We start from the raw sequence: 72,089 nt of genomic DNA, 5'->3' as shown, positions 1-72,089 counted from the left end.
CTGAAGACCTGTCAAGAGACAAATGATCATGTGATCCCTTGCTGCCTGCCTGGGGAAGGTCCTTCCTGATCTCCCACAGGGAATTGGTAATTCCACCTGGGGTTTTGTAAGGGAACTGCCTGGATCTCAATAGGATGGGTCTGGTTGGTAAAGTGGCACTCATTATTGTATCCTTGAACTGCTGTCCAGACCCTATGCCTCTCATTGGAAGTGAGAGTAGATTGGAGAATCATGATAGGTTAGGTCATAGCTATGGGTGATGTATTTGAATTCTTGTAGGAAGCGTGTGGGGATCAGTAGAGAAAGAGCCTATTCTGCACTTGAGCTGGGACAGGTCGCCGAGGAAGAAAGGAACATAAAGCTTAATGACTCCTTTTACCTCTGCCACTTCCCTAAGGGGGAAGACACCAAGCATGGTAGGGGGCTGAGACTGGGCATGGGAGCAGGTATGGCAAGATACAGGGGATGGAGGGGGAAAAGAGGATGAGGTCAAGGGAGCATGGGGAGTCAGAGAATTGGGAGGGGTGTCCTGTCCATATGGGAGTGCATGAGGGCAGGAGACAAGCCCTGAGGTTGAGGTGGAAGTAGGAGTGGATGTAGGAGAGATAAATGGATTCTTGGTAGTAGAGGGTGAAATGGGGGAGAGTAGAGGCTGTTTGTTGAGAGGTTTCTTGAGATCAAGAAGCTGTTTGTGGCCTGGACTGTATTTGAGCAGGCTAGAGTTGTCAGTGAGGGAAGGAGTGTATGGCTTGAGGCGGGGAGAAGGGAGAGACTGGGACAAGGGGGTTTGAGGCAGAAAAGGGAAGTGATCTGGGTTGGGTTCAGGGAGTGGAGGCAAAGGGGGATATAGGGAAGGTTGAGCAGGAGGAGGAGCCAGCTATACCTTGGGGTTGAAGGGAAGGAGGAGGTTGAGTTTGAGTCCTAATTGGGGAATGCTTGTCCTCTATGTTGGGATCAAAGGCTGAGGTAGAGGAGTATGGAGGGGGAGTGGAGGGCTCCAGAAGGGGGGTAGGGGTTGACAGGTTGAGTTTATGTAGAATAGTCATTGTGAGGAGGACTTGATGCAGGGAACAAGAAGAGCAGAAGGAGGGGTTAGCTTGAAGATCAAAGAAGGCTTGGACATAGGGGAGCTCAGACCTTTTGCTACTATGCTGGCAGAAATTATCCAAATTTCTTAAAATGTTGAAGTCTAAGGTTCCTGCGTCCAGCCAAACAGAGTCATTGTCTAGTTTATACTGTGGTGCACAGAAACTTTAAGCATTTTGGCTTGATTGTGTCTGAAAGTCCTAATTGCTTTAGAGACTTGAGAAGACAAACAAGAGGAGTGAGACCCTCAGGTTCAGACTGAGTGATTCCCATAGTGACAGATTATGTATATAGCACAGAGGAGATAGAGAAGGAATTGTACAAACACATAGGAGGAGATAATGAGAACTCTCTCTCCATAGGGGGTGAAGTCTGGGATAGTGGCTAAGATTCCAGGCAGAAAGGTGAGGGACACAAGGAAAAGAAAAGCGGGAGGGAGGAGGAGAAGAGACACAGGCCACAGGTGATGCCAGGTGAGAGTGTGTGGAACCAATATCAGGAAAGGCGTCCCTAACCGACGAAGGCCCAAGATGTGTTCCCTGTCCCTGGAGGCAGCGTCTTGCAATCACTAGAGAGGAGAAAGAGGGAGTTCCTGTCCTGGATAGGAAGGTGAGTGTGTTCCTGTCTCTGGAAATGGTGTCCTGTACCCAGAGAGGAAAGGAGCTTTCTAACACACTGGTGTGGTTTTACGCCTCAAGCAGAAAGCCTGGGAGTGAGAGCCACATGGCAGAGTAGGAAATTGAACCTGGGGTGTAGGGGTCGAGGGGAGAGGGAGAAAGAGAGTCTGAGACTTAGTGGAAGCCGAGGGAAGAGGAGCCCGAGGAGGGTAGGAGCGAGAAAGAAAAGCTTCAAATTGAGAAGTGTGAGAAAGCGAAAATGAAGGGGAGGTGCAGGGAGCAAGAAAAGAAAGGGAGGGAGAGAGAGAGAGAGAGAGAGAGAGAGAGAGAGAGAGAGAGAGAGTCTGAGGCTTAGTGAGAGGCCATGAGAGGAAAGGGAGGAGAGTGGAAACTTCCAGAGTCTGCCTTCCCCATTTTACCTGGTCTTAGGACCAGCCTTTGGACATGCCTCAGGTCAAGCCTGTGCCTTCATGGGGTCAGCCTCCTCTCAGAGTTCCAGACTGTCATCCATGGAGCCAAAGTTCAAAAGGTTTACACAGAACACTAATATAATCTCAGTGCAAGAGGCCGGCATCCCCTGCATAGGTAGTAGGTAGCTAAGGTCTCTGAGACCCCCAGTTGCAACGGGTAGCTGGAAAACCTTTTAGCAGGCTGGGAGAGGCCTTTGTTCCTTTAGGAGAACTAGTCACTGGGACTGGGAGACTATAAGAGAAAGGGTTTGAGGGCAATGGAGGGGCAGGTCTACCCTTCAGGTGGGCTTAGGCAGACACAGTAACTGTGCTGGACACTCAATGGTCACGGAGATCAGTGTTGCCCAGTAGCCTTGAGTTTTGGTCCAGGGGTGACCTCTGGGTCAAATTGAAAGGAAGAAAACAGATTAAGTTGAGAAGGGAGAGAGAGGGAGAGAAAGAGAGAACAGAGAGAGAGGAAAGAGAGTCAGGATGCACTTTAAAGCTGAATCAGTAGTGTGTGTGTGTGTTGGGGGCTTGTAGCAGTAGCCGGGTTCAGCTAGAGTTCTTTACATGCCAGCTCCAATGGCAGCATCCCGGGTTTCGGCACTATATGATAGGTAAAAACCAAAACACAGACAAGAACTCCGGCAGAGCAGGGTTTATTTGGATATCACATGGGGTGGCTCTCAGCTCAGGAGTGAGGAAGTCACTCTGGGGGAAACAGACTATGCTGACTCATGCTGATTCTTGGGGAAACAGACTATGCTGACTCATGCTGATTCTGGGGGAAACAGACTATGCTGATTCATGCTGACTCTGGGGAAACAGACTATGCTGACTCATGCTAACTCAACTCCTGTTTTTGAGAAGCCCCCCAGGGGCCTGTCTTGTGAGGATTTACTGAGCTGGCCTGAAAGTCACTGTGCTCCTTCTACATCAGATTCCAAGTGCTGAGATGACAGATGAGTACTGCCATGTCCAGGCCTGGAGCTTTAATTTCCTTGAGTGATTGCAGATATTTGGTGGGCACGTCTTACTCTCTATAACCATTATGCTTAAGGGATTTTTGTTTGTTTGTTTGTTTGACTTTTCAAGACAGGTGTCCCTGTAAACTTGGCTGGCCTAGAAGTCACTATGTAGTCCAGAATGACCTTGATCTCACAGAGATCTCTGCCTCCCAAGTGCTGGGATCAAGGGCATGTGCCACCACACCTGGCCTGTATTTTTTTTTTTGATGCTATTATAAATGGAAATTATTTTAATGTTAATCTTCTGGTTATTTATTACTAGTATGTAATAATATAATTTGTTTGGCATATGGATCATGCATTTTACAATCTTGATACATTTTTTAGGTTTTCATAACTTTTTGGACTATTCCTTAGGGTTTTCTATATAGTATTGTGAAATGTGCAAATGTAAATACTTTTGCTTCTTGTTTTTCAATCTGTGTCCCTCTTTTTCATTACCTCTAACTAGAACTCCCAATACAATGCTGGATGAAAATGATGGGAGCAGACATTCTTGTTTCAGACTGTAGCAGAAAGCATCTAGTTTTCCCCCAGTGTATGTATATTTGCTGTGGGGTTTTCATAGGAAGCCTTTCATTGGTCAAGGAAGTTCTCTTTTGTGCTTAGTTTATTGTCTGGACATGTATTTTATCATGAGACAATAAATGTGTTTACCTTTTTTCTTTTAATATAGCCTTTTCATTGACAGGTTTATTACACTGAACCAACCTTGCACTTTTGGGACAAATTCTACTTCTATCATTGTGTTGAGGTTTAGAAAAATATCTGTGTTCATCAGAGTCATTTGTCTGTTGTTTTCCTCTCTGTTAACGTCTATGTTTATTATTGTGCTGGATAGCTTTAGTGTTAACTTGACACACCTGGGTTGAGGGAGCCTCAATCAGGGAATTGCCTCTATTGGACTGGCCTGTGGCCATGTCTGAAGGGCATCTTCTTGATGAGTGATGTGGGAGGGCCCAGCCCACTGTGGGTGGTGCCACCCCTGGGCAGGTGGGCCTGTGTTGCATAAGAAAGCAGGCTGAGCAGGGGCCAAGGAAGCAAGTCAGTAAGCAGAGTTCCTCTGTGGCCTGTGCTCCAGCTCCTGCTTCCAGGTTCCTGCCCTGAGCTCCTACCTTGGGCTCCCTGATGAACTGCGACCTGGGAGATGTAAGACAAATAAACCCTTTCTTCCCCAAGTTGGTATTGGTCAGAGTGTTTTGCCACAGCAGTGAAGAACAGACTAGGACAATTATCAAGGCTCTATGGCCTCATAAAATGGGTTGGCAAGTTTTCACACCTGTCCTTTATATTTTGGAAAAATTGTAAATGAGTGGTTATTTCAATTTTATTTATTTACTTTATTTATATTTACATTTTTTGAGGTAGGGTCTCCTTGTAGCCCCAGCTGGCCCAGGAATTCACTATGTAGACCAGGTTGGCCTGGATCTCATAGAGATCCACCGGTCTCTGCCTTAAAGGAGTGCACCACCATACCCAGCAAAACTTTTTTTTTTTTTTTTTTGAAATGGGATATATCTGTAGCCCCAACTGACTTGGAACTCTATATGTAGACCAGGTTGGCCTTGATCTCAGAAATCTATCCATCCCTGCCTCCTAAATGCTATTAAAGATGTGAACCACCAAATTGGCTTGAATGGCTATTTTTTAATCATTTAGTTTATTTAACCTATAAAATGACCTGGGAATGGCCTTTTTGGGCAAAGTATTTATATTACTAATTCAGTCTCTTGTTATAAATATGCTCAGATATTCAGGTTTTTCTTAGGTTGGTGTTGGTAGGTTGTAGTTTTATAATAATTTTGCTACTTGATCCAGGTTATTTTTTGTTAGCGTATACTTTTTTATGGTATTTGTGGTGGCTAATCCTGGGTGTCAACTTGACTGGATCTGGGATTAACTGAAATGAAAATGATCTTCTTGATTGGATCATCTAAAGCCGGAAGACACACCCTAAATGTGGGTGTTACCTTCTGATGGCAGCCGGTATAAAAGGCCAAGGAGAACGCTTTTGCTTTTTGCTGCTTGCCTTCTCTCTCGCTGGTGAGTTCATCTTGCTGCTGTAGACTGAAGACCAGCTGAGCTTTTGGAATTCGTCAGACCTTCAGCGCCAGATTGGGACTACTGAGACATCCAGCCTTGTGGACCGAGCGACTACAGATTCTCATCCTCTCCAATGTGGTGCAGCCATTGCTGGACTACTCAGACTCTACCCTGTGAGCTAAGCTGGTAAATCTCTATACATATATATAGTCATTCTACCGGTTGTTTAGAGAACCCTGACTAATACAGTATTCCCTTATAATCCTTTTACTTCTAAAAGGACCATAATTATGTGTCTTTTAATCCTCAATCTTAATAATTTTGACATTTTTAAAAATTTCTTACAGGGCATGTCTGCTAATGGCAAATTATCTCAGTTTTTGCTTACCCGGGAGTATTTTACTTTGTCCTTTGCTTTTGAAAGATAATTTTGCCTAATACAGAATTTTTGTTTGATTTTTTTTCCTTTAAGCACTTTGACTTGATTATTCTACCTCCTTCAAACATCAACAGTTTCTGACAAGAAAAAAGCATTTTTATGTACTTTATATTAATTTCTAAAATGGTATGTATATGTGTGTGTCTGTGTGTATGTGAGTCCAGTGCCTGGGGAAGCCAGAAAAGGGTGACAGATCCCCTGCATGCCCGTGAGCACTCAATATGGTTGTTGGGAACAGGTCCTCAGGAAGAGCCATAAGTGCCCTTAAGAGCAGAGCCATTTCTCCAACCAAAAGCTGTTAGTGTTGTTGAGAATTCTTGGCATGTGATGAGTCACTTCTCTTCCACTGTGTTACAAGTTCTGTCTTTTCAGTACTCAGACTGCAATGTAGCTTTGAATATCTTTGAGTTTATTCTACTTGAATTTATTGAGATTCTTGGATTAGTATAGATTACTGTATTTTATTGTGTAGGAAAACTTTGGGTCATTATTTTCTTTAAGTTTTTGTTTTTTTTTTAACTTTTTTGAGACATGTTCTCATCATATAGTTCAGGCTGGCCTCGTACTCACAATCCTCCTCCTTTAGCTCTTAGTGCTAAGATTACAGATGTGTACCATTATCACAACCTATTTCCTATCTCTTTCTTAAGTTTTATAATAAAAAATTACTATTTTTAATCAATGTTCTCTCCTCTAGAACTCCCATAAAGTATAAGTCCCTGAGGCCCTGTTGTTTCTCTCTTTTTCTTTCTGATGCTGGATAATCTCAAATGAAGTATTTTCACGTTCACCAATTCCTTCCTTTACTAGTTTCCATTTTTGTTAATCTAATTAATTGAATTATTTCATTTCAATTATTGAACATTTCACGTTCAGAATTTCTCAGATTTAAAGAAATAATTTCTATCTCTTTGGTGACATTTTCTTCATCCTCATGCTTTCATTTTTATGCATGATTTCCTGTAGTTCATTTCATGTTAAAGTATTTGCATAAAAGAAGCCAGGGTCTGGATTTCATGAGGGAAAATGGACTGCTTATTTTCTTTTGCTTGGGGTTTATCTTCCTACCTCTTTTTGCCTCTCTTTTCTGTTTTGTTTAAACTTGATAGTTTAGATAATATACCTACTCTGGAAATTAGATATTCTCTTCTAGACTTACTACTCTTGTTGCTTATTTATTTATTTACTTAGTAACTTCCCTGCATCAATTCTATGGAATCTGTATCCTTTTACGATGATCAGCCATTCATGTCTCTGCCTTCTTAGGCTAGTAGTCAGCAAATGACTAGACAGAAATTCCCTTAAATTCCTTAAGCAAGTAAGTCTCACAGTGTTTGCTGGTAAGATATATGTATGTGATAGGCTATGTATTACTTTCCCTGTTGCTGGGTAAAACCCAACAAGTAGCAAACTTAAGGAGGGGAGGGTTTATTTTGGTTCATGGTTTTCCATTGTAGTTCACCATAGAGGGGGATTCACAGGGGCAAGAGCTTGAGTCAGCCAGTCACATTGCAGTCTCATTCAAGAAGCCGAGAATGATAATAATGTAACTGCTTGTGCTCAGTTCACTTAATCCATTTTATACCGTCCAGGATCCCATCCTAGGGAATGTGCCATGCACAGTGAGGGATGGGACATCTTCCCATCTCAGTTAACCTAATCAAGATAATCTCCCACAGGCATGTTTGGAGACTCATCTCCCACCTTATTCCAGATCTCATCAAGTTGACAGTTGACAGTAATCACCAATGTTGTTGCAGGAAATTTACATCTTTGGTTTAACTTTTCTACCTACTCATGCAAGAGACTCAATAACTTAGAAATCAAACTATTAGGACCTTTTCAGGTGTTTTTTGTGCATGTACAAGACCCTCTACAAGGAAGTGGCTTTCTGAACGCCCAGGAACATGTGCTTGGTTTTCACTGGTTCTCACAGACATCTCATTTCCCCGTAGTGGTTTGGCCAGTTTCTTAGCCCTCAGCAGCAGCACTCAGGCAGCTGCCTCATTAAACAGTTGTCCCTGATGTTTGCTTGTTCATTTGTTTCTTTGAGACAGGGTCTTGGTATGTTTCCCAGGCTGTTCTCTAATTTCTGGGCTCACATGTTCTTCCCACTTCCACATCCTAGGTAGTTGAGACTAGAGGCATGTCTCAGAATCTGGCTTGCCACTGGTTTTTAAAATATTTTATTTCTTATTTTTATTTTATGTGTATGAGTGTATTCCTGCATGTACGTAAGCGTACCTATATTGTTCAATGCCCTTGGAGGTCAGAAGAGGGCGTCGGATCCCCTGGAACTGGAGTTACAGATGGTTGTTAGTTGCCATGTGGGTGGTGGCCCTGGTGAATGCAACCAGGGCCCTCTGCAAAAGCAGCCAGTTCTCTTAACCATGGAGCTACCTCTCCAGCCATGCCACTGATTTGTTTTAAATGTGGAGTGTAGGATATTGGGACCAAAATTAGTTCTGAGTTATTAAAAATAAAGACAAGACCTGAAACGAGATTTTCAACCAGTAGTTATACAGGTAAAATCTTATCCATTATGGCTTTTGGAAAGTACCTCTGCTCTTTCCTCCCCAGTGGCTGTCAACAACCTATCAGAATAGGAATCATAGCCAGAAGTTAAGGAGAAGCATGGATTAGGCCAGGAAAAGTGCCATAAAACAACTTTCTTACCTCAATTCAGTCATTTTTCATAACTAGCCACACTGTTGAATTTTGTAATCCTTTGCTTAATTTTTAGAATCAGAAAAAGTTGATTTCAACAATTTTTTTTTTGCCATCAATTTCATGGTTTTTATGGAAAAGCAGATTTTTGGAGGCTCTTATTCTGCCATTCAAGAAACAGGCTCTTATTCTGCCTCCGGACATGAATTGGCTGTTGCACACATCAACTCAGAGCAGCTGTGTTAATCTGTATAAGATCAAGCCAGTCAAAATTCCAGCATGCATGGGGAACTGTTGAAGGAGCTATTGGCAATCGATGTCTGCTGAGAGAGGGAGAGCCACTTTCCTTAGTGTATGCGGCTGCTTGTAGGTGGCTCATGCCCCAGTGGGTGGTCATACACCCATGTGCATATGGGCAACACTAACTAGATTTGGGGTTATTAATAGCAAATAAAAATAAAATAAAATAAAAGGCAGTCATGAAAGTGGGAGGGATATGAAGTGGGGGCTCTAGAAGAAGTTGGAAGGAGGTCATGGTAGATGATCAATATATATTGTATAAATGTATGGGACTTTCAAAGAATAAAAATATTATTTACATTTTTAGAATGGATTGTCTGATATCAAGAATTTAGTAAAAAATATGTCTTATGTAATCCCCCAAAGTATTTTCTTTTTCACCTGTGAGCCGCCCTGGGTAGGAGCTGAGCACTTAATCCACATAGTTCAAGGGGTTCAATTCACTTTCACTTCTTCAGATAAGAGTCCTCCTCATTGCCATCAATCCTGTCAACTGACAGAGTTGTAAAGTAGTCAACAGACAATAAAAGGTAAAGACATTGTAGAAGACTGGAGAGGACATCCAGTAACCTCTCTTGCCCATATCAAAGTCTTATGGTTTTCTTGATAAGGGAGTGAGGAGGACTTGTGGGGAGGAGCTGCACATCACAATGAGAGACTGAACTGGAGATAGGAACAGCAGGGGTGGGTAGAGCAGAGTGCACGGATCACGTTCAGGACTTGTGACCCAAGGAACCCGACTGGTTTCATCTTGGTTGATAAACTCTTCTCCACCTTAGACTCTCATGAGTAAGGTAAAGGGTGAAGGCCAGGTGCTCACCAGGGTCCTTCCATTCTAGTGGTCCTCCTCAGACTATGGCCCTTGAAACAGCAGCTTGAGTACCACCAATAACTTAGGAGAAATGCAAATCCTCAGCCCCATCCCAATCCTCCTGAATCAGAAACTCCAGGATGGATCCCAGTGACCCACATGGAGCAAGTTTTCTAGGTGGCTCCGATGCTGTTCAATTTCCAGAACCACTGCATACAACGTCCTATGAGCTGGAACATTGACATCAGGGGAGGCTTATGTAGCTATCATGAGAATGTATTCATGACTTTCTTCTCAAGTGCACAGCATGAATCTTATCTCCAAGTAAAAAGAGAAAATCAGTTTGGCTGAAGCTCTGGTCAGTTTTTAAACTACAAGGAAGAAATTATTAACTACTTATTCAGCATTCACCAAATGGCCTGTCATCATCCTGGGTCCACTTGAGGTAGGAGAAACCTCAATGTCGTAGGTATTTCAACATAACCAATCCAAAGAAAGATCGAGAAGTATTTTCATAGCTTGGATTTCAAACATTTTATGTGGTTAGATGCTTCTTTTCTAGTTATTGCAGTGGGTAAGAGTGCTTTAGATTTCCCAAGCTTCCGGATGGAAAGTGTTTGGCCTTCCTCTTGACCTGCAAAGCCAAAGATCATGAGGTGCCATGGAGCTCTACTGAAAAGCTGTGACCACTGTCCTCACAGATTCCAGCTATGCAGCAGCATCTGAAGTGGTGGCTCTTAACATCCTAACTCTGTAGTCTGTCTTGTGAGCATCCTTGGCATGACTTTATTTCTAGTGTTTCCTATGAAAGCTGTTCTCTCCTTTACCCCATCAGATTGAATGATGCAAAGATGATCATTTATGTTCTGATGCCCTTGACATCTCTGAGAACTCTTGTTAGTAACTTACCCTTCTAGTGGGTCACTGGTTAAGAGCATCTATGAAGTAAGAGCCGTGAGCTAGCTCAAAACCACATTACTGAGGGAAAATGTATGTGTATGTGTGTGTGTGTGTGTGTGTGTGTGTGTGTGTGTATGACAAAATATTTTAAAAACTCAACCCACTATTCACAGTGTGAGGATGCTTCTACAGTTGTAAAGATGTTTACTATGAACAAAGTATGATGTCAGTGGCCAAATCTCTCTCTTGAAGATTCCTAAAGTATAGTCACGTTAAGCACTCTGGGTCTTACAGTAAAGGGACTGTTTTTGTTAAAAGATTTAAAAAATTAAATTATGTGTATGCATATTTGTTGGGGTATACATTCTGGTGAGTGTCAGTGCCCACGAAGGCTGTCAGATCCTCCGGAGCTAGAGTTATAGATGGTTGTAAGCTACCTGACATGGGTGCTGGGAACCTGACTTGGGTCCTCCGCAAGAACTGCTAAACCATCTCTCCTGCTCCAAGAAATTGAGTGTGGGAGTGTGTGTGTGTTTAAATATTTTATTTCATTATGTATATGAGTGTTTGGAATGTATGGAAGTGTGTCATGTGCATGCAATGCCCACAGAGGCCAGAAGAGGGTGTCAGATCCCCTGGAACTGGAGTTAAGGATCAGTGTTGGCCAGCATGTGGGTGTTGGGAATCTGAGTCTTCTGGAAGAGCTAAGTGCTCTTAATCACTGAGACATCTTTCCAGTCCCTGAGATTTTGTGTGTGTGTGTGTGTGTGTGTGTGTGTGTGTGTGTGTGTGTCTAAGTGTATGTATGTGTAGCACCACAATGTGTATGTGGTAATTATGGACAACATGTGGGAGTTGGTTTCTCCCTCCATCATGTGGGTCCCAAGGATCAAACTCAGGTCATCAGGCTTGGCTGCAAGTGTCTTTACCTGCTGAATCATGTTGGTGACTCAAGAACTGACTCAGCATCTTAATTACCGCAATATCTAATTTCATGTAGAAATATCTAAGCTTTACAAATGGAACAAGTATGGACTTAAGGTGAGCTTGAGAATTTGATAAAGGGATTTGTTAAAAATCAGGAGTGGTGTCATGTTGGAGCCTCCTTAGGCTTGAATCTGTAACATAGTTAAGACAGCCTGATATTTCACAGACACTTGTTTGAATCATTTAATGACAGCCACAACAAAATATGTTCAGGCCAGTCCTCTACAGCATCAATATAAATGTGAGTTATTCAGTGATTATAGTAACCGAGGTAACTTGGAGGCATTGTTACTCAAATGTGATCCTTGAAACAGCAGCACTGGTGTTACTGAGGGGCTGGGTATCCTTGTGGAAACTCAGGCTCTGATCCAGGCTTGTGTTATCAAAAGCTGCACTGTGGCAGAATGGAATCCCTGTCCTGTTCAAGTCTGAAGAGCACTAAGTCAGCTGGTGTTTTCTTACTCTTCCTGATAGATCTTAGGCTTGTTCTTGTCGCCTCTTCCACTCACTGCTTCCTCATCTGGAATTCCTAACGATGCTGCTTGGAAATTCACAATCTTTACCATTCATTTCCATCCTAACCTCTGTTCCTCTTTCCTTGAATAACGATGTTATATGCAGTTTATTTTACATTGATATTATGACTGGGTCTGTTTGGGAAAATTCTTGGAAGACAACAGGAAACAGGAAAATTTTAAGTTCCTTTAATTGTTGAACACTGTCAATTAGTTTTCTAAAGTCAGATTTTCTAACCCTAAAATCAACTGTAGGGAGAAGCCAGGGCTGGGGGTATACTAATAACCACTTTCCATTTAATAAAGTTTCCCAAGAGTTAAAAATGTGCATCCCACAAAATGAAAATGGCATTTTTTATTGCAGTAGTTTAATTTCAGAAGCCTGACTGTCAAAGCCATAAAGATGTAAGGCACAGCAAATAGCACACCATAGAACTGCCAACCAAGGTTGTTTCATTATTGACTCCTCCACTTTGGGATGAGGACAGAGGGTTACCAGTGGCCACATAACTGTAAGGGGACTTTGTCCTTTCAGTTTCCTTATGATCCATTGAAAATTAAAACAAGGAAACTTCTCTGGTGAGAATTAAATATAGACGTTGCATTGAAGATGCGTCACTTAGGATTAAGCATCTCACAGGCACTTAAGCATCTCATAGGCACTTATCCTCTGCATTTGACCAGTTCTGGAACTCTGTAATAGACTCCATCTGTTACAAAAAGAAGCTTTTTTGATGGAAAGTAAAAAGTTCACTTGTCTGTAAATATGAGGATTCATATTTAGAACACAGTAAGAAATTGCATTGGCCTAGGGATGTAGCAAAAGTAGGTTTTTCTCTAGGATCTATGACCTCTTCAGCCATGTGTATATGTCTATGTTTACAATACCACACAAAGACCCACAATTAGCCAATGTACAGAGAACAAGAGGCAGCAGAGTGCTTATCAGTGAATAAGACAGTTATTTCAAACCTTTGCCTCTTAAGGCTCAGGGATCATTGAGGAAGAAGAGGCAGAAAGATTCTAAGAGCCAGAGGGGGTGAATGACCACAACGAGTCTTCCAGACAGCTGGTCAATTTCTCATATGAACTCACAGCAATGGTGACAGCATAAACAAGTCCTATGCAAGCTCAAACCAGATAGAATTCCAGCACAGACACAGACAAGTGGGTAAGAAATCCCAACCCAACTTAGGGAACTTTTGGCAATTGATGGCCACTGGAAGGGGGAAAGACTTGCAGGGTTGGGATTCTTGATGGGCTCAGTGGATGGATCCACACTGAAGGACATGAGGAGACTCAAATCACACTCTACAGTCCATGTTATATATGTAAGAGAGTTCATCGAATTTGGTGGGTGGCTGTGGAGGGAGGTTCGGAGAAGGGAGCAGTTCTAAATGTCGTCAAACTATATTGTATGAAAATCACAAAAATTCAATAAAAATGCAACAACAAAAAATTAAAACGAAAACCAATGGCAATCTATAGTTTAAAATATATATATATTTTCCTATAGGGAGATTACATAACATATTCCTAGTAGATATTAGATCAAATTTCTGGTATGTGACTAAAGCTTCACTAGATAATGAAAGTGGTTTTTGATGATCTAATCTAATTTTTTTTTCTGGAGTCAGAAGCTAGAGAAAAACTTGAATTCTGACAAATATTTATTCAGCTTATTCTGCAGTGGGGAAGAAGGCAATGGAGTGAAATCTCAGATTGCCAAACTTGTCGTTTTTTCTTATCCAAAGTATCAAGTCTCTCGGTTTACTGGCCTCTAAGATGACAGAATTCCAAAAATATTCCTGAAAGCTCTTTCCTTGTCCACATTTACAGCAAGATCTACCCATCAAAACAATGTAGCCCTAGTATCTTAAAGTGTGAATCATCTAAAAGGGAAGTGAGAATGACAGCTCTGGGAAAAGAATGTGGAACAAAGACACACACTGTTCAGCAGAGAGACATGAAAACTTCTGAGAAAAGCGCTAAATGCATGAGATCACTGGACTTGATGTCTTAAATCCCCCAGTGGTGATTTAAATGGTTTGCCAGCATTCTGCATAGTATTCAGGCTTCTAGAAAGAAGTTTTGCAACTGTGTCTCTGCTTGTCTTTTGGCCATAAAAGGCTGTTTAAAAATAAAATATCAAGGGAACTCAGACTGCCTCTAACATGAGTAATGAGGGCTGGGTGCGGTGGCCCCTGCCAGTAATCCCAGTACTCAGGAAGTAACATCAGGAGGATTACTGCAAGTTCAAGGCTATCCTGGGCTATATAGTGAGTTCTGGGCCAGACCACGCTACAGAATGGGACCCTGTTTGAAAAAACAAAACAAAACAAAAACAAAACACAGAACTAAACAAACAAAAAAGCCAACCAGGGGCTAAAGAGATGGCTCGGCAGTTAACAGCACTGGCTATTCTTCTAGGGGACCCAGGTTCAGTTCCCAGCTGACACAGCAACAACTGTCTGTAATGCCAGTTCCAGGGGATCTGACATCCTCTTCTGGCCTCTGTGGGGAATGCATGACATGGGTGCACTTAATATAAGTAGGCAAAACACTCATACACAGAAAGTAAAAATAAATAACCTTTAAAAACCCATCCAACCAAATAACTCACAATAAATAAATAAGTTAATAAAAGAAGGGATAATATTGGACTTTCCCAAGCCTCTGAATGACCTATACCGCTAATAATGAAAATGTTCTGTGAATGTACTGCCCAATATGTTAGTTACTTCCAAGCTAATAGTTTTCTAAAAACTTTAATTTGAATTTAGATAGTGGCATTGCAGCAGTGCCTGTAGCACTGACTGGGTGATATTAAACTAGGAATGTTTTCCATCATGCGCATAAGATTTGGAGCAATATTTTATTTGTAAGTGACATTTTCTAGTTCATTAAGAATATTTTGTACCTCAAATGAGAGCAAATTTTAAAATATTTTTAGTGTCATTCCTTAGACACATTTTCTTGGCAAAAAGTAGCCTATAAGATGATGCTATACAGTTCACAGAAGTGCTTGACACAAAGTCCTAAGTACTGGACACACAGGTTCTGTGGTGAAGGCCTGACTGATCCATAGAAAAGGGATTGAAACACATGCTTGTAATTCTAGCACTTGAGAGGACTAGCATTCAAGGTTAGCCTTCTGGGCTATGGAGCAAGTCCCAAGCTAATAACCCATGTTTTAGAAGTGCACCCTGTCTACCTGTGCTCATGCCATTGCCCACCACTGAGATCATGAACTTACTCTTTGGAGGACAGCCCTTTCCTTATCCTTACAGAAGGTTAACGATGTTTCTTAAAGTATCATGTCTTTCCTTCAGGTGTTTTTCTCTCCAGGATGAGTTTATATACATACAAGCTTTGTTGCTTGAAAATATGTTTTCATGTATAACCCATCTTTGAATGGGCTAAACGGATCTGGAAAGAAAGTAGAAAATTATGTTGCCCTTTCAAACTTCTTGTCAGATATTCCTTGCTTGTGTCTGGCTTCTATCTGTCTTATGGTCTCTATTTTCTGATGTTTAAAGGGTGTATTAGCCAGCTTTCAGTCTCTGTGATAAAATACCTGACCAATCAACTGAAAGGAGAAGTTTGGTTTGGCTCTCGGTTTCAGACCACGGTTGTACGGGCCTATCACTTTAACTCTGATGGAACAGAAGGCCAATTTGCTTACCCCACGACTGTTGGGAAGCAAAGAATGAGAGGAAGACTCTGGGTCTTAATATGCCAGGGCACACACCCAAAGATCTAACGTCCTTGTACCGGGATCTCCCAAAGGTTCCATTGCCTCCCAAAAGCCCCACAGGCTGCTGCAGAAGCTGCATTTAGGGGCCATTTGAGATCCAAACCATAATAGAGCCTAGCATCAAGAAATATCAGACATCTAGTCTCTCATCCAAGTCAAACTTACTTCCGTTTTCCAAGGCTCAGGTCTGTCAAGCTTGGGAGTCAGCAGAGGAAAGAGGGAATGAGGTCAGCTTCTTTGCCCTTCTCTACCACCTTCTCTCTCACCAACCATCTGCTATTTCTTATGCCTCCAATGATTTCAGGAGGGTGAAAAGATTCAAAAGGCAGCCAAGAATGAGTGGTACTATTGCCACTGAGTGTTTCCAATCCTTTTAGGAGACATTCCTACATTCAGGACTTCTCACAGAGTGGCAGTATAAATGCCCAGAAGGCCCTCACACTGCCTCACTCTCTGGTGTTGAGTATGGCAGATCTCTGGTTGTGAACACTTGTACCTTGGATGACGGTTTATGGTATCTGCTTAGCAACCTTTGTGATGGACCACCTCTCACAGTCCTGTTGTGCAGCAATTTCCTCTGATATAAAACCTCCCACATAGGAGGGAAACTGAGTAAACAACAGGATGTTCTAAAGGAAAGTAAACAACAAGACTTCTAAAGGGAGGTGAAACATTCCATCCTGCAGTGAGGTTCATTAAGTTTGGAAGTAAACAACTCAATAGCTTCAGGAAGTCCCTGAACTTGACCAGGATCCCTCCCTCCCTTCCTCCCTGTATTACTTACTTTACTGTTGCTGTGATAAGGCACCATGACTAAGGTAACTTAGAGAAGGAAGAGTTTATTTGAGCTTCTGGTTCCAGAGATATGGCAGGGAAGGAGGTGGCTGGAACAGAAAGATGAACCATCACATCTTCGAGCAAGCACAGGAGGCATCAAGGGATTGGAATCTGACAAGGCTTAAGAACTCACAAAGCCCACCCCCACCATGTGCTTCCTCAGGCATGGCCACATCTCCTAAAGCCCCCCAAAACAGTACCACCAACTGGAGACAAAATGTCCAAATACTTGGAGCCTACGGGGGACATTCTTATTCAAACCACTACACAGCCCAAGCACATATAAGACTTAAAAACTGCTGAGAGATGCTTTCAGACCAGCCAAGCCACCCAGAAGAAGCAGAAGTCAGCTGAGCTGCCTGGAGGAGGTGTAGACCAACCGAGCTACCTGGAAAGGATGCGCTCCAACTTGTTGAACTACCTGCAAGTTGTGCATTGTGCTCTAGATTTCCTGCCTTTGTCAGATATCAAGTACTCTGGGGTGGGCTTTTGGTGAGGCAGCTGTCTTTGTGTGATTTCTGCTTCTGTAAATAACCCTTCACCCATACTCCTGTAAGTAACCCCATTGAAACTCTTTGGTTCACCAAGTTGGATTTTGGTGGTATCCTTGCTTTGGTTTCTCATTGGTTGTCTATCTGGGGTGAGTGGACATTAATTCATATCTTCTCAGGGATAGTGTCGCACAACAAGGCTCTTCTCTGTGGGGTTACCGTGACCCTGTCAGGCAGACTCCTTCTACAGACTCTTTTCAAGAATCCCCAAGGCATCTTCTTCCATAGCACACATTTACCCCAAAGCACATTCAGTACCTGGCTTCAGATAAGTCTCGAGTGTAGACTCTCTTTAAGCAAGCCTCACATTAGACTTTGCCTGGTGAGGACAAAGCACCTTTTCTTTTTCCTTCTGAACCCGGGAGACTGTTAACCTAAGTTTTCTAGGAGTCTCCAGTCCATGCCAAAAGGACCCAGGAGTTTTTTCTAAGTATCTGGCATCCATCCCACTGGCTGTGGGGTGAGGAAGGAGAGAAGTATTCCACTCTGGCTTATCACCCTAGACTCTACAGGTGGGCTCTCGAAGGTTCTGTTTGGCATGTGCTGTGGAATGAGTGTTTATGTCGTTCCACAATTCATGTGAAACTCAAACCTTCTGTTTGATGGTGAAGGTGATGGGACTTCAGGAGGTAATTAGGTCATGAAAGTGAAGCCCTCGTGTGGAATGAGTGTTCTTATAAGAAGAGACACTAGAGAGCTTTCATCCCTGTTCTATCAGGTGACAATATAATCAGGAAGAGGGTCCTCACCAGGAATTAATTCAGCTGACACGTTATTCTGGGCTTTACAACACTTAGAATTGTGAGAAATTAATTCTTGTTTTTAAGATATCCAGTCTATGGTATTTCTGTTACAGCACCCCAAAATGTCTATAATACGAGTGGAAGAGAAGGTAGGATAAGCACACAAAGAAATCCTAATTAATCTCTTTATTCCTCTTGTTTAGAAGCTGAAAGAAGGTGGAGCAGATATAGTTTGAGTCACCTTTTAATAACTCAAATATCTCAGTACCTCTCTCTAGGATTTGGAACAAGATGGATGTGATAATTCCTACCTAACTGAGCAAACTAATTGCTATCTGGATGCTATGATTTGAATATGAAATATCTTCTACAGGCTTACATTTTGTGTGGTCCTCAGCTGGTGGTACTATTTTGGGAGGGTCTGGAGGTTTCAGGAAGTGGGACCTACTGAGAAGAGATAGACATGTGGGCAGTTCCTTGGGGACATATTATCCCTGGCCACTTCCTCTTGTTATTCAGCTTCTTGGTCTGCCATGACATGAACAGCTGTTCTCTGTCACATGTTCCCATAGCTTAGTATTTCACTATACATCTCTTATTAACCATGAACCACCTCTTAACAGTGCATATTGTACAATAATACATGGAAATGCCTTTACAGATCAGGACATATTTATATTTAAAAGATGGATAAGCATGAGTCTTTAGAAGTCCCTTTGACCACATGCAGCAAAATGATAGCAATGGATCTCCCCTAAGGTCTGCAAGCTCCCCAGGTATGCAATTTTGACTAGGTTTACAGTACCAGACATGAGTTCTTTCCTATGGCTTGGGCCTTGAATTCAATCAGAAAGTAGTTGATTACCCCCATAACATTCACACCACCATTCCACATATGTGCACATCTTGCTGGCTGGTTGTGATTGTAGATCATAGAGTTTACAGCTGGATAAGACTGTTGATGACTCTTCTCCCCCAGTTACCTGTATAGCTCCTTTCACCATCAAGAGAGCCAGCCAGGCTTCCAGCTCAGTTCCAGCTTGGTTTCTCCATGTTCTGCATCCAGTGTGTGGTGTTCTCAGCAAGAGTCATTTTATCTATTTCTGGTAAGTCCCCAAGAGCAACAGTGTAGCCTGTATTGTTTGGAGGTGGGGGGGGGGCGCTTTGGAACCTGCCTAACAACCATGTAAGGAAGTAACCCATACCTGGCACTAGGTTTGTTTGATGACCCATGGCTTCTAAATACTCATGTTTATACCCATAGATTAGTGCTGCACTCAACCATCGTCAGAGACGCTTCTTAATACAGAGGATGGCAGTTAATGCAGAGACTCAAAACTGCTTGAAGTGCTGAGAATGAGATGAGGGAATGCAAGGCCCTAAGTGGGTTATCTATATCAGCTCTTTCAAGGCCCAGGGAGCATTGCAGAAGGGATGTAAGAAGACGGAGAGATGTGCTGCAAAAAGATGTCTTGTGGGCATGGCATGGCTGTTGCACTCATGAGCTCACTGTAGCAGTGGTTACCAGCAGAAGACCTATGCAAGACTGGGCTTTCAGTTTCATCAGAGAAGGGAGAAGGGCTCATGAGGTCCTGCCCTTCCTGGAGGAACTACAGACAGTTTGTTGTAGTGGGGGGTGGGGTATTACTTTCTTTAGTGGTGTAGCCACTGATAAGTTCCTGATGCGCTAGTAAATAGCTTCCCAACCATGCACTTGAAGCCCACTCTATTTAGACTTAGTGGGGCACACATACTCATAGACTCCTAAATAACTAGGAAAACAGCATGCCATTCTTTGTTTTCGACATGTTCCCCTGTGCTCTTTTTATAACATGTAACTCATTTTAAGATCTTCTGATGAAGGATCTTAAACTTTGGATCTTCCTGACTTAAACACTGACAGAATTTGTACATCTTTTATTTGGCCTTCCACTCAGTACTCAAGATCAATTCCCACTAGTGTTCTTGGTGAAAGGAAGCACACTTGAAATCAGGTCCTCGCAGGTACCTCGCATGTGCATATGCCCAACAGACGGATGCTCTATAGAGATTTACTGAGTGTATTAGTTACTTTTCTGTTGTGATAAAACACCAAAGCAACTTAAAAAAGGAAGGATTCATTGGGCTTACAGTTCTAGAGGGATTAAGAGTCCATCATGGTGGGGAGGCATGGCAGGAGGCAGCCAGAGCAGACAGCTGACCTCTCACATCTTCAAGCAGGCACAGGAAGCAGAGAGAGTGGACCTGGAAATGTGGCAAAACTGAGAACTCTCAAAGCTCACCTGAGTACAGTAGTGACAGTGCTTCCCTTAGCAAGGCCACATCTCCTAAACCTCTCCCAACAGCGCCCCCTACTGAGGCCAGGTGTTCAAATACTTAGAGCCTATGGGAGTATTCTCAAAGTACACACTGAGTTAGTCCACAGGAGTGCCTCTAATCAGAATACAAAGCACCATGACAGCTTATTTCAGGAGCTTAGGGCTCTGTTCTCTTCAATTCACACCATGCAGACAAGTTTAGAAAAAAACAAAACTAAACAAAACAGTGTCCTTCTAGATACTTGACATCTATTGAATCAAATTTGGAGACCCAGGCAAAAAAAAAAAAAAAAAAAAAAGAACAGAAAAAGCTTTATTTCATGTCTTGTTACATAGGTGATATTGTCCAGACTTTTTTGCACATTAATAAAAATGTTTCTCTTTTTTTGTGACATTGCTTATCAACAAAATCAAATTGTTTTATCAAAACAGTAGAGTTTTGCAGAGAATAAAGCTTCATTTTTACATAAGCTTAATGTGAAGGCTTTTCCTTCTTTCTTTCTGCTTCATTAGCCTTTCAGAATCAAGTTTGCCTTATGAATCTAGCCATGCAAATCATGTAACCTAGGAGACACTCCCCTACCCACTCCAGCCCGAGACACCCATGATCTCAGTCTGGATTCTTACAACAGAATGGGGGAGAGTCATCTTGACTGCTGGTGCCAAAACAGGCTCTTAAATCCTTCCAGTTTCCTTTCAACACTTTTATGGGCTAACTCCTACTCGTTTTTAAAATATTTTATTGAGGTATGATTGACACATAAAAAGCTAAACATAATTAATGTATTCAACTTGCTGAGTTTGAAAATAAATATATGCTCATACAGCCCTTCATCATGATCAATTCCATAAATCTATCCCTCATCTCACTCCCATCCCCTCCCTCCACTCATCCTTTCTCATTAGCATGAAATCTACCTTTTCAACAAATTCTTATGTATAGAATATAATACTGTCAGATTATACAAAATGAAAAGGCCACTTATCTTCTTTACTTCCTGCTGGCCTTATTTCTACTGAATGTATTTTCTGGTTTCTGGAAAGTTCTGTTTTGCCTTTCTTGTGTCAATGCCTACCCATGTCTCAGTACTTAATGCACATCTTCAAATTACCCATGTTAGCTATTTCTCAGTTTTAAGTCTTATGCTTCTTTACCTCTCCCAAAAGTTCTGCTTGGTAGGTGCTCAATGAATGTTCACTGCATAAAAGGAATAATGTAAGATTGCTAGGTAGTCCGAATCACATTTGGCAGTAGGAGAGCAAAGACTGATCAGGAATGGGCAGATCATCTTGGTGAAGGGCCACGGAGAGTGATTGTTTTACTCTGTGCCGGTCATTTGGTCTCTTTGAACCTTTTTTTCTTTTTCCTTTTCTCTTTTAGACAGGGTTTCATGTATCTCAGGCTGACCTGGAATTCACTGTATAGTCAAAGGTGACCTTGAATTTTTGATCCTCTTGTCTTTACCTTCCCACTGGTGGAATTATGGGTATGTGCCACCATGTGCCCAGTTTATGTTGTGTGGGGGATCTGATCCAGGGCCTTATGCATGCTCAGTGAACGTTCTACCAAATGAGTTACTCTCACAACCTACCATCGTGTCTCTTCAGTGCCTGCAGGACAGCAGCACATAGACAGTATATAAATGATGGGTGTGGCATTCTAACAAAATTTCATTCGCAAAACAGATGGTACATAGAACTGGTCCTAGGGTTCTTGTTTGCCAATTCCTTCATTAAATTTGAAGTATTTTATTGACTTGACCTAATTCTATACTTAGACTTACTTGAACTTGGCAGACCACAAAGCACTTCCTCTCACAAGCAAAGCCAATGATACAATTTTATTAAATGGTAGAATTATTTAAATGGTAGAATTTTATTATGGAAGAGTAATCCCGACAGTTTCCTAGTGGCCTAAAGATCTGAAGTTCAATTAAAGATGAGTAACTTAACTATCAAGAGGAACATTCCTCACCAAGAGAAAGAGTGGTAATTTAAGTCTTACCACTGTAGTGCACTGTGAGTGGGAAGTTATAATTAATATCAGCTATTCAGCTAAATCATATTCTTTAAAAGAACAATCTGTTCCTTTGGATCTCTTGGGTCAAAAAGAGAATGAATTCTTTAATGGACAAGAATTATATACTTAATAAAATTGTATCATTGGCTTTGCTTGCGAGAGGAAGTGCTCATTATTCATAGATTTATGTTTGTGTGAGTTCTCCTGAGTCAAGGCTGTTTCCCAGCATTTCTTGACAGCAGGGACTTCTTCATCAGTCCAGTCTACATGCAAGTCTCCTGTGGTCCAAGCTGGATCCTGGCTCATACAGCATTTCCCACCAGGATGTGGGGGTGGTGGACGATAGATAACAAGAATTGAACAGTCCCAACCAGTCCTCAAATTTACAAGCATTCTTCTCCTTTCTAAATGCATCTTTTTTATCCCATTCCAGTAAGGCTTTGGAACACTTTGTAAGTTAAAAGGAACTTTTCCTTCTCTGACCTCAAATTACTCTTTTAGGCTACAGTCCATATGGCAGGGTTATCTGGTATATTAAGTTGATTTCTGTGGGTTCCTTTTCCTTCTGTGTCTTACCTCCATGGGAACCCAACAGGTGCCACAGACTCCCGTCAGTGCTCAACTATGCATTTTCGGATGCTTATTTGTATGGAATGTAAGTTTGACCAAGAGGAGATAGCCAGTGGGTAAGTGGGGTGTGAGAAGATGCCAGGGCTACAGAGTTTTCAGCACAGAACCAGGAAGGAGGGATGAGAATCACCTTGCCCTCAGAGACTCACTGCTCTGGACCGCCCACCATGCCAAAGTACTAGGTTTTCATTTGTCCCCTGAACAGTCAGTAGGATCTGGGATTACTTTTTGCTGACAGGAAATGTGAAAGGAAAACATTGTATGTTGGTCTAAGTGGAACTGATCAGAGTAGTTGGGTATCTATCTGCCTGCAGGATGGAACATCTGTGAACCCAATACCACTGTACATACAACTTTGGTCTCTTAGTGTTTCTTATCCATGACTTAGTTTTTAAAATTACTTCTCTATTAATAAATTTCATCATTTCAAAATGGGTAGGGTAGGACAAATTTTGCAAGTTTACTGTAGGGACAAAATAAGAGAATATATCTAATGTCTGTAAAATTATGATCTACTGAACCAAAATAACAGGGATCAAGTTTTATTCTTCTCTTATACCACATGATTGCATATCATCCAGATAGGAAGCTTGGGGGAAGAGTTTCTTGAAATTATATTATATGAGTATGACTCTTTGCAGTTATTGCATTCCTCCTAGCCTGAATATTGTCACTCTTTAAAAATTCAATTCAAATGTCCTCTCCTCTGTAATGCGATTTTTTTTTTTTTAAAGGCAAGTTCTCACAATTGACCTAGCCTTGCCTTGAACTCACATGTATGCTAGTCTAGCACTGAATTTGAGATCCTCCTGCCTCTGCCTTCAGGATGCTGGGATTGTAGGCCTAGCACTTATAATGCTACTTTAACAATCCTCTGTACCCAGACTCCCTTTTGTTCTATTTATAGTTCTTTTATACACATCACATGGCAGAATGATTATTCATGGTCTGATTTCCCTGCTAGTTTGTGAGCATTTAGAGAAAACAAAGAGCCTATGTGATGTTTGATACCCAGTATGAAGATCTGAATAAGGTGCCCTACCCCCAGGCACAAGTTTTTGAACACTTAGTCAATTGGTGGCACTGTTTGTGGAGGTTTAGGAAGTGCATCTTTGCTGGAGGAAGTGCGTCACTGGGGCAGGCTTTGAGAGTCTATGGCCGCATCTCACTTCGTTCCCTTCTCTCTGCTTCTTGTGAGTTCTTCAAGATGTGAGTGCTTTGCTTTCTGCTCTGGCTGCCTCCTGCCATGCCTCCCTGCTGCAATGGACTCTTATCCCTCTGGAACCATAAACCCAATAAACTCTTACTTCTATAAGGTGCCATGGTCACGGTGTTTTATCACAGCAACAGAAAAGTAACTAATACACCCTGTACCTGCACCACAAGCAGCATACATGTGTACATATGCATCCTTGGGACGATCTACAGTTTAGGAGTTCTGTGATGTTCACAGGGAAGTCAAAGTTTGGGAAATCTGGAAGTAAATTTGAATGCTTTTCAGGCTGTGAAGGCAGCTTCACACTTAAGATGTGTGGTTGACTGTAGAAACCTTTTGAGTGGTCACCATGCTTACACTCAATTATTTTCAATCATTTTACAGTTCTTGCCAAAGAGAACATTCTAAGCAAATCTGTTTGTTCCTTAGGTACACACTCCCTTGAAACTTCTCCAAGTTAAGGGGTAAAGTCAGAATTCTAGGCTGGGATGAACAATTTGATGCAGCCTACCTTTCACACGTTACTAGTAGCTTGATGCATTGTGTCCTTTCTTCCCTTAGTTCCCCATCGACACAGAGGACCAACCCCCATGCCTCTTCATCTCCTCGCATTTCAGAGAGCTCCAGTCACAATCAATGAACTGTATCATGTATGGTTTTTGTCACTGTGATCGAATACCTGATAAAAGCAGCCCACTGGAAGGAGGATTTATTTTGTCTCATGGTTTGAAGAGATACAGTCTGGCATGATGGGAAGCCATAATGATATGAGACTCTTCACTTCTTAAATATTAGTGAAACCAGAACCAGAAAAAGAGAATTTGAGCAGGGACTGGGGCTAAGCTATAAATCCCATGTCCCTCTCTCCCCATGATCTATTTTTCTCTAGCTAGATTCTGCCTTTCAAAGGTTCCACAACTTCCTCAAAGAGCTCCACCAGCTGGAGACCGGGAGTGTGCACACAAGTCCGTGAGGATGTTTCCCTTTCAAACCATAGCACAGACTGTGCTGCTTACCCTGCATGCTGGTTTCATCTTCGTCCTTACCCTGTTTTACAGTATTGTTTCCCTTCCTGATTCAACCATTTGCATTTTATAGCCTTGCTGAGGTGAATGATGTCTACTTTTGTGATGAGGATTCTCCATTTGTTATACTTACTGACTCTTCCATAAGGAGGTGGATTGTTTGTTACAGTGCTTGGGCATATGAGGGTTTTATTTATTTCACTGTGAAATTGTTTCCCACACCTCCCCTCCATGGGAGTAGCGCCTTGTATTGTAGAAGTGCTAGTTTTGCCAGTTTCCTAGTGGATCCATGAGTCCTAGACCAGCTCTATGTTTGTATCCTACTTTGGTTTATCTTTATTTTTACTTTTGTACCCCCACATTAATCAAGATAACCAACATGTTTCTGGTACTAGTTTGGGATTTTGATATCTTGGGGATAATATGAATTGGATCTTCATATGCATGTGTGCTTTAGGTTGTAGGTTTTTAAGTTTTTCCCCACCCTAGTTCTAGGCACAGGGCAAGCACATGACAATCCTCCCAGATACTCCTGTAGGCTGGTGGGTGGGGGTATTTCTAGGTCTCTTTTCAGAGATGGGCTAGCTAGATGCAGAGGTCTCCTCTTAGCTCTCCATCGCAGACAGGCCTGTGTCAGTATCTTCTTTCTGCCTGCGCACCAAAAATCAGACCTCTTGCTAAGAAGGGCAGACAACATCTGGAGATTCTGTAAGCATTAGTTCCATTTACTTTGCCATGTTTCCCTCCCTCCCTCCCTCCCTCCTCCCTTCCCTCCGTGGAATGTGTGCACTATGGAATCAGCAGTCTTTACTTCTTCCAAAACTTTGGACAGATTGATACCAAATCACATGACCCTCACTCAGTCTGCTCACGATTGATCCAGAAGTACTGGAAGGTTGGTGTGGTGGTATCAGCCTGGAACCTGAGCATTAGGAGCCTGAGGTCCAAGGATCATGAGTTTGAGACCAGCCTGGGCAACACAGAACCTGTCTCAGAAAACTGGTGGGGTGGTGGGTAGGGGGAACACATACTGACGTGATCACGCCTCTGTCCATCTGCCTAGCAATTCTGACTATCTGCTGAGTTTGGATGGTTTCCACAGGCTACAAAGGTGCGTGCCCAGGAATTTCTGCATTGCTGGTATGCGCTCATCTCTTGTCTAAACTCTCTAGTGGGACTCTGTGGGAGATGATAACCTCTGAGTCTCAGAATGGGTGAATGACTCTCAAACAAGATTCAGACAGAAAAGATGGGGACAAAATTTTGGAGCAGCAGAAGTCTTACTTAGGATTTTTTTAAATGTACTGGAGAAAGATAAGCAACTTGAGTGGTTACTAAATATACCAAGCACACTTGGGCTGAGATATGCTGGGTCATGTGCAGCTGGACAAACAGAATGACTATTTCTGCAAGGCCCGGAGTGTGCGGCACTTAGGGTCTGATGACGTGCATTACTATTTAAGGAGTGCGGAAGAATTATCCTATCTGAAGTCCAGAATAGATGTTTCTCTTCAAGTGAAAATTATTTTTAAATGTTTGAATGGATTTTGAGTAGAACGTATCTATATGATCCTTGCAATGCTACCAAGACCACAGTCCGGAGCCAGGCTGGCGACTGAAGAAAGCAGATGCAACCGAGCTACATGAGACTTTCATTTCCTTTTCTTTTTTCAATTGTGTGTGTGTGTGTGTGTTTCTGTTTGTGTGCATGAGTGCAGGTGTCTGTGTGCCGTGGTGTGAGTCTGGCAGTGAGAAGAGAGCCTTGGATATTGATCCTTACCTTCACCCTTGTTTGAGACAGTATCTCTTGTTCACTACTGTGCACTGCAGGCTCGCTGGTCCACAAGATTTCAGGGGTTCTTCTGTCTCTACCTCCCATCTCCCTGTAAGAGCACTAGGGTCACAGACATGCACCACCACATGGAGCCTTAGGTGGGTTTGGGGATTCAAACTCAGGTCCTCATGCTTGTGCAGCAAGTGCTTCTATTCACAGAGTCATTGGCCTAGTCCCTTCTTTTTTCTGATTACCTGAGTCTACTACAGTGATAGTAAAAATTTAAAGATGGATGGTTAATTGAGATGAGATTATTTTTGAAGGCTAATATAGATTAGTCAAATGAAAAAGATAATTTTTTGGCCTAAGCTTTTACATTTAAATTAGTGTTCAAATGTATGTGAGACATTATGAAACTCATTACAATGAAATAGTATTTAATTAACATTTGACAATCTTCCTTAATGTGTTCATCCTAGCTATGCATAGAATTGTGGTATTTTTTAATATTAAAAAATAAATTAGGGGCTGGAGAAATGGCTCAGCGGTTAAGAGCATTGACTGCTCTTACAGAGGACCTGGGTTCGATTCCCAGCACCCACATGGTGGCTACGAACCTTCTTTAACTCCAGTTCCAGGGGAATCGGAAGCCCTCTTCTGACCTCTATGGCACTGCACAGCACAGGTTCACTCACACACATGCAGGCAATATACTTATACATATAAAAATAAAAAATAGATAAATAAATAAAATATTTTTTAAAAAAAGAAATTAGACTAAAGGACAGTTTGAGTGAAAGTTTGAACAAGTATCAGGGATTCAATTTATTGTTTCAGAAATTAATCTCCCTTGTAAGAGAGATCTGAGTTGTTTATGAGTTGCTGGTACTTTCTTGCATTGCTCCAGTTGCTTTTCTTAGAGAACTGGGAAGTCCCTTTTGATATTAACTGTGTTTTATGAGTGACACTCCACCCCTCCAAGCCTGGACAATCCTTTTCTAAGTTTGGAAGAACAATTGGAATGCTAATGTCCACGAACACATTACCTCAACACAAGGATTTTCTTACCCCGCTGCTCTGTGTGCTGAAAGTACCAGTGGTTGCAATTCTTCATATTAAGAGTACGATGCCTGTCCAAATGATGGAAAGAGCAAAAGGGCTCTTTGACTTTGGAAAGATGTATTTTTAGGGGTCAGATGACATGAGAAGAGGGCATCACATAGCCTCAGGATAGTTGACCCGAGTTGACCAGAGAGCTCAAGCTAAAGAAACAAAAACAGCAGCTTAGTTAAAAAAAAAAAAAAAATCACAGTTAATGTGATGGAGTGAGGAGGCACTCACAGGGCACTCACAGGGCCACATCTGCAACTACAGCCCACCGTGGCTGCTCACAGCTGTGATGAGCTGCCTATTTCACACCCAGGCTTCTGTCCCAGGGAAAGCTCGGAGGCTAAGAGGATGTTTTCTACAACCATTTAAAAGCAATGCTATAATACCTATTTTGGATATATGGCTATAAAAGTGTTGAAAACTAATAGTGAAAAGACACTATTAATGCAGGGGCATAGAAAATAATCTTTTAGTGATTTTTTTTTAGGTAAAAAATATTTAACTAATAAAAAAAGAAACATAGACATGGTTGAAGAAATAACTGAAAGTCAGACTAAACATTCTTCATCTCCAAAGGTACACTTTTGTTTACATGTTTTTCTTTTTAATGTATTTATATTCATTCTTCATTACTATGTATTTTGATCATATTCCCGCCCACTCCTCCCCTAACTCCTCCCATACCAAGTCCCTCTCTCTCCACCTCCCCACTTTTGACCAACTTTCTAGGTCTTTAAAAAAAAAAAGCCTACCATAAAGATATTATTTTTAATACAAAGTCCTCTTTAGGAAAGTTTATTTCATCTGTTTTAAAAAACAATGTGGGACCAGCAAGATGGCTCAGCTGGTAAAGGCTCTTACCTCCATGATTGGCCACCTGAGTTCTGTCTCTGAGACACACAGTGTGGAAGGAGAGACTGGACTCTTGAAAACTGTCCTCTGACCTCCACAGGCACACCATAGCTCCTCTCTCTCTCTCTCTCTCTCTCTCTCTCTCTCTCTCTCTACACACACACACACACACACACACACACACACTAAATTAAAATTTAAAAGTGTGTTTCACTGAACATGGTGGCACATTCTGATAATCCCAGTACTGGGGAGTCTGAGGCAAGAGGACGGGCAGTTTGGAACACACAACAAAGCAAAACAAAAGCAATGCATTCAGTATTGGGCAGCGAATTTTGAATAACACCTATGGAGTTTTTTTTCCTTTTCATATACCTTACATCCTTTCATCCCTCCATTCCTTCCTCCCTTCTTTTCTTTTCTTTTCTTCCTTTTTCTTTTCTTTTTCTTTTGAGACAGTTTCATGTAGCCCAGGTTAGCCTCAAACTTGGTGAGTATCTAAGGATAACCATAAATTCCTAGTGCATTTTTCTCCACCTCCTAAGTGTGGGGATTATAGGCACGTGTCACTACACTAGGTTTATACAGTGGTGGGGCTCAAACCCGGGGCATCCAAGCATGCTGCACACCTGTACTCTCTCAGCTGAGGTCCATTCATGGCCTCCACATCACATCTCTTTTCCTTCTCCTGCGTTAGTAAACTATTAACTGGCAGGCTCAGTGCAGTTTGCTGCCTGTTTTGGTAAATGGAGTTCTGTAAATAAAGCTTTAGTCTCCCCTGCCCATTTGTTCATGCTTGTGTATTCCTGCCGGGAACCCAAGGAATCTTCAAAAAGACAACGGGGCCCTGGCTTTGTAAATAATTTTTCTTAAGAAAAACTTTACTGAGAATTTCATATGTGCATATAAGGTGTTTTGATCATATCCATGCCCACTCCCTCCCCTCCAACACCTCCCATATCTTCCCATCACTTTTTTTCTGACAACTTCGTGTACTCTTTCTTTCCCTTTCTTTCTTTCTTTCTTTCTTTCTTTCTTTCTTTCTTTCTTTCTTTCTTTCTTTCTTTCTTTCTTTCTTTCTTCTTTCCTCTCTCTCTCTCTCTCTCTCTCTCTCTCTCTCTCTCTTTTAAAATGAGGCTTTTTGCGAGAGCCATACTCTCTTGTAATTTTCACGGTCTGTCTTTGCTTTTGAGTTATGGCGGTGAAGTGAAACGCTCTGACAGATACCAGATGGCCTATAAGCTTAAGATATTCATTCTCAGACTCTTTGCAGAAGTTTGCTGAGCCTTCTATAATATCATTGCTTTATAAATCATCAAGGTCTGTAACACTTTGGCTCTATAAGCATAATTCCCTTATTTACTCTATCATTGGATTTCAGTGCTGGGCATTGAGCATTAGCCCTCTTTACTGTAACTCCTCCAATTATGAGTCCTGAGTTTGTATTTTTTCCTAGGTCTCATCAGGTAGTTTCTGTAATAAATGTTCATAAGGCTGAATTTCCTTTATTTATATTCAAGAATGATTCTTGAATACAAATTTACTTTGTATTCAATAGGTGGCTATTATACTTTTCCTTAAGGAACTATATAGATTGTTGTGTAATAGAAATATGTAAGCTATATATGTAATCTAAAATGTTCTCATAGTCACATTAAAATGTGTAGAAACAGGTAAAATAATTTTACTAATTTATTTTATGCATCTAATATTACATCCTATCAAAATAAAATTGTATTGAGACTTTTATTTTTATTTTTGTGTGTGGTGTATGTATGTATATGTCTGTATGGACATGTGCCTGAGGGTGTATAAGTTCCCTGCATATGTGTGTAAAGGCCAGAGACACCCTGGCCAAGCAAGTACTCCCCTGCTGAGCTTGGTCCCCAGCTGTAGAGTGTCCGTTGTACTAATCTTTTGCTCCTATTTCATCACACTCATGCGGTTGTTATCTTATTCTTTTACTCAAAGATTTCATGAGAAATTTCCTCTTTCTTGTTTGCTTTCTTCCCTTCCTGCTGCCTCCTCTAAAGTTTCTATATTGTAACAGCTTCTTTCCCTATTTGTCCACAGATCCTTTTTGCTGTTATGACACATATTTACTTTTAACTCTTATCTGCTGTCATGCTTGGCCATGGTTCTTTAATCCTGCAACCAGCAGTGTTTGTTTTCTCTTTCTTTTTTTATGGAGTGACTTTGAAATAGAGTCTCAAGTGGCCCTGGCTGAATTCAAACTCTCTACGGAGCTGAGCGTGACCTTGAACTCCTGATCCTCCTGCTCTCGGCTTTTGAGTGCTGGGACTACAGATGTGAGCCACCATGACTGCCTAATGTTTGCTTTCTTCTTTTCCTGTTGTGTGTGTGGTGTTAGGCAGGCAGTGCATGTTGATGTTGTTGTATGTAACTGTGTGCATGGAGGCCAGAGGTTGACAGCCAGTGTGTTTCTCTATTGCTTTCCATCTTGTTTTTTGAGACTAGGTATCTCATTGAACCTGGAACTCAGTGGTTTGGCAGGACTAGCTGGCCAGCAAGTGCCTAGGATCCTCTTACCTCTTCTTCTTCCTCCCCTGGGCTGTGATTACAGGTATGTGCTGCCACAGACGTTTTACGTGGGTCTTAGGGATCTGAACTCCGGTTCTCACGCTTCTGCAGCAGCAATTTACCTGCTGAACCATCTCCCAGGTTGTGTATGCTTTCTTAAGACAGTGATCCCACAGGATGTTAAGTGATCTTTTCTGAGGAGCCAAAAAGGGGCCTTGGAATCCATCCCCATCCACCTGGAGCCTGGATCATCTGTACACTTCCTGATATGGTTTTAAACAAATGAAAGTATTTTAAGCAGCTTTTGAACAGTTTCACCATCACTCAAATCTGGACCAGACTTGGTGTCTAGCCTTACTGGGGTTTGTTACTCTACCCATTGATCATGAGCTATCAGCAGCACTTTGAGCTTTGCCCACTGTCCTGTAGCTCAGAGCATGGCAAGTGTGGGCATCTACATGCATGGGGCTGGGCGAGGGGTGCAGATGGAACTGGGCTCTGCTTCCAATTTTGATGGTCTCTTTAATGGATTCTTTCTAGCTGGAGTGTATTCCACCCGCAGACTTTCCATTTTCTTTGGTTATTAAGTCCACAAGCACCTGAAAGGCTTCCATTTTCTTAGAGATTCATCCATGTTATTTGCATCTCCAGCTCTTACTTATCGCCATGTATAACTAGTGAGGACTGGTCCTGAAATTGTCCACAAAAGAATGATCAGATCTCAAGTGGAAGCCCATGGAGACTTCGCCTCCAGTGACCCAGCAGGCATTTTGCATCCACAGTCACTGTACCTGCAGCATCTTACCATATGCATGCCTCTTTCACACTTCCTACAGGATGCCCCATTACTCCTAGGAAAGTAAAGAGACACAGTTCTTAGAAACATTAGAGTTTTCTAAGGACATAAGTCATCTCTGTCTCGGGACCCCTTTGTGAAAACTTGGTGGTGTGTCCCACAGTCAGGGCCCTGTTGTTTCTTTACAGTTTCTGCTGTTTTTTCTTCTGGCTGGTTCTTCCTTTGGCTTGCTTGTCAGTGACATCTCTGGGTAGTTCTTTTCCTTCTGCAGAAGTAACCATAGAAGTGTTTTAACAGTTCAAATGAACTCTTGACAATAAATCTTATTCTTCTTCTTAATAAGAGAGAGGTGTGTGGGATGGTTGATGACATGTCAGGTAGCTGACACTCACACACAAAGGTTAGAAGTCACATGATTCTTAACCCAGAAGGAAATTTCTCTAGGCATTAGAGAATTCTTTGTACTTGAACTGTGAAAAGTATCATCTGTAATGTGGACAGAAACATAAAAGTGACACCAAGTTTTTAAAATGTATACTTTAAAGAGCTAAGGGTTAAATATTCAAGGTTCTAAGTCATCTCAGCAGGCTGGGTAGGTAGTTATGAAATGACTTGAAATACGTTAGCCCCTATAGTCAGCTAAGATGTAAAATGCTCAGAACTTTGACAGCAGTTTCTGAGAAAGAAATCAAACGTTATGCATCTGCTGTGGAACAAAAATACCATATGCTTCCAAAAACCTTACCACAGTCTCATACATCTGATGGTGCTGAGATGGTCTGGGTTCTAGATGCTGTATTATACGTCTCTTTGTAGCCTATATGTCCAGTTCCGTCTATTGCACTTAGCAGATTCTTAATTATTGTTTGCTGTATAACAACTATAATGGTCCAAACATAGAGGATGTATTATTTTAAAATTTGTCAAATTTTTGGGGACAGTTACTAACGTGGAGTATGCAGAAATTAAGATGATTCAACAGGGAAAGTCAGGCAACTACCTGCTAGTGAATCCCAGAAGGAATCAGGAAGAGAAGATGAGTGGAAAGGAGCCGAATTATTTGGGTTCAGACAGTTTTGTTCTGTCTCAGGAAATGAATTCTGACAGATGTTGGAGAGAGGTAGCTGTAAACTCAATATTAAGAACTCTACAAATTAATGGAGATGGTGACGTGAACTATTAAATTGCCATCCGTTAGGGATATTGCAGAGGAAATTCCTACCATTGGCAATAGCCAAAATGCGGGATGTATGCACTTTTCCATCAATAATATAATATTTCCCTAGAAGATTTTTAGCCAGTTAAGTCAAACGACAGTTTTTTAAAATAAATTTTTGTTTTATTTCATTCAATTTGTCACAAAGTATGAATTACTAGATATTTGCATGATTAACACCATTTGTCAGATTTAGATATTGCTGTTTCCATTTTTAAGCCCTTAGATATTTTTGTCTGAAATTAAAAAAAAAAAGTTTAAAGCATTCTCTTGTATTAGAACTATTGTGGGTAATTGTAAAGACATGAAAAAATTGCTGTTTCTTTTCTTTTTTTTCTTTTTTTTTTTGGTCTTTTTGAGACTGGGTCTCCCTGTATCCCCAGCTGGCCTAGAACTCACTGTGTAGACCGGCTGGCCTTGAACTCACAGAGCTCCGCCTGCCTCTACCTACCTGTTGCTGGGATTAAAGGCGTGCACCACCAAGCCTGACCAAAGATTACTATTTCTATGTATTTTACTGGTTTTATTCCATATTTAATTGAACACTGAGGATTAAAAATTTTAAATGTTAGGACTTTTTATTATGTTGTGCCCAAAATATTTCAATAATGAAACGCTAAGCAAGTTTGAGCACAACCAATCACCTGTTTTCAAATAGTTCAATACAATTCTTTCAGCTCCCCAACAGCACAGTAGTGCAAACAAACTCTTGACAGTCTTTATTATTGTATTGTATTGGATGAAGTTTTTAAGCTTATAAAGGAGAGGGGAATGTGGAATGTTGGCTACTCTGTGTGTTTGCCATCGCATTCCTCGTACAATTTACCCTTGCTGTCTTGGATTCTGGGTCTCCCGGTTGTGCTTTGCCTTTCTGGCTCCTTCATTTTCCTATCCATCATTCTCATCTTAATGTGCCCTCACCCAGATGAAGTCTCTCGTAGGATCTCCTGCCTCTGTGCTTCCTTGCCTGTGCAGAAGAGTCCATTTGCCCACCAATTCCAGCTCTTTGTCACACCTCTCCACTGTGAAAATTTAACACATAACTCATCTATCCTTTTAAAGCAGACCTGGGGATCTTCTCTGTCACTGCCAGGAGTACAACCTGTCACTCAGCCACTGAAGCTCGGCATGTGTTGCCATGTCACCTATCTGCTTGGGAAGATGATGTTTCCCTATGATTAAGAGTACAACTTCTCATTCAGACTGTCCAGGTCCAAATTCTAGGCTCTTAATTTTCCATTTGCATATCCTGAGCAAGTTGTTTAGCCTTTTGAGGACTCACCTCCAGCATTTATAAAATGAAAATGATAGTAACAAGCTGTAAACACAGATCAAATATGATGTTTCTGATGGCCCAAGTTTGCCCTCCATTCCTCCCCCTCTCCGTCCCCCTCCCCCTCCTTCCCTTCTTTAGTGTTAGAATTGAACCCAGGGGTTCTTGCATATTGGACAAACACTCTACTGCTGAGCAGTGCAGACTGCCCTCAGTTTTCCAGTGACTTCCTATTGGTGAATTTTGGGGAAAGTATGTGGTATGTGCACATGTGCATGTAGGAACCATACATACATTTGAAACCAGAGGTTGATGCTTATGTCTTCACCTTCCACTTTTTTTTTTTTTTTTTTGGTTTTTTTGAGACAGGGTCTCCTTGTAGCCCCAGATGGCCTGGAACAAACTGTGTAGACCAGACCAGGCTGGCCTTGAACTCCCAGAGATCCGCCTGCCTCTGACTCCTGAGTGCTGGGATTAAAGGCGTGCACCACCATGCCTGGCTCCATCTTATTTTTTTAAAGTATTTTTATTGCGCTTTTATGCATTTCATAAAAAATTAAACTTAAACCCCCTCCCCTCTCTGTCCTCCCATAGCCCTCCCCCACACTGGGTTTAATGCATTCTGTCATATATGTTAAGGCCTATCTGGTCAAACTTTTGTACCCAGATGTCCCTGGTGTGAGTTTATCCACTGGAGTCTAATCAGCCCATCTAGAGCCCCCTCCCCCATCCACACACCCCCTCCGCCACCACTGGATTTCATACATTCTGTAATATATGCTCAGTCCTTTCTGGTTAAGTATTTGTACCCAGGTGTCCCTTGGTGCAAGTTCATCCACTGGAGTCTAGTCAGCCTATCAAGAATCTCTCCCTTAAAGAAGTTCTGCTCTCCCTCAATTGGCAGTAATCAGTTGCCAATAGTTCTTTGGCTAGGGCTGGGGCCTACTTCCCATTTCCCTCATTCTATGTTGGGTTTTTGTCTGATTGACTTGTCATGGGTCTTGTACATGCTACTGTCATCACTGTTGAAAGTTCATATGAACAAGTTCCCAGTGGCCTGAAAGGTTTTGTTTCCTTATGTTCATGTACCAGCCCTGGCTCTTACAATCTTTCTGCCCATCTTCTGCAATGGTCCCAGAGCCATGGGTGAATGAGGATTAATATAGGAGTCCTTTCCAGGGACACACACTCTACAGTCTCTCGTTCTCTAAAACTTTGCCAGTTGTGACCTTCGGTGTGCATCACACACTGTTGTATGAGGAAGCTTCACTGGTGAGAGTTGAGGGGTGTATTAGTACTTTTTGAGACAGGATGTCTCACTGAACCAGGCACTCATCCATTCAGCTAGGCTGTTTGGCCAATGAGCTCGAGGGATCCACCTGCCTCCACCTTCCCAGTGCTGGGTTTATAGACACTTCTTACCTGGCTTTTATGTGGGTGCTAGGGATCTCAACTCAGGTCTTCATGCTTGTATAACAGGTATTTTACTGACTGAGCCATCTCCCCAGACCCACTAGTGATGAGTTTTGAACTTACTAATGCATGTCCTATAGTAGGTCCTTAATTTGAAAACTTTAATATACTGTATTAGTTTTTTAGGGCTGCCGCAAACTAGGTGGCTTAAACTACTAAAATTTATTTTCTCACTGTTCTGGAAACCAGAAGTCTAAAATCAAGATGTCTTCAAGATGATTTTTTGTCTCTGGCCATTAAAAGGGTGTCTTTCTTCTGTTTGTCTGTCCTAATGTCTTTATAATGTCTGGATTAGTGCCCACCCTAATAGCCTCATTCCACCCTAATTATCTCTGTAAAAGCCTTATCTCCCAACCCAGTAACAGTCTAAGGTTGGTACAAGGGGGTGTTAGGACTTAAACACACAAACTTAAAGAAAGGTGTGAGAACAGAATTTAGCCTGTCACATATATATCCTTGGGCTTTAAATCAACACCCGGGCTGGTAGACTTTGAAATTCATCTGCTCTATTATTTTCCCATGAGGTAATCTAAAAGAGCGTGGGGACCCGATTGTTTTTAAAGCACTGCTTCTGGTTTTTATCACAACTTCTTGAACAGAGGGACCTGAAACTCAAATTGGCCAATACTAGCTCTTACTGTCCTTCTGAGGGAGACTGATTTGGAACCGTAGCTGGACCAGACTCCTGGGTTGTATACGAGCTATGCTCTTTCTGTGTGACCCTTACCATGTGCATGAATCCAAAGTTGGTTATAAAGGCACTAGTCTAGTAAACACCAAATATCCACTTTCAGATTAACCCAAGGACCAGTATTGCCCCAATATGCAATACATTAAAGTATGAAGTTTCAGATCAGCCCACTTGATTTGTATATATGTATTCATGTGTGTCTGTGTGGTGTATGCATGTGCATATATATGTGAAGGTGTTGTTCCCCAGGCACCATCCACCTGGATTTTTTTTTTTAGATAGTCTCTCACTGGCCTTGAATTCTCCAAGTAGGTTAAGCTGGCTGGCCAGTGAGCTCCAGAGGTAGGATACCTTTCTTTACCTCCTCAGTACTGGGATTATAAGCGTGTGCCACTTGTAATCTGGGGATTGGGTTCAGGTTCTTAAGCATGTACTGAAAATGCTTTACTGAGATCCAGCCCTACCTAATATTTTTCTCTTGGATTTTCATTCCTTTGAGGGTCAGATTCATGGTATAGAGTAGGACCACCAGATGGGGAGAGGGAAGGTGAAGAAAATTAGGAATTTGCTTCTGAAAGAGTTATGAATCCAAGTGCCCTCTTGTGTCTGCTTTGCGTTGAGCTACAAAAGAGTCTTGGAAATCGAGACTCACATCGGTCCTTCTCTCTTAATGTTCAGACTTGTCCTAGTCCATGTGAAATAACCAGGTGGTAGACTCAGCTTTAGAAACTCTTGTTGCAGGAGTTTGGAAACCCTTTAGCTCATACAGCTATTTAGATACTGTCGCCATCAGGAGGCCCTGAGAGCTAGTCTGAGGTCATGGGTCTTTTGTGGTTTGTACAAAGAGAAACTGGTCAAAGTCTCCCCAAGCAGCAATAACAGATACTAAAAGAGGCAAGAAACAGAAGTGCCTCCTCAGTAGGTGCTGAAGAACCAGTTTCTCCTTAGAAGTTCATTTTGTAAAGCCCAGACGCACCCAGGTTGTTAAAGCAAAGCCCGCCTTCCACAGGGGACTCACAATGCTTAGTGGTGAAGTTCGGTGTCCTGATAGTGGGTGTGTGTTCGTGAACTCCTGTGTTACTTCTTACTGACTGTATACTTAGATTCCAATTTGTGAGGAAACAGAAACCTGGCATCTGGTTGAGGGTGACAGAGAGAAAGCTCCAGAAATTTTTTTTTTCTAGGTATTTCTAAGATTCATGTCAATCCAGCATTGGAGAACAGCTTTGGCCTCTCTGATCGCATTTAAAGTGAGACCTCTGCCTTCTTTCTTATAAAACTCAATTTAGCTGTACTCACCCCAGTCAAGTTCTTTGTTTTCATTATTTGTGTTTTGTTAAACATGTCCTCACCTCCTTCATCTCCCTCATCTCCCTCCCTCCTGGGCCCCCTCCGCTCTCATCCCCTGCCTCCCCTACCCATAGCCCATGTGGCTGAGACGCTTCTTAAGGAAGGCTTCTCACCACTGACAGTGATGACTGGGTGTGTAACGTCTCAATGGTTCGCATATTTCATGGCTGTGTTGTTGGATATCACATGGTTTATCCTCCCTCACATGCAAGTGATCTCCAGTAACAGCATCTCATACTTCTCATACTTCATCTCATACTCTTCCTGGGAAATATAGGTAGAAGAGTCAATATTTTGGGTTGACCAGTTGAGGTGTCAACAATGTTTCATATTCTTAAGGCCTGTATCCTAGAGTCACATCTTCTTCATCATTGACCTGAGCTGGCCTTTAGAAAAGGCCAGTGTAGGGAGAGACTAAGAACTCTCACAAGCCCCAACCCTGCCTCTGCCATGTTCTTGCTGGCTGTGTGGCCTTGGATGGTTCATTTTGCCTCTCTGGGCTGTTTTCATCTGGCCAGAAGTTCCAGTGTCCTTTCCAGCTTGTGGCTGTTTAGTGGTCAGACATTCTCGCTGAATAATCGCCAATGGTTTCTGTCCCCATCAGGTTGTACTCGCCAATGAGCTCCTTTGACTCATTCTTTCTCAGACTCTATGAGATCCAGAGGGTGACTTATCCCTTCCAGCTGGTCTAGCTGAGTGAATCCTTTGTTATTAATCTTCTGAAGAATAATTCCCTCCAGAGATGATGGCCTGCCTGTGCAACTCGGCGCACCACGGGCTGTCTTTTCGCGGCCTGTACCCCACTATCAAAGCTCAGCTTGCTAAGAAATGGTGCTTCAGGTTGGCTTTCCATGCTGGCTGTCCTTTCCCGATTAATCAGCAGCATTCGAGGAACACATCCCCCCCATCCCCCAACCTCCCAGCTCTGCTTCCCCAGTGGCTGCAATGTGTTTTCTGATTCATAGCTCTCCTCCCTGCTGGTTCTGGCAAGACCGAGGCTGTCAGTCCTGAGCTCCCCTGGGACTGGGCAGGTGGTTAGGACTCTTGGGTTGTTCTTGGCTCCTGTAGATATTTTTAAGCTCTTTTAATTGATTTGAAAAACATGCTAACTTTCAGTTTTTAAAGTATGTGTAATTACACCCCAAGGCCACTGGCTTAGCAGCAGAGTTGTCAAAGAGCCCATAAATAAACAAATTGAAAGGAACAGGCGCGGCTATCAAGGCAGTTGCAGAACTAGGAGGCAAAGAAAGTACTTTTGTGTTTCGAGTCATGAGCATGGACTCCCCGGACTCCTGAAATAGAGGACACGTTAATTTGACACAAGCCTATGCTGGTTCCCATTTCTTCAAGGCTGATCTTTTTCCACAGTTATGGAACTGATGGCCTCCAGGATAACCGTGACTCACCACAGAGCAACTCATCTTTTCTAGGATAGAAGTCTTCTTTTCCTCTCTAATACCTTCTGATCAGCTGGCTTGAACCTTGAGCCACCCTTCCTCATTTTCTTTAGCTTATCTTTAATAACAACATACAAGTCCTTTCTAGAATGGACAGTCCTGGAGATGGAAGGAGATCATAGCTACAGTAATACACCAACAAAACTGCGTTTCCAGTTTGCGCTAGACCTGGTGATTATGCATTGGTCACTACAATACTGCTCCACGTAGTGTAGTTTATCTTTCCAGGAACCAGCACATCAGCAGCACGTTAGAATATGCAATTTGTGTGTGTGTGTGTGTGTGTGTGTGTGTGTGTGTGTGTGAGGAAAACCCAGAATTGACTGAAAATGTGTTGCTTCAAAACGTTTGTTTGGCTCTTTGCTTCTATGACTTTAGCCCAGAAAAGCCATATGGTCAAGTCTGACATTGTGATGGAGAAGTAAATGCCAGCTATGGAAAGGTAGTGCAATTCTCCTAGAAATGGGCTGTGGTGTGCAGTGGGGAAAAGTCAACTCAGCAAGTGATACTACCATCCATCACATCAGCCTGACATGTTAGACATGTACCTTCATGAGGAAGGTGAGGCCCTGGACAGCAGCCTCTGGTCTATAAATCTGTTTTTCCTGTCCTTGGGTGCTTGTCATAGAAGAATCCAGGAAAGACTAGCTCTTTGGCTTTCCTGAGGATCTGTTGGCAGCATCTGTTTTATGAGGTGGTCTGACTTGGTCCTAATGTCCTTGAGAATAATCTGATCCTGCCCTTGACCAGCTCTCCTTTCCTGTGAGCTCCTGCTTGAACTGTTCCTCTATCATTGCATTCCATGGTGTTGGCATTCACAAATGCCTGCATTCTTCTTTAGCCTGACTCTGAAGCAATGCTTTTGCTGATGCAAAATCGCTATGGTTTGGAGCTGGGCCAGAAGACGCAGGAATGGGCACAAGCAGAGGCCTGGGCTTCTTGGCCTCAGTACAGGCTCAGGAAGTGGAAGACAGGGAGGCCACATGAAAATAAATGCAGTGATTTCAGAGCCTCTCTAAAGTCAGCATTTTTTACAACAAGTGTATTTCCTTTTTAAACCATGTTGCTGTTTTATCAATGAGTCTTTTTATTAGACAATGAAATTCTTTTTCCTGACTTTTAAATTTTTCTTGAAAGTCTAAAAGAAGATGATTGTTTTCTGACCTGTGACAATGAATTCTTTTAATCACTTAAAAATAAAACCTGATTTTGATGTAGAATATTCAGAAAATACCTTCTCTTTCCAGAAGTCAAATGAAATAAAATAAGCCCCTCTGTAATTATTTTATTTTAATTAATTGATTTTTATTTTATGTGTGTGAGTGTTTTGCTTGCATGTATATAAGAGTACCCATGCATACAATACCCATGGAAGCCAAAAGAGGGCATCAGATTCCCTGGAACTGGAGTTAATGATGGTTGTTAGCCGCCACGTGGGTGCTGGGAACTGAATCCCAGTCCTCTGCAAGATCAGCCAGCGCTCTTAACCACTGAACCATTTCTCCAGCGCTTAATGATTTATTTTTCTTGGCTTGTTTATAAGACAATAAATAAGTATTATGGCACATAATGTCACTGGATATATTTTATCATCCTTACATCATGTTTACTGGTACCAAAGCCAGCATCTTTCCCTGGAGACAGATTGCACAGGGCATCTCCTTAAGCCCCTCCTTCTACCGTTAGCACATTAGCCTTTGTTTGTTTGTTTAATCCTGCTGGAATTTGGCATTTGAAAGACTATGGAAACTTAGCTGTTTTCTGTCTCTTCTTTCCACATTTTGCACCATGCCTCATGTTTGTATTGAATGGAATAAGAGATCAGGTGAGTGAATAAAATATTCAATCTTAGTTCAGAAAACACCATCTAATACAGGCCAGCCAGTGGAGAAGGGAATGGCTGTGCTAGTCTCCCAGGTTTCTTGGGCTTTCCTGCCTTCCACGAAGAGTTAGTTTTCTTCAGTCTTCAGCACCTGTGCCAAGGATCCTCTGGCCTTTGCGGCTCCCTTTCATATCCAAGGAATGACCACATTATGTTTTCTTACTGCATGTCAGCACTCCTGGTGAGAACCCATTATTTTCAGAAATAATGACTGAAATGCCAAGCGAAATTATAGACAGAAATGAAAAGCATTTCACAGCCCCCACTCAGAAGAGGAAAAGCAATGACTCCTGCCTTTGGTGTTGTCCCTTAGGTCAGGCTTGGGTTTCTAAGGACAGGAGCAGGGGGTCTGTGCTGTCTGTGAGATGTGGACCCCAGGTCTGGAGACCTGTAATTTGCTCAACACCCCACTGCTGATGCACCCTGCTGTGCAATGCCCTCAGAGGTCAGAAGAGGGCATCAGATTCCCCTGGAACTGGAGTTATAGATGGTTGTTAAGCCGCCCTGTGGGTGCTGGGAATCGAACCCAGGTCCTCTGCAAGCACAGCCAGTGCTCTTAACCACTGAGCCATCTCTCCAGCCCCACATTTCTCTTTTCTTAAGAACCAAGGAGCTGCCTTATGGCATGGTGAGGTCAACTTTTTACAGTGAAGTTCCAAGGTCTCCTGCCCATGTTTCTACCATTTTATACTTTGTTGTTTCAGAATGAACACTTTCGTCATCTTCTCCTCCTCCTCCTTTCTGGCAGCACCTGCATCTATTATGTTTCCTTCCCCACCTCTCTCCAAGCTGAGGCTTTCCACAAAGTGTGCCATGCAAATGGAGGGAATGAACACTTTCGTCATCTTCTCCTCCTCCTCCTTTCTGGCAGCACCTGTATCTATTATGTTTCCTTCCCCACCTCTCTCCGAGCTGAGGCTTTCCACAAAGTGTGCCATGCAAATGGAGATTCCATCTCTAATTGCAGAGCAGTTGTTTATTGGTTCCATAGACCCCTAGGGCATAGCTGGTCAGTCTCATCTTAATTCCAAATAATTTCTACCTTTGCACTGTCTCTGTGACTTGCTTAGGTTTCTTTCTTTTTTTTAATTTATTATTTTTATTTTATGTATATGCATGTATTGCCTGCACGTAGGTAAGTGCACCCGTGGCATGCAATGCCCACAGAGATCAGAAGAGGCTGTCAGATCCCCTGGAACTGGAGTTATGGACAGTTGTTAGCTGCCATGTGGGTGCTGGGATTCGAATCCAGGTCTTCTGCAAGAACAACCAGTGTTCTTAACTGCTCAGCCATCTCTCCAGGCCCTCACTTAGGTTTCTTAATTCCTTACTTCCACTTCAACAATGAAAGGAGTCATCTCTTGGAATTAAGGATTTACATTCTAAATATAAATCAATGTGGCTATACTAAAGATGAGGGTGCTTCTCTTAGAAAAACATGCTCACCTGCTTAATGTAATTACGATGTGTATGTATCTGTTGCTGTTTACCTGCTTTATTTGTTTGTTGTTTTTGAGACAGGATCCCCTTGTCGTCCCAGCTGGCATGGAACTCACTATGTAGACCAGGCTGGCCTCCATCTCACCTGCCTCTGCTTCCCAAGTGCTGGGATTAAAGGTGTGAGCCACCACACCAGGTTACCTGCTCTTTTTAAAACTGTGGATGGCAAGCCCTATCTAAAAGGAAGAAACAAATGTAAAAGGTTATAATTATGACAGTAACATCTGATATCGTGAATTGTGGCTCTGTCAAAAATGTGTTATATTTTCTTAGAGGCATAGAAGTCAGTAACTTCTTAAGATAATTCTCTGAGGTGTCTCTGTTAAGCTGACATCTTTGATAATTCCCAGATAAGTTACATGAACAGAGAGAGTGTCTCATTATGCAACCCAACCTTGAGAAAGAGGCCAGGGGAATTTGCTCAATCAGTAATGTTCAGATGAGTTACTGATTGTTTGGCTAGACAAATCAAGTTAATCCTCTTCCCATGTATGACAGCATTCATTTTAAAAATACTTGTTCAAGTGCCAGACACATTTCCAAGTGCTGGGAGTGGCAGGGAATGAACACATCCAACATAGACTCTTCCCTTTGGGGGTCTTACACGCTGACATTAGGTATCTGAACAACCCATTGGAAAGCTTGGTCTTTTCTTAAAAATATTTTATTACTTTTATTTTATGTATATGAGTGTATTGTCTGCATTTGTGTAAGTGCACTCATGTCATGTGCAGCCCATGGAGGTCAGAAGACAGCATCCAATTCCCCTGGAACTGGAGTTATGGATGTCTGTTAGCCACCATGTGGGTGCTGGGAATCAAACTCGGGTCCTCCACTGACGGCAAGAGCTCTTAATGGCTGAGCCAACTCTCTAGCCCTGAGCTTGGTCTTTTTTAAAGACAAAATACTTGAGAACCCTGAGGTGTGGATTTATATGCTATGCATCTTTTAAAAGGGCTTAGGTTTTTGTCTCAGCTAGCATGCCTTGTAAATGACTGTTTCTTGCTTTTCTTGTAGTTCTTATTCCATTAGCTATCAGGTTGGTGCAATAGGACACACTTTCTTTAGAGCAATGTGTTAGTTAACAACTTGAAATAACACGCTTACTTTGCCTTCAAATGAAGTAAACTTGCTCTAGAGTATAAATAATGGGCCTAATTGCTAAACTAGAGGAAACTCCTGTCTTACTTTTCTGTCTCTGTCATAAAATAGCCTGACAAAAGCAATTTAAGGAAGAAAGGGCTTATTGTGGCTTATGGTTTAAGGTACAGTCCAGTCAAGGCAGCAGGAGTTTGAAGCAAACGGTCACACTGCATCCTCCCGTCAGGAAGAAGAGAGCAACCGGTGCTCGTACTCAGCTTATTTTCTCCTCTATTTTATACAGTCCAGGATCCAACTCAAGGAACAGTGTCACCTACAGTGGGCAGATCTTCTTACCCCAAATAAGCTAATCAAGCTAATCCTACAGGCATGCTTTGAAGCCTGTCTCCCAAGTGAGTCTTGATGTCAAGCGGACAATTGAGATTAACCATCACAGCTTCCAAATCCTGTGAAACATTATTGACTATCCAAAGATTTTTCTTTTTTTTGGATATGGAAGGAAAGTTGTGCTATAAATGAAGACCAGGAAGTACTACGCAAAGATTTAGAAGTACAGGAAACATTGGATATTCATTTTTTTAAGGGTTGGAAAGTTGAAGAAATATAGATTTTGTTGTTCACAAATAAATCTTGGAAGTGAAATTCGAGTTTACTCCATGCTTCCCAATTTGGGGGACAGCTTAGACTTTACTCACTGCCATAAGGAATTTCTGAAAGATTTTATTTTTATTTTGAATTATGTGTATATTTGTGTGTGCACTTGAGTGCACTGCCCAAGGAGGCCAGAGGCATCAGGTCCCCAGAAGCTGGAGCTGCAGGAGGCTGTGAGCCATACTACATATGGTAACTGAGAACTGAACTCGGGTCTTCTGAAGGGCAGCAGGTGCTTGTGACCACTGAGCCATCTTCTCAGCCCTGCAATAAGGAATTTTATCTTTCCTTTTTTCTTTCTACATTGCAAAACAGAAGCTAGGACTGGATGTTATTAGCCAAAGGTAGGATGGAATACAGATTCTCTGCTAGAACGGGGCTTCTTACACTTTTCCACTCATAACCTTTTTCAAATGAGGTTATGTTATTCTAGTACCCAGGTGTATTTTTAAATGGTATACAAATCAAACATTTACTGATAATAAATCATAAATTTATTTTAAAATAATTTTTGGTATATATATGTATATATATATAACTGTGCCATTTATTAAACATAAAAATAAATTTGGATACTAATAAGATGCTTGTGTTTACTTTTACATAAAGAATTAAATCAGGTAATACTTTATACTGAAGGATATAGAATATATCCAACATTTCTCAGAATTGATTGATATTTCAATTTTATAATAATGCTGAGGACACCACCTTGCATAAATACATTGTGCACAGTGACAAAGTACATTTAGTACTATTTAGAAATTATTGGAAATTCTCAGTTCCAAGCCAAGGTTTATTTAATGATTTTTTTAAAAATGAAACTCAAGTTAGCAACTCATATATCAATTTAAAAAAATATTTTATTTATTCTTTTTATAGGTATAAGTGTATTGCCTGCATGCAAGTGCGCCCATGTCACCCAATGCTTGTAGAGGTCAGAAGAGGGCATCAGATCCCCTGGAACTGGAACTACAGATGGTTGTTAACCACCATGTGGGTGCTGGAAATTGAAGTCGGGTCCTCTGCAAGAGCAGTCAGTGCTCTTAACCATTGAGCCATCTCTCCAGCCCCTCAAATATCAATTTTTAAATTCAAACTTTCTAACATAGCACAATGTAAAATATACTAATTTTATACTTCGATGCTGAGGCATGATGGTAGGTGCAATCCTTCTAACACTTTATTAATAAATGATTGGAAAGTCAAGTGAACTCTCCCTTAACCAACTGGCAGAAAAAGACACATGATCATGGGGAGTATGAAGGCAGCATTTTATTATTTTTATGTTGAAATGTATGGCATGCAGTTATTCATAGATATCTGAACTACTCAAAAAACTAAAAACAAAAAACAAACCATTGTTTAAGAACAATGGTTTCCAGATCTTACAACCACTGAGTTTGTTTCATCGTTGAGACACACAAAGCAATTTTGTTAGAGGTTGTGTATAGAAGCTTAAAGAGAGACACCTAGAATAGTTCGAGCATTTAAACACAGTTCCTCAGGGATCTTCACCGGGGGCATTTTATAAATCAAAAGAGGCCAAGTGAGGTGTTCTGAAAGAGAGGCTGCGGTCATAGATTGCCCACAAATAGGAACACAAGGCCAGGCACAGAGTGCTGCTTCATTGCATACTCATTCTCGTTGGAGAGCTCGAAGTATTTTCCTAGTCACATGATTAGAATAGTAATGGTGTGTTTACTCCCCAAGGGTGGTTGAGAAATAACTTGAGATAAAAACTCAGGCAACTAAGTTTCTGATACACCAACGGTCGTGGTCCATTGGGCTGTCCAAGTGTTCATCTGGGCAAGCAAGTTCTCAGCCCTTTACCAGAGACAGGAAACAACAACGACAGTGCTGGGCAAGCCCAGACCCCACATGAGCCTCCTCTGTAATTTTCGATCCTTCTAGAAACTGGACCATCAGCTCTAATTACCTGTGCTGGGAATCCTGTGCACTCTAGGCCACATTTCTCAACAGCTTGCCTGCGCCATGCCCCTAGAAACAGCTCAGACCTGCTCTACAGGGCATTAATCCTGGCAGCTGAAGACGGTGAACTCATTTTAAGCATAGGTTTCTGTAAACAAATGAAAGATCCCGTCTTATGTTCACAGGCCTGATCCAACTGTGTCATCACTGCAAAGTCTCTGCCTTTTGTAGCTCCACGAACCAGCTGCACATTTCCATCTTACAGCAGATCTCGTCAGATAAATTTCAGTGAATGTCTACCTCTCTTCCCCATCTCTGCAGATTCAACCACCAAAACCACAGCCAACCCAATCACCGTTAACGACAGAAAAAATTTCACCATTCAGTGCCATTCCCAGCTGTTTCTCAGAGCCATCAATCTAACTAGAATAGTCAAATTAAGCTCACTGTGCCATTATTTGTGGAGGTTATTTGCGGGTGTTCTGTGTCCATTTCTTGCTATTCACACAACAAATGGAAAAGATGTGTAGATGGGTGTGATGGTCGCTTTGTAGATCAGAAAGCCAAAATCAATTGCTCCAAGTTACATTTCACATAGAACTGGCCCACGAATCTTTCACTGTCCTTCCACTGAGGTGTCTGTCACATGTTAAAAACAAGAACAAAAGGAAAATGCACATGTATATCTTATTTTTAGTCTATAATTTTGAACTGCTTTGTAGATATTGATTTATTTATCTTTCATGAAAAGAATACTATTATTTAAGGTAATAATAGTACATTTCTCCGAGTGATTGCATAAAGATAAAATCATGTGTCTTATACAGGATTTTGAGAAATGTTTCATGAATATGCCTAAAACTCATTATTTCTACCCAGTTGAATTCTCTCTCTCTCTCTGTCCCTGTCTCTCGCTCTCGCTCTCGCTCTCCCCCTTTCTCTCTTGCACGCGCACGCGTGTGTGTAAGCCAGAGGTCAACACTGGGTGCTTTCCACAGTATCTCTCCACCTCATTTTTTGAGACGTCTCTCACTGAACCTAGAGCTCAGCTCACCTCTCTGGCTAAGCTGGCCAGACAGCAAACTCTTGGGATGTCCTGTTTCCCCGGAACTGGGAGTACAGCCTGCCACTCCCAGTGTTTTTATGTGGTTTCTGGGGGATAGAACTTGGGTTTTCGTGCTTCTGTAACAAACACTTGACTAACAGCCATCTCCTTAGCCCCCTACTTAAAATTTTATATGCATAAAAATGGTATAAGAAAGAAAATGGGCCACATATTTCTTTTTTCTTTGCTTCCTCTTACTTTTCATTTTCCTCTTCCTTTTTCTTTTTGTTTTTGCATGTGTATGTTTATGACAGGGCTTCACTCTGTGACCGAGGCTAGTCTGGAACTCACTATGTAGCTAAGCTGACCTCAAATTTAAGCTCCTTCTGCTTTAGCTTCCCAAGTGCTGGAATTGTAGGCATGGGACACCATGCCTGGCTTAGACCACTTATTTTAATTTGATGCTTTTTAATAATTATGAGGTTAAAATAATGTGCAGAACAGTCTTTAAGTACATTCAGAAATATGCATCAAGAACCTGCCATGTACAGACTACTTTGTTGCTAAATGCATACATTCATTAGGAAGCTTGGATTATGAAAGAAGCAAATGATTTAGCAATGGGAATTATCTTGGCTGAGCTAAAATGTCATCGAAATAAATAATGTTGAGAAGAGTTAAATACTAAAGAGCCAGGCTGCAAATGTTTACTTGAGACTTATAAGTAGATACTTAGTGCTCAGTGGAATCACAGGATGTGGCCATTTGGTACCTGCTGATCTTCCAGATGAAGCAATGGAGATCAAGTGGCTCTATATCTCGCTGAAGGCTCCAGAGGGCAAGCAGAGTCCAAGCCCAGGTGTTCTGACCTGTAAGATATTTGCTAGGTTCAGAAGACCCAGGTTTGCTGCTAAAGGAAACAAATCCTTGACTTGCCAGGTTTGCAAAATTTTTGTGGGAAAATTAACTTGAGGCTGGCCACTCTTTTTTCCTTCATTATGTGTGGGCTTGTACGGTGTGCGTGTGTGTCTGCATGTTGGTGGGATCATGTGTGATGTGTGTATGTTTGTGTGTATGCCTGAGGGTGGTGTTGGGAGTCTTCCTGGATCTCTTGCCATCATATTCTTTGAGGTAGGGTTTCTCAGTTGAATCTAGAGCTCACCAATATGGCCAGTCTAGGTGGCCATCTTGCTCTGGGGATCCCCTGTCTCTTCCTTCAGAGCACTGTGATTAGAGGTGGGTCACCAAGCCCATCTGGTATTCCTGTGGGTGCTAGGAATCCGAACTTCAGTTCTTAAGCTCTCTGTTTGCATAGCAAGTGCTTTAACTCCTGAGTAATCTCCAAAGCCCAAGGTTGACCCCCTCTTAAGATTATGCTTATACAGGAGAAGACTTAAATATACTTCTGAGGAATACTTTTCCTATTGAGAAATAATACCAGAAATTATAGTCATATTCATATTTTACATTTAAAAGTGTACCTTAAATTGGTTATTCAAGCTGAAAATGGGAAATACTTTGAAATCCTTATGAGAAAGAAGACACAGACCTCACCTCTGTTTTCTAAAAAAAAATATTTTATTTATTATTTTATTTTATGCATATTCATGTATTGCCTTCATGTAGGCAAGTGCACCCATGTCATGCAATGCCTGTGGAGGCCAGAAGAGGTGGTTCTTACAGAAGACCTGGGTTCGAATCCCAGCACCCACATGGAAGCTAACAACTGTCCATAACTCCAGTTCCAGGGGATCTGACAGCCTCTTCTGTCCTCCACAGGCATTGCATGACACAGGTGCACTTACCTACATGCAGGCAACACACACACACATAAAATAAAAATTAAAAAATAAAAGTAAAAATAAATCTACTGTATGATCTGGTTACACCACTCCTTGGCTTATACCCAAAGAACTCATCCTACTGCAGAGAGACTCGCACAGCCATGTTTGTTGCTGCTCTTTTCACAATAGCTAAGAAATAGAAGCAACCTAAATGTTCCTCAACTGATGAATAGTAATAAAAATGTGGTATATTTACACAATGGCGTTCTACTCAGTGGTAAAGAAAAATGAAATCATGAAATTTGCAGGTAAACAGATGGAACTAGAAACTGTTATACTAAGTGAAGTAATCCAGAGTCAGAAAAGCAAGTGATGTATGTTCTCTTATTTGTGGATCCTCGCTTTAAATCCTTACACCTGAGTGTATGTCCTGATGTAACCACAGGAGCCAGGAAAATGGAAAGGAACCATGGGGGTAAAGGGGAGGAAGAAGTTTGAAGGAGGGGGATAGTAGGAGACAGATTATCAATGAGGAAAATGGGGTACTTTAACTGGGGAGGGAGGAGGGAGAGTTATACAGGGAGAAAAAGAAGGATGAAAAAAACCAGAGGCAAAAGTATTAGTTCAAGCCTACTGAAAAACACACATACAAAATATATACAAGTGCACATATATAGCTGAAGGCTATATAATAAGAAAAATAGTGTCAGGCAGGAGAAACCCTCCTTTGCGTTGTTGGTGAGGGTAGTCCAAGAGACTCCCAGAATAATACAGGCTATTGCCACAGCCCTTGATTGCCTCCTAGAATTTGAAGGTAAGACCCTGTTGCTGAAGACAGGGCCTACTTGGGACACAGGACTTGGAGTAACTGAGCTGGAATTGGCCTGGGAGCCTCCTCCTTGAAGACTAGCTCTCATAATCTCAGAGCATACAATGCAAGCTGCCAAGGGGAAAAAAAGCTAATCAATGGCCCTACCAAACTGTAAAGTTTAATAAACACAAAAATGACTGGCACATCAAACTATATCTATAGATGCAGTAGTGGCACGTTTATTTTTTGGGTAATCAGTAACTGTCTAATTAGACTTAAGGCCCTCTCAACTGGAGAGAACTCATGTGTAGTAAACATAGCCAAATACACATGGCTGGAGAGGTCATAGATCCTAGAGTAAAACCTGCTTCTGTCACATGCCTAGACCAAGGTAATTTCTTACTGTATTCTAAATATGCATCCTTATATTTACAGACAAGTGTGCCTCTCACCATTCATCACAAAAGCTTCTTCTTGCAACAGACAGAGATGACTACCAAGTTCCACAGCTGATCAAACACAGAGGGCAAGTGTCTGTGAGAAGCCCAGCCCTGAGTCACACATTTACAATGCAACCTCTACACCTAAGGCTTAGGGAACACAGTGGAACAGGGGGCAGAAAGAATATTAATGCATCTCTCAACACTCACCAGCAAAGCTTACTTATGTAACAAATAATGATTCACCCAAAAAACCATAACTGGCCAAATTGTAGAGAATAAGAGACTGCAGAGTGTTTGTCCCAGGGTAGCATGCCTATGTCAAACCTCTGCCACCTAGGGCTGAGGGACCATTGTGGAAGAGGGGGTGGAAAGACTGTAAGAGCCAGGAGTGGTGGAAACAGAGTTTTCCAGACATCCAGGAAGTTATTCATATGAACTTACAGCAATAACAGGATGGATAAGACCCACGTAAGTTCAAACTGGACAAAAATCCAACATAGGGGAAAAAGGAGAGCTGGTTTTCTTTAAGGGAGTGACACTAGCGTTGATCAGGCCCTAGTGGATGACTCACACTGAGGGACATTTGGGGACATTAACTTGGCTCCATAGGCTTTAACATACATGACAGAATGCATGATGTGGGGGCTGTGGGGGTTCAAACAGGGAAGTGGGGCTAAATATGATCTAGCTGTATTGTATGAAATTCACAAAAAAAGAAAAATATTAGCATGTGTATGTAGTTTTAGAAAAATATTCAGTGATGGCTAATAAAAATCTCTATCTTCTCTGGAGTTTTTCTTATGACATTGATTATGGTTTCAGGTCTTTTTATATTTGGTCTTCCCAACTATTTTTTAAAAAAATCAATATTAAATGTTCACTTTATTATGACTCTGTAAATATAAAGAGCATTGTTTCAGTTTGGTTTGGTTTGGAGGTTTTTGTTTGTTTTACCACCAGTCAGTACCTGTATTTCTTCTCTTTTAAAACATTTCATTTTTCCTGTAGTTAACAATTGCTTTTGTTCTTTTTTGAATTTTTTGACAATTTCATATATGAGCATTGTATTTACATCATCTCCACTCCACCCTGTTCTCCATCTTCTTCATGGACCACACACACACACACACACACACACACACACACACACACACACGCATGCATGCACGCACGCATGCACGTGTACATGCACACGCACAGACACCCACACACGATATACTGAGTCCATTTAGTAGTGCTCACCTGTATATGTGTTACAGCTGACCACTTGGGATTAGATAACCCATCAGGGAGCCCATCTGTGAAGAAAACAGATTCTCTCTCCCTGGGCATTCACTCATTGCTTGTAGCTCTTCATCTGGAGGTGTTCCCAACTGTCTTTAACTTTAAGCATTCAAAATTCAATGAGGACATACTTGAATGCCTTCTTCAAGGTTAGGGTCCTGCATAAGAATTCACTTGAAAATGATATCCACTTCTTTCAAAGTTTGAAATTGTGCCTTAGTAAACTTTCTTTTTCTAAGTACCAAGTTCCTTTAAAAATATTTAGAATAGGGGCTGGAGAGATGGCTCAGCGGTTAAGAGCACTGTCTGCTCTTGCAGAGGACCTGGGTTTGATTCCCAGCATCCACATGGTGGTCAAAACCATCCGTAACTCCAGTTCCAGGGATCTGATGCCCTCTTCTAACCACCACAGGCATTGCATGACATGAGTGTACTTATACACATGCAGGTAATATACTCATAAACATAAAATAAAAATAATAAATAAAATATTTTTTTAAATAGTAAAGCATACACAACTCCAGTGCAGCCCCTACTGATGAACATATAAGTGATTTCTGTTTCTTGCAATTGTAAAATCCAGACAGCAAGGTCTGCCAACTCTTTGAGTCCTTGGCATGAATAAGAACTCCTGGAGGGCCGGCTTCCTGGGCCTTGCTTCCTCTACTTGCCCCTCTCTCCACCTCACCTGTATCTTGGCAGGCGATTTGCATCTGAACCACATTAGTGATTACCTACCTGGTGCAAGTGTGGATTGGATTCAGCCAGTGGGAGCAGATGCAGGAAATGGGAAGGAGAAAGCAAGAAGAAATAGGTATATTTATTCCTCAGGCTGATTTCCTGCCGGCTCCTTAAAAGCTAGCTTTCTCCCTTAAAGCTCCTCCCTACCCCCAGCTTCCTTTCTTGCCTGTCTAGTCCAAGATCTCTGGGTTTTAAACTCTTACTTCTTTACACCTTGCCCTACCTTTATAGATCTGCTGTTGACCAAATTCTGCTAACAACACTCAGTTTGAGAATGCTATCCATTTCCTTCATGGGCTCTTTTTAAGTGATTTTTATTTATTTTATTTTATGTATATGAGTGTTTTGCCTGCATGTATGTAAGTGCACCCATGATGTGCAACATCTGTAGAGGCCAGAAAAAAGGTGTCAGATCCCCTGGAACTGGAGTTAAGGACGGTTGTTAGTCTCCATGTGGGAACTGAACTCAGGTCCTCTGCAAGAGCACTGGCTACCCTAGCACAGACTCTTAATCAACTCTTCCTTCTGACAGATGTAGCCCCATACCAGGATGCTTAGTTTGCTGATTGGAGCTTGTGCTATGCTTCAGCAATTCCCACCATGTGCCCTCATGCCCCAAATTACCTGTGACCTTGTCAGGATATCTGTGCACGGCACAGCTTGGATAAGACAGTAACTTGGATTAAAATCAAAATGGGGTGGGGGGCACTTTGTGTGGCTGAGTGGATTTCATAGGGTAGCAGGTAGGAATTGTAGGGTCAAAAGTTACATACACCTGAAATTTCTTTTTGGCATATGTCTGTGTTTGTGTAGTATGCATGCATGATTGCATATGTATGGGCACATGTGTATGTACATGTGCATGTGGAGGCCTGAGGCTGACGGTGAGAGTGTTTTATGTCTCTTGCTTCCTTATTCATTGAGAGGGTCTCTTGGTTGAGCCTGGAGCTTGCCTTTCTGGCTAGTCTGGCTAGCCATCTTGCTCTGGGGATTCCCTGCCTCCACCTTCTGAGCCCTGGGGTTACAGGTAAGCAGCATTTGCGTGGATTTTGGGGATCCAAACTCCGGTCCTCACACTTCTGTGGTGAGAATTTTATCAGCTGACCCATCGACCTAGTCCAATATATCCTTCAAAAAATTTTTTTGAAAGAACCTGGCAATGGATACTTTAAAAGACAGCCTTAATTTACATTCTCAGCTCACTTTTGCCAACTTGTAAAACTTGGAAATATTTTGCTATTTTGATAGATGAAAATAGAACCTGACTTTTCTTTTTGACACTTATGAGTTTAGCTGGATACCTTTTCATAGATTTCTTTTTAAAGTTTATTTTTATTTTATGTGTATGAGTGTTTCACCTGCATATATGTTAGTGCGGCACATATGTGAAATGCCTGTGGAGGCCAGAAGAGAGCGTTGGATTTACTGGAGCTGGAGTTACAGATGGTTGTTAGCTGTTATATGAAATGCTGGGAACTGAATCTGGGTCCTGTGCAAGAGCAGCCAGTGCCTTTAACCAGTGTACCATCTCTCTAGCCCTCTTTTCATATATTTCTTGATATTTATATGTTCCTCAGTCCATTTTCCTTTCAAGTTGACACTCCTTACTTAAAAGTACTTCTTTTTACATTAAGGAAGTAAATCTTTGTATATGGGTAGCGAAGATTCTTTTCAGTTTTTTTATTCCATATGAATGTTTAAAAGTGTGTGTGTGTGTGTGTGTGTGTGTGTGTGTGTGTGTGTGGTACATGTATGTGTGAATGTGTGCATGTGTGTGCTCAGGTGCCCATGCTTGTCTGTTCATACAGAGACCAGAGGTGGACATTGTGTGTCTTCTCTATCACTTCACCTTATTTTTGAGACAGGCTCTCTCCCTAAACCTGGAGCTCATCCATTTGGCTATACTGTCTGACCAAGAAGCTTTAGCAATTTTCTGACCTTCCTCCCAAGCCAGCCCTGGGTTACAGATGCACACCACTGTGTCTGACGTCAAGACATCATGCTTGTGTAGCAAGCACTTTATCAACTGAGCATCTCCCCAGCCCTCAAAGGTTTTTTTTTTTTCTTTTCTTTTTTCAATAGGGCAGTGATATTCAGTGTTTCTTTCATGGTTTCTTGGTTTGTGCCAGCTTAAGAAAGTTAATAGCATTGACTGCTCTTGCAGAGGACCCAGGTTCAATTCCCAGCACCCACACGGCAGCTACGAACCATCCTTAACTCCAGTTCCAGGGGAATCCGAAGCCCTCTTCTGACCTCCGGGGCATTGCACGATACAGGTGCACTCACATACATGCAGGCAATACACTCGTAAGTATAAAATAAAAATAATAAATAAAGCCAGGTGTGGTGGCACATGCCTCAAAAAAAAAAAAGGACTTCCGAACTCCCAAATCACAGTTGTTAAAATTCTGACACCTCCTTCTAGTACACACATGATCCATCAAAAGTGTATTTTGTATGGGAGAGGTCAGCACCCAGAGCCAGAACTTCTTTCTCTTTTCAGATAGCCATCAAATTACTTGGGGATATGATCTGGAGATGACATGATAATTAGTAAAGCCAGCACTGACAGAGAATGCTATAATACCTTGATATATGAAATTATCTATGGAAACTGAGTCTATTTTGGCTTTCCTTGTTCTTTTCCACTGCTCTGTCCCTCTAGCTATGGCAGACAGATTTATGAGATGACAGCATTGATCCTGTCCTGTGGTATCCACACCTTTGTTTAGCGCCTCCCATTGTGGGTTAGACCTATCACTTCAGGATATAGATCACACACACTCCACTCCCCTTCTCACGTGTTCTCTCCCCTCACCCAGTCTCTCACTTCTTCTCATGAAGCCACTTGATGTGTTGAGTTGCCCTGTGCCGAAGCCTAGATATCAAGGAATAAGCAGTCTTCAGCCAACAGCTTGGGAGGAACCAAGGCCACGGGTCTACGGACTGCAGACAACTATGTACATGAACTTGGAAGCAGATTCTGTGACAAGCTTACTTATATAAGTTCATCTTCTTTAATGGTAATCACAGAGAACACATGGAGACATTTTTTATCTTAGGCACTCTAACATCTTCATAGTTACCAACACATTTTAAACAACTGCAATAATATTATTCTACCCATTTTCAAGACTCCCATGGACTTGTGTTCTAGACTGTATAAAAAGGAGGTGAGCTGAGCACAGTATTCATGGCTCTTCTTTCCAACTGTGGGCATGACGCAGACAGCTGCCGCGACTCCTGCACCTTGACTTCCCTGGCAGGGTGGACTGCAACCTGGAATTGTGAGTCAAATAAGCCCTTCCTCCCTGAAGCTGCCTTTGTCAGAGTGTTTCATCACAACAGGAAAGGAATACTTAGGATAGGGAATCACCATGTTTTGATTTGAACCCCATAAGTAGGTACAACTGTTATATATCAGATTTCTGAAAATTCAAACAACAAATCATACTCCTGAAACAAGTTCACTGCTGCCCATTTGCAGATTCTTGTCCCTCCTATTCCTGGCCCCAGGCACCACGATTGCTTCCTTTCTCTATAATTCGGCTTTTACTAGAAAGTTCACATAAATTAAACATGTAGTATTTAATCACTTGTGTCTACGTTCCTTTAGTTAACATGATCTTTTGGGAGTCCGCCCATGTTTCTTTTTAAAAATTTTTATTTATTTTTATTTTATGTGTATGAGTGTTTTGTCTGCATGTATGTAAGTACACTCATGTCATGCAATGCCCACAGAGGCCAGAAGAGAGTGTTAGATACCCTGGAACTGGAGTTATAGGTGGTTGTTAGCTGCCATGTGTTTGCTGGAAACCAAAACCTGGTTTTATGGAAGAACAGCCAATGCTCCTAACCCTTGAGCCATTGCTCCAGCCTCCATGTTTTTTTCTGGGTCAGTAATTCATTCCTTTTATTGCTGAGTAGTATTCCAGTCTATGAATCTACCAAATTTTGTTCATCCATTTGCCATTTAAAGGACATTTGTATTGTTTCCATTTTAGGGCTATGTGTTAATTATTTCTCTGTTGCTGTGATAAAAGACATTTAAAGAAGGAAAGGTTTGTTTTGGCTCACAGTTCAAGGTACAACCCATCATGGTAGAGAAGTCAAGGTGGAGGAACTTGATCGGGAAGAAGAGAGTTGTGAATGATCATGCTCAGCTCACTTTCTCCTTTTTATACAGACCAGGATCCCAGGCCTGAGGATAGTGCTACCCACAATGGGTGGGTAGGTCCTCTCACTTCAGTTAACCTAATCAAGGTAACTCCACACAGGTATGCCAAGGGGCCAATCTTCTTGGTGAGTCTAGATCTCATCAAGCCGACATTTGAGATTAAACAACACAGGCTATATTGAGACATGGAAGTTTCATTATTCTTGGGTACCTACTTACAGTAGAATTCCTGGGCCCATGTATAACTTTTTAAAAAAGTGTCAAACTACTTTCCAGAATGGTTAAGCATTTAATATTTGTTTCAACTGGCATGTATGGGGCCCCATTTCCCTCTTATTCTCCTTGAGCCATTTAAGCAATAGGAGCTGGTCCCACCAGCAATGATTCCTCCTCCATCACTTCTGTCCCACCCCATTTCCATCCTATCACGTGCACACCCAGCACTGGGAGTAGTTTAAACTGTCTGCTTGATCCTTCAGGAGGGTTGGTGTTTAGGGGGAAGTCATGTTTCTTTGCATGTAAATTGTGGTTCTTTCCCAACACTTAAGTGAAATAGGGCATATTGTCCCTCTGATTCAGTGTCTTTTCATGTTTGTGATTCTTTTCCTCCAGGAGAAGCAGCACAGCTTTCTTCTGTCATCACACTTGAAACCCATTTTTAATGCTCACCTACCAAAGGGGAAGTTTCACTGCTTACTTTCTGGATCATAAACAACTACGGAAACCAGCATGATTGTGGTATTTGATCTGGCTACCATTTTCTAATAGGTGTAAACTCCTTTAATCAAAGCTTAAAGCTTGTCAGCCTTGTAATACAAATAGCATGTTGTTCTATTGGCTCTGAGGTCCTTGAATTAGGAGTTATGGCTTTTTTTTTTTCAAATTTTATGTGTCTGAGTATATTGCCTGCATGTATGTGACTGCACCCGTGTCGTGCAATGCCATGGAGGTCAGAAGAAGGCATCAGATTCCCCTGGAACTGGAGTTAAGGACGGTTCGTAGCCACCATGTGGGGGTCCTCTGCAAGAGCAGTCAGTGCTCCTCTGCACGAGCAGTCAGTGCTCCTCTGCAAGAGCAGTCAGTGCTCTTAACCACTGAGCCATCTCTTTCTAGTGCCAGGAGTTATGGCTTTTTAAAGATACTGTTCACCTGTGGCAGACAGGAAAGAGGTGTTCCACTGCCAAGAAGCCCTTCTGTTCTCAGTGTCTGTGGACCACTTTCAAAGTGAGAGCCAGTGTGATCCATAGTTGTCTCTCTAGGAAAAAAAGAGTGCAGCAGACGAGCTGCCAGCTGTGGAGAAAAGGGCCTCATACAGTTTTCCTCTCTAGTTATAGAGGGCTATTCAGAATGATTTTTAAGGTAGGTGTAGTGGCGCACACCTTTGATCTCAGGACTTGAGAGGCAGAGGCAGGCGGATTTCTGAAATGGAGGCCAGCCTGGTCTACATAGCCAATTTCAGGCCACCTGGGGCTACAGGGAGACCATGTCCCAAAAAGACAAAAACAAACAAACAAACAAACTAAAAAAACAATGATTTTTAACAAGACATGTTATTTTGGGAAGTAATCATTGATCTCTAAATAGCATCTGCTTTAGGAGTTTTAGGCCATTAAGTTTAAAATACAAAGCTCGCCGGGCGTGGTGGTGCAGACCTTTAATCCCAGCATTTGGGAGGCAGAGGCAGGCGGATCTTTGTGAGTTCAAGGCCAGCCTGGTCTACATAGTGAGTTAAGGTCAGCTGGGACTACGGGGAGACCCTATCACAAAAAGACAAAAAAAGAGAAACTCATGCAAGCTCATTTTGTAATCTTGAGTGAACATGTGTTTTCCTAAATCCTCATTAATACAAATCATAATATATATTATACATTTTTACTTGAGACAAGGTCTCTCTGTATCCCCGACTAGCCTTGAACTCGCTATGTAGACCAAGCTGGCTTTGATCTCATAGAGCTCTGCCTGCCTCTGCCTCCCAAGTGCTAAGATCAAAAGCATGTACCGTCACATCTGGCTGAGATCATAGTATATCTTTGAATAAACCAATTAAAAAATTCATTGACAAATTAATGTTATATATTAATGGATATGATATGCTATTTCAACATATGCATAAAGTGCATGTCAGGGTAATTGTATTTCCTTCTGATCATTTCTTTCTTTGTGGTGTGTGTATGTGTGTGTGTGGTGTGTGTGTGTGTGTATGTGCAAGTGCAGGTGTGTGCTTGTCATGGTGCTCATGTGGAGGTCAGAGGAGAGCCTCCAGTGTTAGTTCTTGCCTTCCCTCTTGTTTGAGCTCAGGCTCTTTCTCCTGTCGTTTATTGCTGCACAGGCCCAGCTGATTGGCCCATGAGCTTCTGGAGATTCTCCTGTCTGCTTTGTAGGAATACTGGGGTTGCATAAGTACACTACTGCATCTGGCTTCTACATGGATTGTGGGAATCTGAACTCAGGTCCTCGAACTTGCACAGCAAAAGCTTTGCCATGACCCATCTCTGCAGCCCTCCTTAACATTTCTTTTCTTGGAACTCTTGAGCACTTCTCTCTGAGATTTTCTTAAAATATCAGATAGGTTCTGATGAAGTACAGTCGTCTGTGGTATGTAAAACAAGACCCTATTCCTCTATCTAACTGTGTTTTGGTATCTATTATTATACCTCCCTTGTCCTTCCTCTTTCCTAGTCTTTAGTAATCAGTGTTCTATATTCAGTTGACTTTTTAAAGCTTACGTATATGAAAAAACTATGTAGTCTTTGCCTTTTCCAACAGAGTATGTTTGACAAAATGAAATACCAACACAATTTGTGAAGAGATTTGCTAATAAAAATCCCTACCAGAACTATATTTCTTTTATTGCAATTTTGAAAAGATACTCAATTCAAAACCTTACTATCACTTGTTCAAATGAAACTGGAATCTTGAGAGGCAAACAGATGACAACTGGTCAGTTTGAATCATGTTTTCTTTTTTGGCTTTGAATTTCACATAAGTTTACAGACCATCCGGTTTCTTATTGCTTATGGCAAATTGTTGCAAATGGCTAGTTGAAGATTCTCAGTGTGCTGTATTATGACATAAAACTTTTATTTTAGGGCTGAAGAGATGGCTCAGCAGTTAAGAATACTGACTGCTCTTGCAGAGGACCTGGGTTTGATTACCTGCACTCACATGGCAGCTAACAATCATCTGTAATTCCAGTTCCAGGGGATCTGATGCCCTCGTCTGACCTCTGTAGACATTGCATGACATGGGTGCACTTATATACATGTAGGCAAAGCACTCGTATACATAAAATAAAAAATAAATACAGTGTTTAAAAATTTTTAATAACCTCTTCCCCAACTGCACTGTATTTGCATTTTGTTAGTTGATAACTTAGGTCTTACAAACACACTGGCCAGATTTTCTAACTCAGGAAGATATTAGCACTGACCATTTCAAGCATTTGCAAGTTTTCCAAGCCTCTCTTACTGAGAAGTATCATTTATGCTTCCTTTCCTGGAATCTGGGTGAATTTGGAACTGATTTGGTTATCAAGGAACCACAAAAGTAGTGCTATGTTGTGGGAGACAGATTTGAGCCTAGGGTGATATTGCAACTGTCAGGGTCACATGGTTTCCAGGAATCCAGGCTCTGTAATCTGAAACCCAGTATGCTAATGAAGCATCCTACCCTCTATTCTGTGATAGGACGTTAAGTCTGTTATGCTAATAGGATGATGCTAATAAGGTATCCTACTTGCTGTACTGTGATAGGATACTAAATGTGTTATGCTAATGAGGCATCCTACTTGCTGTGCTGTGATTGGACCACTACCCCTATATAAGCTTGTGCCTTCCTGCAATAAACCAGACCTGTGTCACTGAACCTGGTCCCCTGTGTCTGAATGTGGCTCTGCTGACACAGTCTCCTCACCAGCCCCAGGGTCCGGGACCGGGAAGAAGCACTGAGTACAGGAAGCAGCACAGGGCAAGCAGGAGAGTGGCCTCAGCCCAGGGCAGGCAGAAGAGTGGCCTCAGCCCAGGGCGAGTGGAGGAGCAGCCTCTACGCCTGTGAGAACGAAGGAGTGGCACCCACGAGAATGGAGGAGCGGCCGCCAGTGGCGGTGACCACATTATGTGAGTTCAAAGTTGAAGCAATACCATACCGCCTGTGAGAACGAAGGAGTGGCACCCACGAGAATGGAGGAGCGGCCGCCACTGGCGGTGACCACATTATGTGTCACATGGTATGTGTTCTGGGAGTCCTGAATCATGGAATGTTTGACCAGCTGGAGGTTGCCATGGTGTGAGGAAGTTCAAGTTTCTTAGGGAGGCCATAAGAAAGCTCTGGTCAAAAGGTGAGCCATCGGCACATTCTGCAGCAAGTAGCAGATATATTAGTAAAATTCAGTCTCCAGTATAATTCCATCCTCCAATTTTCCAGGGTTTCTAGCTAAGGTACCAGGCATCACAGAGGAGAACCATGTTTCCTGAGGCAGTTCCCTTAAATCTTGCCCCATGGACATAAGCAGCATTATGTTGTTGTTATTTTATGCCAGTATATTTTGGGGTGATACGTGACACAGCTGTGCATAACCAGTACATGAAATTCAGGCATTTAAAATTTTTGCTTTTGATATGCATCTTAATTATCCTTTCTCCCTGGATTTGATTAAAACTGTCTGCTTCTCTAAGAAGGAGGGGGACTTCTGGGAACATGTTTTTCTATGAGTTTCCTTGGTTCTTGAATCCTATATTTCTCTGCAGTTTGGCTGGAAAGAGGGAAAATGAAGGCTGGTCTGGGCATGATGATGCTAGGCTGAAGATCTCTCTTGAACTGTCACAACTTACTGGTACCGACCACTACCGACCATTCAACAATGCCACCTGTGGGATGTTTACATGCTGCCTTCCCAGTGGTGTGCAAACGCTATTAGGAGGGCTAAGCAGAGTACTCATCTTCCCCCCACAACCACCACCATTTCCTAATAGTTATCAAGCCCAGAGATATTTAGCTTTCCATGAAATAAAAGGAAAAAGTTTTCAATATATTAAGGAAAGGAAAAAAAAAATCCCATGGTGATGTTTCTAAGCTCTACAATAAGGATGAACCATTTGCTCATGAACTGTATTCAATTTCTTCATATTACCAGTATAAAGATAATTTTCTTCTTTTTTTTTTTTTTTTTTTTTTTTGAGAAAGTGTTTCAGTATGTCACCCTGGCTGGCTGGCCTGGAACCCACTATGTAGCCCAGGGCAAGCCTTGAATTTGTGGGCTATCCTTTTGCTTCTGTCTCCCAAATGCTGGGATTACAGGTCTGCATCACAATGTCTGGCTCAAAGATCTTATTTTGACTCATAATACTGGAGGTTCCAATCCAAGACTGACAGTCCTACTGCTTGGACCTTTGGTTTGGGCACCATATCATGGAAAAACTTTGTGGCAGAGACTAATGCTTATGTCATGAACCAAGAAGCAGAGAAAGGAAGAAACCATGGGCCCATGTTCCCTGCAAAGGCAAACCCTCTATGGGCTAAAGACATCCCAGGAGGCATCAGTTCCTCAAGGATCCACTACCTCTAAACAGCACCAGCCACAAACAGACTCACTGACCATAGCAGTAGCATTGCTCTGTTACCCCAAGCTGCAAAAGTTATAGCCACAGTGTGATAACCCTTTAGTTAAGAAAGAAAAGATAGCCAGGTATGGTGGTACACACCTGTATCTCAGCACCTGAAAGGGGAAAGCAAAAGGCTCATGAGTTCAAAGACAGCCTGGATTGCATAGTGAGTTACTGTCCTATGTAGCAAGAGCCTTTCTCAAAATACCTTCCTACCAAAATATATGGAAAAGGCATTAAATTTGTACCTGCACATATAGGAAAGGAGCATGTCACTGATATATATGATATATTATATTTATATGAAAGATTTCAAACTCTCCAAGACTCCAGATATTCACTGGGATTCTTGAAACATGTCCTCTTAAAATAAGGGTGACTCCTAGACCTCACAATTCTTTTGGGAGGAGGGTAGAGTATACTGGGAATCACTATGTTTTAAAGCCACTAAGAAGTAATATCAGTTATTTTATGTGTACGAGTGTTTTGCCTGCATGTATGTAAGTGCACCACCAGATGTGGAATGCCCACATAAGCCAGGAAAGGGTATTAGATCTCTGGGAACTGAAACTACAGAGGTTCATAGCTACCATGTTAGTGCTGGGAACCAAACCTGGGTCCTCTTCAAGAGCAGCCAGTGCTCTTAACCACTGGGCCATTTCTCCAGCCCCAATATCAGTTTTTAAACTTGGCGACTTATTAGAATCACCCTCAGTTAAAAGAGATTCAACTTCTGCCTCTATTTTTAGTGATGCAGTGTATTGGGCACTGTGCTAGGCTCTTTGTAGGTATTATTTAATCCTTATAACAAACACATAAGGCAAGTTCTGCTATCTACATCTTTCTGAGCAGAACCCTGTTTGGCCTGGAACATTGAATAACTGGCCCAAGTAGCACAGTTAGGATTGCAGGATTTCTGTCTAATCCTTGGTTACTTCTCTGCACCGCCTCTATTTCTCTGCCTCTTTGTTCAGGTGGGTATGTAATTCTTACTGAATTTTCCTTTGAATACTTTGTTATTTCTATTGGAAAGTCGTGAAGTAAGCCAAAGTTTTGGGGATTTTCCATAGGAAGTGACCTTCATAAAATGTTGCCCTTTTGCCATTTTTTCTTGCCATCATTTTCTTTTAAATGTCTCTTGAATCCTATCAATGTCATTTGGAAGTGTGGGAAAGAAAATGTCATTCTTATTCTCAAGGACTTTGGTCTTAAAGACCTCAGAATGTCATGTAATGACAGGAGTGCAGACTTTGGAGTCAGACTGAGCTTTGAAATCTGGCTTTGATACTAAAGAGCTTAGTGGCCCTAACTATAACATTATAGGGTATATTATACCGCCTCCTTTATGGAACATAATAACTAAAACAATAATATAACAGGAAGAACTTCTGTCTAGAGCCCCTCATTTGTAGATGTCCCCTAAGTGTTAGTCCTCCCCTTCACCATCTGTAGCCATGATTTGGTAACTTACACTGAGACTCTGAAGTAGGAAGAGTAAGGGCCATGTGGGGAGGATGGGAAGAGCCAGCTCTGTCCTGGGATAGTTTGATCATGTATCCATCAAAAGATGCTGTGCAGTCATGTTGACAAACGTGAAACACCCTACCTCAATATGCTATACTGAGGATTTAAAACACATTCCAGGGCTGTTGAGGTGGTTCATGGGTAAAGCACTTTCTGCCCAAGCCTGACAACCTGAGTCTAATCCCCAGAAGTAAAATAAGGGGGAAGGAGAGCACTTGGCTCCTGTAAATTGCCCTCTGACCTCCACATGTGTGCTGTGGCATGCTTACACACACACACATACACACGGGGGGCGGGGGGGGGACCACAGCACATCAATACATACAATGACAAACTTTTTAAAAAAGTTCCAAATGCCTGGGAAGAGAAGGGTCGTGGAAACGCAGGTGACATTGTGAGGTAAACGTATGACTCAGGAACTCCAACCAGCCCGGCAGAGGTACAGGCCACTTCTTCCACAGGGGTAGGCAAGTCGGCGCAGCCTCCCAGCACGGCACGTGCTCGCCCCAGACTCCCTTTCCCAGAGGCGATGCCTACGTGATTCTGCCTGCCACGGACTCCACGCCAGTCACCTCTCTTTGTTTAATTATAGCAAGTTGTGCAATCCTTTCTTGTTTGTTTTTGTTAGGATTTCCTTCCCTTTATCTCTGGCAGGAAAAACTTATCCCTTGGGATTTCCTCTGGGACTGGATTAACAATCACTACAGTGTAACAAATTCTGGGGACTTCTTTGTGGTTTGGCTTCCTTTTTTCATTCTTAAACGTACGTTAATAGGTTTGCACTTTTCTCTTGGGTTTTCTGAACAATTAACAGAAGATTTACAGCTTCTATATATATTTTCTTCCCAAAACCTCTCCAAAGTATTTTACTTAAGAAGGTAATACACGGGTCTGGAGAGATGGCTCAGCGGTTAAGAGCACTGGCTGCTCTTGCAGAAGACCAGGGTTCAATTTCCAGCACATGCAAGATGGCTAACAACCGTCCTTAACTCCAGTTCTAAGGGAATCCAGTGCCGTCTTCTGACCTCCATGGGCATTGCATGACACGGGTGCACTTATATGCATGCAGGCAATACATTCATACACTTAAAAATAATTTTTTTTTTTTGGTCTTTTTGAGACAGGGACTCCCTGTAGCCCCAGCTGTCCTGGAACTCACTATGTGGACTGGCCTGGCCCTGAACTCACAGAGATCCACCTGCCTCTGCCTCCCGAGTGCTGGGATTAAAGGTGTGCACCACCACGCCAGGCTTATTACCTTCTTTTAAAAACATTCATTATTTTTAGTGCCGGGCGTGGTAGCGCAGGCCTTTAATCCCAGCACTCGGGAGGCAGGGGCAGGTGGATCTCTGTGAGTTCAGGGCCAGGCCAGTCCACATAGTGAGTTCCAGGACAGCTGGGGCTACAGGAAGACCCTGTCTCAAAAAGACCAAAAAAAAAAAAAAAAAAAAAAAATTGCATAAAGCTCTGACCTAGTCTTGTTCCAGTCCTCCTCACTTTCCAGGTTTCTGACACAGGACAATTAGAGGAACTTTTTTTCTAAAGGGCAAGTCTGACCCTGTCTACCCAGTGTCTTTCAAAAGCATCATTCTCAGGCTCTGAACAGTATCATCTGGCCCCTGCCCTCCCTCCAGCCTATCTCACGGTCGTCTTCCCCTCCCTGTCCCAACATTCTGCTGACTGAGTTGTTGCTGAAGAACTTTGCTCTCGCTCTCTCCCCTCCCGCTCTCTGCTCTTGTTATCCTTTCTCTGACATAGGAAGTGCATCATCTCATAGCTGTAGTTATGAGAATGTTTTTTTTTTTTTTACCTGTTCACCCCCTTAGTTGCTAAGGATCTGTCTTAGTCTGTTTCTGTTACTGTAATAGTACATATAGCAGATTGGACAATTCATAGAGAACAGAGATTTGTTTCTCACAAGGAAGGGAGGCTGGGAGGTCCAAGGGCAAGGTGCTGGTATCTGGTGAGGGTGCTCCTATTACAGTCTCTCTAGAAGGTACAAGGCTGGGAGTGAGAAGAGGGAGGAGGAAGAGGAGGAAGAAGAAGAGACAGAAGAGGAGGGGGAAAAGTCTGTAAGAGAGAGACAGAAAGAGAAGAGAGACATAATGCTTTCCACCATATATTATAGGCTATAGCTGTAAGTCACACTGTTTAAAGAAATCAAAGGTCAAATGAAAGTACTTTCAGGATCTGTGGACACAAATATTCCTAGAAGCCAGATAAGCTCTGGGAATCTCTGTCTTCAAATTAAGAGATTTGGCAAGAATTAGAGTTACTTAAACTGGGGTAAAACCAGGACTGGATTACCCAGCGATTCTGAAATATCAGAGGTCAGTATCCAAGACAATTATGCCCAGGTATTGAGTGATATAAATGATACTGAATGTGTGTAAATTTAATCTTTAAAATTTATATTTTGCCACTTTGGAAAAATAACAGTACCCAATTAGAATTCACACTTCGTTGTGCTTTCTCTGGCTTAATCACTCCTGTCTATAGGAAACAGCTACTGGGATGAGGCAAGAAGTGTTCTGTGCAGCACCGGCTACAGGTATGAACAAGTACAATACCTGCCCTTGCTTTGCCGCAGTGCACTCTGACTCAGAGGGCCTGGGTCTGGCTTCCATGCAAGACAGTGATTTAAAGGATTCCTTTGACTTTTTCATACTATACTTACAATATCAAGCCCGCCAAGTAAGAAAGCTCCATTTTATACACATCATCAATTGTTCCAGATAGCTTCATGTTTCATGAGCGTTTACAGTGCATGTGGCTATTTGGATATGGGGCTTGCTTTTAAATTGTGTCGTATGTTACAAGTATCATAGTTTCACACTTGGCAGTAAAGCAGACCCCAGAACCTTACTATGCCAAGGAATCCAAAATAAGATTATCATCATAAGTCCATTCTTTGCACCTCCTAGGGTGCAAGATAGATTATGTATTACAGTGGAAATTGCAGCTAAGTGCTGGTATACAGGCTAGTAATATTCAGGTCTGTTACTGTTGCCAAGGATGGCACTGGGTCATTTATAATTATCACATTGGTTCCTCAAAAGGCCATGAGAAACAGATGGCACTGTTCCCTTTTCTAGAGGAAGAAATAGACTCAAAGAAGTTCAGAAACTTATCATGGAGATTGGGGCAGGTGTCATCCCACAGCCATTTCCTTCACATCTCATGGCTTAATTCCAAATTGCTACAGAGGACTACAGTTTAGTATTGGGGTAGCCATATAAAATTGTTCTATTCATCTTCTGGTCAGCAGATTGTGGATTTAAATAACTGAATGGATGTGCTGGACTTTGCATCGTATGCTTGCTTATAGGATACTTGAAGGAAAGAACCGTAGTTGTCAGAATAAAAATGGAGTTACCTGTATCAACCTACCAAAAAAGTAAAGCCAGGAGGCTAGACGTTTCTTATGGACATTTGCATCGTGGTAAGTGTCACAAAAGACTGCTAGGACCACCAACTTTGTGTCGAGGTCATCACTGCCCCATACTGAATGAATTTTTCAAGGACATTCAACCTCTTACTGACTCTACCCTAGGCATTAACCATCATCACCAAGAATTGTTGCTTCAAAATGCCTGATGCAATCCTCTTTCCTCTTCATTTTTGTCTTTAAAAATTTCCACTTGTGCCAGGTGTGGTTGCGCACACCTTTAATCCCAGGACTCGGGAGGCAGAGGCAGGCAGATCTCTGTGAGTTCAAGGCCAGCCTGGCCACATAGTGAGTTCCAGGACAGCTGGGGCTACAGAGAGATCCTGTCTCAAAAAGACCAAAAAAAAAAAAAAATTCCACTTGTTCCAAACTCTTCAAATACTGCAGCATGGGGATTCCTACTATAGTACTCTACTGTTGCCAAATAAATATTAGCATTCCTTGGAAAAATACCCTTTTAAAAGGTATTTTATTTATTATTTTAATTTTATGTGTATGAGTGTATTGCCTGCATGTATGTGAGTGCACCCGTGTCGTGCAATACCACGGAGGTCAGAAGAGGGCTTCAGATTCCCCTGGAACTGGAGTTAAAGACAGTTTGTAGCTGCCATGTGGATGCTGGGAATTGAACCTGGGTCCTCTGCAAGAGCAGTCAGTGCTCTTAACCACTGTGCCATCTCTCCAGGCCCAGAAAAATACCCTTTTAAAAATTTAGGCTGGCATATATATCATATAATTCCTCCAACTAAAGACAAATATGCATTTTAAAAATGAAACAAATTCCTACTTACCAAGTTTTCCCTGAGATTTCATTATGAAATCGGAATTTTTTATTCTAAATATTCTTTGACTATGAACTTTTACACATCGCATGCAAATAGAAACAAACTTATAAACATGCTTTTAAAAGATAATAACTTTTTCTTAATATATTAAAAGCCCACAGATGGAAATTTTAGACATTTTTATTTGAAACAAAGCTTGAAGTTCTGAGGCAGGTTTCAAAGTGGAGTGCCTGTTAGAATTGCCTGCAGAATTCTAAGATACCAACCAATGCCACAGGACACTCGGCACTTGCTTCCAAAGGTTATGTATTAACTCATTAGGACTTTGCATTGTCTGCAAGTTCTCAGTGATTCTAATGGGTGTAAGGGCTGAGCATCACTGACCTAAGGGAGCAGCAGCACCTACTGGGACAGGACAATGAGTCCTTGCTGAAATGACTTAATCGCACAGCCCTAAAACACAAATCCATGTCCTTGTCTGCTTAGCATCCATTAAAAAAATCCTCCTTGCTGAAGACTAGCTCTCATGGTATCAGTAAATACCATGCAAGCTGCCAAGGGAGAAAACCAATCAACGATCCTACCCTAAGAACCACAACAATGACTGACCCAGCAAATAATCTTTATCGGTGCAGTAGTGGCACTTTTGCTGTGGGTTAGTCAAGAGCAGTTGGACTTAAGTCTCCCTCAGTAGTAGGGAACTCATATGTGGCACTCTAACATAGCCAAGTACACATGGCTCGAGAGGGTATAGATCCTAGAGAAAAACCTACGTCTGTCACTTCCCTAGACCAACATAGTTTCTTACTGTGTTCCAAATACATATCCTTATATTTACAAACACGTGCACCTCTCACAACTCCAGAGAAGCTTCTTTTTGCAACAGATGGAAACTATTACAGAGTTCCACAACCAGTCAAAAGTAGAGAATAAGTGTCTGTGAGGTGCCCATCCCTAAATGACGTATCTACAATGCAATCTCTACACTAAGGCTCAGGGAACATTGAGGAAGAGGGGGCAGACAGAATGTAAGCATCAGAGGGACAAGACACCTGCTGCTAGTTAATGCATTCGAGATATGACAGGGAAGCTGCACCAAAGAAGTCTCCATAGTGTGGTAGTCCAACAAGATCTGCATATAATAAAACAGCCGACATACTGTCGTGGACAGGGGAAATTTCAAGGGGTCCCACCTCAAGATGAAGAGCTGCCTGCAATCAATGGATGCAGAGGGAGGGAGGATCTGTTTTCTCCAGGGACTAACTCTCTGAGAGAAGTGATCTAACTCCAAGTGGTCAGCCCTAAACACAGTTATACAGGAGTACCACTGAATAGACTCAGTGTATTAAATATATATGTATATCAATAAATGTATGCATACGTAAGAACAATATTCAAGGAAGGGGACAGGAAATTGAGAGGGAATGGGGGGATGTGGGAGGAGTTAGTGGGGGACCAGGAGGGGTGGAAATGGTGCACAGACTATTCTCATATATGATGTTCACAAACTTTTTAAAGATCCTTTAACCCTCACGTTCTTTAGATTCTGTCTCCTGCATTTAGTGCTACATTTTTCTAAAGGTAGAGGCTGCTCAAGGTTTCTATGTTCTCACCTTTTGACCATGTCAAATCATCAGCCATGCTCTCCATCTTCCAGAAACTGATCAGACAATGTATGTGAATGCATGAAGCATGAATAATATATGATATTAACACATACTGAAGGCCTCCCTGGCAGCAACTGGAAGGCATAAGCAGTGCTAGTATATTTAATACTTTACCTTTCAGGAACTGATAGGATAATATTGTTGAGTAGGATTTGGATATGTGCATGCCCCATGTTTTTTAAATTAATTGTTGTTGGGGATGCTTATTAGAAATGTTAATATGTAATCAAAGACAGGTTTGAGCTACTTTGCAGGGTGGTAGAGCTAGACATTGCAGGATGGGCAGAGCACTGACTGTTGGGTTCTGTCCACCTTCCCCTCAGAGAGTTTGTAGAGGTTTACACAGACCCTTTGTGTCTCTGAGAAAGAAGTACAGCTTGGAAGCCATCCATCTGCCTGTAGGCTTGATCTGTTCCACATACAGCACAGGATATGCCTCATACCTTAGGAAGCTTCTAGACTTTATAAATAAAACACCTATCATTGTTAAATATATCATAATATCTGAGCTATGAGTGTATACTAATAGTTACATTATGGCTGCTGTATTCTTTTAAGTACAGGCCCTTTCTGTCACAGGCAATAACTTAGCCCTTACAACAGTGCTGCGAACACAGTCATTATTACATCCACGTGATGAACAAGGACACAAAGACAGGGACTTTGTGTTTCTTGTGTCACACAGCCAGTGAGTATATATATGAAACCATGCTCCTAGTCATTGATGCCCTATCTGTTACATAAATAGAATGTATCTGGTAACCTACAGTGGGCGCACACACATTACAGCTTTGTGCATGTACATTATTAAACCATTAAATCTTTGCCAGCAATGCCTCATCAAGTTGCAGACACTGAGAATACAGACAAAGAAAATAGAAAAGCTCCCTGCTGTCATAGATGTAGTAAGGGACAGATAGTACAACCATAATCCAATAAATAAATAAATAAATAAATAAATAAATAAATATATATATATATATATATTTTTTTTCTATCTATGAACTGTATAGGAATATTCAACAGAGTAGAGCCATGGGAATCACAGCAGGAGGGTGCACACTACTTCATATAGATTTACTAGAACCTTACTATTCATAAGTGGTCTCTGCAGCCTCAGAGCATAAGTATCATTTGTTAGAAACACAGAATTTTAGCAACCACCCAAGATCAACCCCACAATCAGACTGTGCATTTTTACAAGCTCCCATGAGAGTCACACACACACATTACAAATGAGAGATACAGGACCAACAGAGCAAGTTTCTGTGGCTAGAAGTCAAGTCCCACACCACACACATTAAGTATATATGCATAAATAGGAAATATGGACTATGCATCTTGAAATATATTATTTCAATGTAAGAATATCCTTACTTTTATCTGCAGTGGGCTATGGCTTGAATACAGCTTAAGCTGTGTGAAACGCATATGGAAATTAAATTACCATTATGAGATAGTCCAAAGTGGGGTTAACAAGAGGTAATCAGAGCTCCACGCATGTGACTCATGGGCGAGCCTGAGAGTGGGTCTGCTAGAAGCCAATGTGACTGTGTTGCTTTCGAGCTCCCTGTCTTACCATGTGATGCCATGAATCACCTCTGAACTCTGCCAGCAGGAAGGCTATCTGTAAATGTAAGCCTTTGACCTTCAGCCAGAATCATGACCCCAAATAAACCTCTCTTATTTATAACTTACATAATCTTTGGTGCTGTGTTATCAGTAACAGAAGATGGACTAATGGTGTATTCTCAGAAACTTCATCACTTACTATGTTTTGTCATAGTGCTAATGATATAATCATGGGTTAGGTTGCTGATTCAATACGAAAGGATCCATAGTTGCCTGAAACATCATAAAAGAGGAGCTGGAGGTAAAATTTCTATAACTGTCTAAAAATACGAAATTTAATCCTTTGACTGCAACAAAGTGAATAAAAATACTATAAAGTATAGAAAGGAATTCAATTTGCTACAAAAATATAGTATATAAAAGTATGACTCCAGTGTAATTTTTCTCTAAATTACTATGCCAGTTACAAGCACCTTGTAACATATAATTGAATTACTGTGCTTGCATGTTGAAGAGCAGATTCATAAGTGAGCATATCACTTCCAAAAAGCCACCAAATTTTATTTAAGCACTTAAAATTTTATTTAAACACTTTTTTTTCTGTAAAGAGAGTTTCTTCCAACAAGTAACATTTAGAATCATCTCACTTAGAGTTCTAAGAACCTAC

Source organism: Nannospalax galili, unplaced genomic scaffold, assembly GCF_000622305.1.
Source record: "Nannospalax galili isolate Female #2095 unplaced genomic scaffold, S.galili_v1.0 scaffold136, whole genome shotgun sequence".
NCBI lineage: Eukaryota > Metazoa > Chordata > Mammalia > Rodentia > Spalacidae > Nannospalax > Nannospalax galili.
The sequence above is the reverse complement of the archived record's forward strand: the minus strand, read 5'-3'. Positions refer to the sequence as shown.